The sequence below is a fragment of the Zingiber officinale genome, chromosome 3A (assembly GCF_018446385.1).
Source record: "Zingiber officinale cultivar Zhangliang chromosome 3A, Zo_v1.1, whole genome shotgun sequence".
In the NCBI taxonomy this organism is placed as follows: Eukaryota; Viridiplantae; Streptophyta; class Magnoliopsida; order Zingiberales; family Zingiberaceae; genus Zingiber; species Zingiber officinale.
The window spans coordinates 28,338,215-28,410,303 of NC_055990.1; the positions used below are offsets into that span (position 1 = coordinate 28,338,215).

Here is a 72,089-nt window from a genome sequence, read left to right on the forward strand (position 1 = left end):
CTAGGTGGAAAGTTCTGGTGTTGCGAACCAAGTGGAAGACTGGATGGGTCGTGGAGCGGACGTCCAGCAGAAAGTCCTGGAGCCTTAGGCGCTGAGCAAAAGTCTAGTCGGTCTAGAGGACTGGTCTGGCAACAAGTAAATTCTCTTGAGTGGAGTAGGTGAGGGCGCGCTCCCCGGTGAGGGAACAGTAGGCGTCGGTTCGACCTAGGGTTTCCGGACTAGAAATACGAAGTCAGAACCGGACAGTCTGATGACTATCCAATATTTATCTTAATCTTATTTTATTATGCCTAACTCTATTTTGTAGGATATATTTTATATTTTAAACTAACACATCTTGCAGGGAGCAAAAAAGATTTAAAGCCTCGGATGAACAGTACCCGAGGCGCCCTCCATGGTGCTTGGAGGCACCTCGGGTGCACTAGCCGAACATCTCCGCACAGTAGGGCAGAGGGCACCCTCCATGGAGCTGGAGGCGCCCTGGATGCTGGGAAGAGGGTGCCCTCCATGGAGCTGAGCGCGCCCTAGACGTTGGTGGAGGGCACCTTCCATGGAGTTGGAGGAACCCTCAGGCGAATAAGTGGCGACCAGTTCGGAGATCATCCATGTTGCGGTTTCGGCGGGATTAAGGGCACCCTCCATGGTGTTGGAGGCACCCTCCACGAGCTACTTAAGCCCAGTTTGAGCAGCAGCAAGGGAAAAACAAGAACTCGCAACCATTCTTCCTCGTGTTGCTCAAAGGACGATCCGATAAAGCTGTAACAAGACACCGACGACCCAAAGCTTTAAAATTTTATGTTTTTTGTTGTCGGTATAATTTCATTACTGCTTTACTTGTATTTTAAATTGTAAATTTTCAAGCTTATAGTGATTACCCAAAGTAAACGCTCAACGAGTGTGGGCCTCAGAGTAGGAGTCGCCACATGCTCTGAACCAAGTAAAACCAACGTGCCATTTCTTTTATTGATTGTATTCCGCTGTGTATTACTCGATTACTTTAAACGAATGAAATAGCCACGAGTACTATTCACCCCCCTCTAGCGCTTTCAATCCAACAAGAACTAATTCGTACAATGAATAAAGATAGTAACAACACTACTATCTCTTTATAAAATGCAAGCAATATAAAATTATACCGATAATAAACATGGAAGATGAAGATCATTAGAGCTTCTAGGTGTTGTAGCTTGCACATGGAATTGAAGAATAGAGTAGTAACAGCATGAGCAGAGAGAAATAAAAAGTTGCACAAGACTTATGCTAGCTTGGACCTCGAGCTATTCTTTTACAAGACACGTTCAACCGACCAAAAAGCTATTCAATCGATTGATCCTTTCGATAGACTGATCACTCTATCGGTCAACTAATCAACTAGCTTTCCTTCTTTGTCAAGATCTGATCTTCATGTCATTAAAGCAATTTAATGTTGGGTTAACTGATAACCTTGATCGATCAACCAATCCCTTGAATTTCCATTCTAGCAAAGATTTGATCTGATCTCGATCCTTATAGAGAAATTGTCTCTCCTTTCAAGAGAATGTCCTAGACGTCCGTGAATGGGTTACCCTTGTCACTAGGGCTCCTCGGGTATACGATCTAGAGCACTCTTTCTACAAGAGCAGCAATTCCTAAGGGATTGTTTCTCCTTTTAAGGAAATGTCCTATACGTCTGAAAAGGGTTACCCCTATCACTAGGGCACCTTGGTCAATACGCTCTAGGGCATCCCCTTTGCGTGATTAACAATCCTCCACATCAATTAACAAAGCAAAGAAATATGAATTCATCAAGCATAAACAAGGCATGAACAAGTCATTGAATAGAAATATGACGAATCTATATCGTTCTACATCTCCGTCACATTAAAAATACTTCCTAATCCTAGAAGAGAATATCTAATCCATTGTGAGGGAAGAACAACCCCAAAACATAAAGTAAAACATACTTACAACCCTTGATGTGAGAAGAAGGGGAAGTAGAGATGCTTGCCGAGGTTTCCAATGTCTTGGGGATGCCTCCTTGCTCTGGAGATGGACGGAACGTCAAGGGATGGCGGTGGATAAAGCTCTAGGGTTTCCCCCGAAGGAGAGAATCCTTTCCCAAGGAGAGGGACGGAGTCCCGAACCAAAGAGGCCCCGAAGAATAGGGTTCTTGACCCTTATATAGGTTAGGGCACGAGTGTCGCATGACCCGTGCCATGGCCGTACGAATTGGCACGGTCGTTCCTTCCTTTTCCACTGGTCACACTGCACGGCCGTGTGAATTGGCATGGTCGTACCTTCCTTCTACTCTGGTTACACCGCACGGTCGTGTGAATTGGCACGACCGTGCCTTCCTTCTGCTTTGATTACACCGCATGACAGTGCAAATTGGCATGGTCGTGCCTTCCTTCTGCACTAATCACATCGCACGACCGTGCGAATTGGCACGGCCGTGCCTTCCTTCTGCACTGGTCACACCGCACGACCGTACGAATTGCATGGTCGTGTATCAAGACCGTATGGACTTGTAGATCATTTTATCACATCTTAACGTGGTATTCTAGAGTTGAGGTCTTCATCAACATTGTAGATATTGAAGTTATCTACATGTTGGTATAAAGAACAACACAAAACTCCGACTGAGCAGAAAGTTATGACAATGTTGGTTTTAGTCTGCAGTGCAAAAATTTCACATGGCCTGGACACGACACCTTAGAAGCTCTAGACTCCACTTAAGCTTTGTTTATGCTCTAAATCGCGTCCTGTCAATAAGAAAACACACAAAGAGTAGATCTCCGAATAAAAGAGTATTTATGCAGAAAATATGCTAAGAGAGGTGAATATGCATAGAATATACGTGAATAAAGTAAGTGAATGTGCGTCAAAACATGTATAAATGATCATAATATCTACGCACATCACCCCACCAACCTGTCCCAGTGCCAACACAGAGGAGGTAAATCACGGGTGGCTATTAACTTTTAGACTAGTGACTAGAACATAAGGGAGACATTTACCTCGGCTTTGCCGAGATTCGAATCCCATACCTTATGGTGGCAACACCTCATGCGCTAGCCACTAGACCATCCCGAGGCGACAAATGAAGACCAATCAAACTGCTCAATCAATTCCAACGTATTATGTGCCTAGTTTTATGCTTATCAATCTATTGGTGAATGCCACCGATCGATTGATAGATGAAAACATGGTTTCTACACGATTTTTTCAAGAAAACCTAAAATAACGTCGTCATTCGCATTCTTTGCGGATAATACGAACAAAAAATCGATTTCTTGGCTATAATATTTGGTTTTCCAATGCTATATTCAATGAATATACATCGATTCGCTCATCCAAATGAAATCAAATGTAAAATCAATGTATACGTATCAAATTATCGAAAATAATCCTTACACCTTAAAAACTATGATTAGTTAATCCTAAACTCTGATACCATTTGAAAGTAATAATGATACATCAAACTCAATCAATGATGCATCATCTACCATATCTAACTATCATCATTGTTAAGGCAAAACTAAAATTGATACAATAGTGAACCGAAGGTTAACCTCAATCTATCACAATAGTCATTGTATCCCTGGTTGCCAGAGGAGTTCCTGCAATATAGCGGAATTCTTCTATAGGAACTGGGCAACAATCGAATCTTGGTCTCAATAGGGAAGAGTACATGGAAGAAGGAGACTCAACAATTCAATAAATGCCCGAATAATTTTTGACCTCTCTCTTTTATAATAAGTCCATCCACCATAAAAGTCCATAACCTATTAACAACTCATTATGTTAACTGATCCTGTCCGAGTGCTGAGTCGATGGACGCTGGGGACGTGGCACTCTTGTTGACTGATCGAAGACGCCAAAGACGTAGATCCCTTGCCGCCGTAGACATGCAAGCACAGTGCCGAACCGAGGAGGGGTTCCCCGGTGATGGCCCTCTGATGCTCATGTCAAATCACAAGCAGAAAGAAAGACAGAAGTAAAGCAGAAGCTAGAACTATAGCTACAGTAGAGATGTAAGCATACCTCCGTCGAAGTCTGGGGGTCCTTATATAGGGCTCCCTAGAGGCGTGCACACGCTCCCCAAGGTGTGCACGCTCCTCCAAGCACCTGGAATAAATGTGTCAGGAAAGCACACCCGACACCCTACCTTAATAGCACGAGCATATATCTGACGTTACAGTGGAACTTACCACCGTACGGTTCTCTATCCGACCAGGTCGCTGGTCATGCTTCTTGTCGGCGACACTGGTTCCTAGGAAGATCTTGCCACCTGCTCCCTCTATCTTTTACCAGGCCGAGCGGAGGAACCGCTCGGCTAGCGCCTTTCTCGGGCCGAGCGGAGGAACTGCTCGGCTAGTACCTTTCCCGGGCCGAGCGGGGGCCCATCGGCTGAATGTCGTGTCTATCGTTAGCCAAGTGGGATGGCCGCTCGGCTTCCGTTTCTCCCCGCTTTGGCTTGTGAGCGTCGGAAACTCAGCATCAGGCCGAGCTATTGAAATGCCGGGTTGGTCATTCCTCCTGCTGATCAGGAAGGTAATCCGCCAGGTCGAACGACTGCGGGGTGTTGACCACTTTGACCTCCTGCCAGGCAGGTCTCCCCCTCTTACCACCGGATCACATGCCTTCCCTTCAAGTCTAGTCGAAGGAGACTGAAAGTCCGACTGACTGGATGAATAGCCTGGCGAGTAGTTGGCCGGTCGGCTGATAGATGGGTTGGATCCCGCTTGGTCTCCGTAGGATTGTTCTTCCCCTGTCAGTGCTTCATGTCTTTATACTTAGTATCTCGGATACCTTTCCCGACCGATTTCGAAGGGGTGCGAGCCGGTCAGCTAATGCTGACGTCGTCTAAATCTCCTCGTGATGCGTGCAAATCAGTTCCATTAAGGCCAAGCACGCGCCCATTAAATGCTAACCTGTGGGGCGACGCCATGTGTTGCTAGCGCAGTCGCTGCACATCAGAGGTTACAGCTGCTGATGTGACATTTGGCTGTTCGAATTCAACAGTCGGATGTGCGCCCCAATTCCTACGCCCTAGATCGGACGACCTCGATCGGTCGCGTCCATCTTTATAAAGTCGTGGGGCGGCTACTGCTGCATCGCTTTCATCTTCCGCAAGCTTCAGTGACTCCGTGCGCTTGCTATGCTCCGGCGGTTCTGCGTCTCAGTGCTCCGGCGACCCTTATTCCATAAGCTCCTCCTCCCTCTACCACTGCATCATTTTTGCTTGGCGAGCCTACCTTCAGTCGATCTTTCTTTTTGCTTTTTCTAGCAATCTTCTATATCGAACCCTCCGCCCTTGTTTTCTGATGATGGCCAGTTCCTTACAGCCCATTGACCTTGCTCCCGGCCCATGGTACACCACCATGGAGACTCGGTTCGATGCAAGTGATGCGGCGAGCCTGGTAGGTACCTTTGAAATCCCTTCTTATCATGAAATAATTTTGGCTTCACCTTTCGCTCGGCGACATAACCCGCCGAATGACACCCTTTGCTTTTTTTTTGACCAATTCGTGGTCAGTCTGCGATTCTCCATCCATCCCTTTATTATTGAAGTTTGTAACTATTTTCGCCTTCCGCTCGCCCAGCTTGTCCCTAACTCCTTCCACCTCCTGTGCGGGGTTGTGGTAATGTTCAAAGTCCACAACATTCCCCTTAAGCCTCAAATATTCCACTACTTCTATTACCCTAAGCAGTCCGAGCGAGGCACTTATCTCTTCCAGTCTCGGATCGGCTTAGTTTTTTTTGATAAAATGTCCACTTCCAATAAACATTGGAAAGACTACTTCTTTTACATAAGACTTCCCTAGTTGCCGTCTTTCCAAACCAAGTGGCAGGTCGGGCTTCCCCCTCCTCCTGAGCTGAAGAGATAAAAGACCCAGCCAGAGTACCTTCATGCGGCCAACATGCTAGCCGGCCTAAAGCTGGATATCCACAAGTTGTTACCGGAGGGCGTGCTACACTTGTTCGGGTTGAATCCGGGCCGAATGTATCTCCCGGGCGGCTTAGGTGAGAAATTTCCTTTGACTTTTTTCTTTGGATCTAACTGATTTCCTTTCTTTTTCTTGCAGCTAACACCATGATGAAGTCGGTGGCGCTTGGCCTGCTGAAACTTAAAGCTGCCGAGGCTGAAGCAGCTGCTGCGAAGGAGATGTAGAGGCTCGGGCTGACGCCGGTCGGCTCCTATGAGGGTGAGAGCGAGGAAGCTCTGACTACTGGTGGTGGGTCCACCGCCCGAACTTCACATATTGAGGTTGCTGGGGAGGCTGCCCCCTCCGGCGTGCGGTCGGCTGCTCGACCTAAAGAAATGGAGTCTGCTGGTGACGAAGAGCCACTGAACAGACGCAAACGACGTCGAACGGGCACGCCCACCCGTTCGGCTTCCTCGGCGGTGAGAGCGTCCGAGGAGATGGGTGTCCCCCCCTTAGCCACGGAGACCGTGGAAGCTATCTCCTCCAATAGGACACCCTCGCAGTGCGACCTCCCGCCTGATCCAGTCGCCACTCAGCGTCTTGCCCCCTCACTCGGCGGAGGATTCTTCAGTCAGGAATCCATTCACCTCCGACCGGCCCCTCCTCCGGCCCGACGGTATCTGCTCCATCCACCCAAAGCGGTTGTCGATCGTCGGTTGATAAAGTCAACCTTGCATATCTCGACTGAGGAGCTTCTGTTGGCTGCCGATCAGCCAACCTCCCTCGAACATCAACTAGTTATCCGGGGGCAGCTGGCAAAGGTTTGTGAGGAGGCTCGAGCTCGGGTTGCGACCATGCCGCTGGGGCTGCTAGGCAATAGCCATATGCAAATGGCAACCGGGGTAAGTTGTCTATTTTATGATTTATTTTCAACTTGGTATTAACCTTCCGCTGATCGGTTGTAGTACTGGGTGGAAAGCGTGGCGGTATGCAACCGCCTGGCGCTGTTGGAGGAGGAGCTCAAGAGGCTTAAAATTTCTAGGGTGGGTCACTCCCAGGGCCCTACACATGCCGAGCTACAGTCGAACCTGGCTAAGACCCAGAAGTTATTGGAGGAGGAGCGGAGGAACTCCTCTGGCTTGCAGACCATGGTTGGTCAGCTCGAGACCCAGGTCAAATCGTATGACCAGAAGAATAATTTGGCCACCACCAGGAAGAACAGGGCCGTCGCCGACCTGGAGGCGAAGAACGTGGAGGCCCAAGCTTTAGATAAAAAGGTTAAGGAGCTGATGAGTCTGTTAGACACTGGGCAAAAGGGTCGCTCGGCGGAGGCGGCTACTCTTCGAGAGGACTTGAAGACCTCTCAGGACGCGCTCGAGGCCTCCCGTCTCACCTTTAAGGAATACCAGGATGCTGAGTTGAGCCGTTTTACTGTAATGAGGCAAAACTATATCCGTTTGGAACAATTTGTCAAGAAGACGTGCGAACGGCTTGTCAATGCCTTTGAGTTGGCCATCGATGCCATGGTTACCTACTTGAAGGCAAAGGGTCACATTCCCGAAGCCACAGCCATTCCAGTTTCGGACTGTGCCAAGCTCCTCACCACCATTCCTGACGAGATCTTCGATTACTTGGAGTGAGGAGCGGTATTGTAAAATTTTTTGATGTCTCGTATGTATGCCTGCCGCTCGGTAGGGATTTAGACTAGTTAATGGAGTTCCTTTTTGGTTTTTCGTATGTCCCTTGCCCTTAGCTGACTCTATAAGTCTGGGTGGATCGCCTACTCGGATCTCGTTCCCTGTCATATTCGTTATCTCTTGTCCTTTGGACGACCGTTCAAACTTCGATTTTACACACGTTCTCCTTTTGTACCTGAGCCCAGAGTTGTCGTTTTGCTGGGGTTTATAGTTATGAACGACTCATGGTCTTAACGTTGCTGCTCGACAAGTTTCTAGGTGGGGTATTTATAGTCATCGTTCCGACTCTAGGGTTTAACGTCGACGCTCAACGGTCTTCGAGCGGGGTTTTATGGTCGCCTCTCCGACCCTGGGGTTTAACGTCGCCGCTCGATGATCTTCAGCGCGGGGGATTTATGGTCGCCGCTCTGACCCTGGGGTTTAACGTTGCCGCTCGACGGTCTTCAGTGCGGGGTATTTATGGTCGCCACTTCGACCCTGGGGTTTAACGTCGCCGCTCGACGGTCTTCAGCGCAGGTATTTATGGTCGCTGCTCCGACCCTGGGGTTTAATGTCACTGCTCGACGGTTTTCAGCGCGGGGTATTTATAGTCGCCGCTCCAACCCTGGGGGTTTAACGTCGCCGCTCGACGGTCTTCAGCGAGGGGTATTTATGATCGCCGCATCGCCGCTCGACGGTCTTCGACTTTAAGCTTGTCGTTCGCCAGTAATTTTGATAACCTTTGCCTTTGATTCAATCCTGTAATTTGAAAGGGACAAGAACATAGGAGACACGACATTTTACATCAGCGCACCTTTCAGCCAGCTCGGTACGACTGGAGATGGTTCGCACTCCAAGGGCATTCGTGCCGCTGCCCATCCTCATCCTCTAGGTAATAAGCGCCCGAGCGGAGCTTCTCCACGACTTTGAAAGGTTCGGCCCAGGGAGCCTCCATCTTGGTGACGTCACCGACCGACTTCACCTTCTTCCATACGAGATCGCCTACCAGAAAGGATCTAGGTATCACTCGTCGATTGTAGTTCTGATGCATCCTTTGTCGATAGGATGTCAGCCGTATGGCAGCCCTGGCGCGTGCTTCATCCACCAAGTCCAACTCCAGCTGTCTCCGCTCAGCATTGTCCTCATCGTATCGCTACACCCGATCGGACTCCACCCCCACATCGACCGGGACGACTGCTTCTCCTCCATACACCAAGTGAAACGGGGTTACTCCTGTTCCCTCCTTTGGAGTCATGCGAATCGCCCATAGGACTCCCGGGAGCTTGTCCATCCAGCTGCCTCCTATATGGTGGAGTCGAACTCAAAGGATCCGTAAGATCTCCTGATTGGCGACTTCCGCTTGTCCGTTGCTCTAGGGGTATTCTACTGAGGTGAAGGCCTGATCGATGTCGTACCCTCTACACCATTCTCTGAGTTGCTGGCCAACGAACTGCCTTCCATTGTCCAAGACGAGCCGACGCGGGATGCCGAACCGACAGATGATGTGCTGCCAAATGAACTTTTTGACCATCCTCCACATCAATCAACAAAGCAAAGAAATATGAATTCATCAAGCATGAACAAGACATTAACAAGTCATTGAATAGAAATATAACGAATCTATATAGTTCTACATCTCCATCACATTAAAAATACTTCCTAATCCCAGAAGAGAATATTTACTCCATTGTGAGGGAAGAACATCCCCAAAACATAATGTAAAACATACTTAGAGCATCCACATCAGAATCTTCATCCAAAATCTAAAATTTAGGGTAAAAGAACTACTTTATTAAATTTAGATATCCATTTTTCACTACATAATACATCAGCTTCCCTATAATTTATCATATATTTATTTTTTAATTATTTTTTCTCTTTCCTTCATATTTTTTATTATTAGATGAGGAGAGAGATGGAGGAAAGAGAATTTTTTTATTATTAGAGGGAGGAGAGAGAAATAGTATTTTAATGTTTAGGGAATGGAATCCATTCCCTAAATTTAAAGAACTACTGTTCATAAAATGTATATTTAGGGAATGAGTAGGGTAGCTAATGCGGATGTTTTTTTAATGTAAAATGTAAAATTTAAGGTAAAAGTTTAATTTAGGGTAATTGATGTGGATGTCACGCCCCCAGAAGAGTCCCTGTCCGAGAAAATTTCGGCAACATCTCCCCTGTACGGTGGACAATCAAAAATTTTCTACAAGCACTAAATACTCAGCCACAGGCGGCTAGAATAATAACAACAAAATAAAGCATCACCACGCAGTTTATATAAGTAAACAGATAGATTATACCCTGACTCGAAATCAACCCTACTCCACTACACTCGTAAAGCTCAAATCCGACGAACTCACCTTTTCTGCCGTCCAGGCAGACATGTAGTAGAATAAATCCAAATCATACCAAAAGTCCATCAAACGGAAATATTCCATACAATATCCATATGTAAAGTCCAAAACAAAACTAAAACAAAGTCTGATAGCGAAAAGCTAAAATAAATCAACAACTCAAAAACCAGCAGAGGAGTAGCACTACGTGCTATGGGGACCAGCGACTGGAACTCCCTCCCGACAGCATCAACCTGAAAATAACAACAATGGAGGCGGGGTGAGTCCAACACTCAGCAGGTACAATTGATATGCAAAGTAAAGAAACAACACCTAGCACTAATCATGCGTACAGTCTCCTAATAAGAAAGATAAGAATGCATCTGAAATAAACAGGAGAATACTGTACTAACCAGGTCCTGAGTATAAGGTCAAACAGTCCGAGGGATAAGGAAATCCTGTATGCATGTCAAACATAGGTATCCAAACAATATGCAGCATATAAATGCAGCAAACACAAACACAAGCAATAAATGCATCATGCATAAGATGCCAATGATGCGTCCTGGTCACCCCTGACGCCAGTCGATCATCTCATACAAAAGTGAGGCCGAGTGGGTAGGGCTGTGACAACCGTGCACTCTGTCACTACTCCTGATGAGTGACCGAGTGGACGGGATGCTGTCGGAGTACACCTATCCTCCTACCCCAAATCATAGATGGGGGAGCGCAATGCTCTCAACTCCCGGTACACGATGACGGGGAGGAATCCCTGCCGGATAACACGTTGTGTCACACTACCCATGAGCGGACCAAGGGTGCCTAACAGAGTCCCTGCTGCAACACACTCTGCCTGAATCGACCACTAACCCATGAGTGGTCGTGTGTGCAGATCCATGTAACTGGCGATGTGCTCAACAATAATGGAGCGGACTATCGCACAGCATGCAATCATGCAAATGATGCATGGCAATAACCATATAAACATCCTGACCTAATCTATATATATAGAAAAGTGCATCCTAGGTCAACGAATCATATCGAATCAAAGGTACACAGAAGGTATAAAAACCTAGGTCCTGAACATGGTGAAGCATGGTATATCACTACCCCCTATAAGCATGTATAAACAGGTAAAATATACATGAGATGCAAATCAATCAAACAATCAAGCACTTACCAAGATTTGGGTAGTGATTAACAGAAACAGATAAGAAACACAATTGATGCAATATGTTAATTTCATTACTAAGCATATCAAAGACAAAAAGTCAAAAGTACCCGCCTCCGATAAAATAGAAAGGTCGTATCCAAAATAGATCCCTCGTCGAGACACCGTCTCAAGTCAAAGTCCTGTGATATCAAACAGATAAGGTATTTAGCTATATAGCTAAATAAAAATCTCCAAACCTATTTAATAATCTTATCCATTCCTTAATTCAACACATATACCTAGGTTAACATTAGTTATTAACCTATCTATCAATCATCAACAAATGATAAAAACCCAAATTCACTCAACCACATATCATGATTATGTAGAATTAGGGCACCCTAACCAGTCCACAACAAAAAATGAAATATAGTACATATACAAAAATTACCTCTACAACTTGTCCAAATCTGATTGGAAACGTTGCTTCTGTAAATCAACAGTCGGAGCAAAGTTAAATTGCCAATATCCCAAACAGATAAACCTAAATCACAATTAACACGACCAAAATTAATATCAGACCCGATTCCTCAAGGATCACACCCATAATTCAAACAACTTACCCTAATCTGAAATTTCTCCAGAATGAACTAGATCCAAGTACTGTTTTGGTGAACACAAAACTCTTCCTCTTGATACCGAAGAGGAGAGGTGTCTCAAAAGTTCGTCCCTCGTTGAATCTGGAAGAAGCCTCGTAAGAGAAGCAGTGGCGTTGGCCGTTGGCCGACCGGCCTGGCTTCGGGCGATGGCAACACAGAAGTGAGAAGGCGTCGGCTCACAAGGTCGGCGTCGGCTCTGTGGTGGCGGCAGAGGAGAGGAGAAGAGAAGAAGGCAGTCGGGCGGCGCCGGGTGGCTAGGGCACCGAGGGGTGCGGCTCGGGAGGAAGAAAAGGAGAAGAGAAAGTGGCCGAATGCGTCGCCGGCGGCTAGGGCTTTGGCAAGGGATCGACTGCCGGCGTTCAGGAAGAAGCAACCGCCAGCCGGCAGTTAGGGCACCAAAGGTGAAGGTGCGCGGCGGCGTCGGGGAGAAGAAGGAAGAAGAGGTGCGGGAACGGCTCGGGTTCGGCGACAAATGCAAAGGAAATAAAGAAAAATAAAAGGAAAAAGATATATAAATATAAATTTTTCCTCGCTTAATTCGGGTAGCTTAAACAAGCTTTTCCGGGCCCAGTTTTTATCCCCGTGAACTTATCCGTACGAGCTCCGAAAAATTCCCGAAAAATATCCAAAAATTCTGGAAAATTCCCTTATTCATATCCGCCTATTTCCGGTATTTTACATTCTCCACCACTAATAAAAATTTAGTCCCCAAATTTCAGTATCTACCATCAGCAAGTACTAATAACAGATAATAATAATAAATGCTGAACGATAAATAAACTCACATACCTCAAGTGAAAAGATGGGGATATCGAGCTCGGATCATATCCTCGAGCTCCCAAGTAGCCTCCTCGTCCGAATGATGCTGCCATCCGACTTTAACCAGCCGGATGGTCTTGTTCCGCAACTGACTCTCCTTCCGGTCGAGAATCCGTACCGGAACCTCCTCATAGGTAATGTCAGGCTGAACTGGAACTGGGATATCTGCCAGCACATGCGTCGGATCGGGTACATATCTCCTCAGCATGGATACATGAAATACATCGTGCACGCCTGACAGGGACGGTGGTAGTGCCAGTCGGTAAGCTACTGCTCCGATCCTCTCCAAGATCTCGAAGGGACCAATGTACCGCGGAGCTAGCTTACCTCTGAGTCCAAATCTCTTCACCCCTTTCGTGGGTGAAACTCGTAGAAATACATGGTCACCAACAGAGAACTCTAGTGGTCTGCGTCTCCGATCAGCATAACTCTTCTGGCGATCCTGCGCCTCTGACATCCTCCGTCTGATAGTACGGACCAACTCTGCATCCTGCTGAACTCTATGAGGTCCCAACAACTGAGCCTCTCCAACCTCATCCCAAAGGACGGGTGTCCGACAAGGTCTACCATACAACGCCTCAAACGGTGCCATCTGGATAGCCGAATGGAAGCTGTTGTTGTAGGCAAACTCTACTAACGGTAGATGGTCCTCCCAACTGCCTCCGAAATCCATAACACATGACCTCAGCAGGTCCTCTAAAGTCTGAATGGTCCGCTCTGACTGTCCATCTGTCTGTGGATGGAAAGCGTGTGCCCAAGGCCTGCTGCAGACTCTGCCAGAAACGAGACGTGAACCGTGGATCTCTATCCGAAATGATACTCAATGGAACACCATGTAGTCTGATAATCTCTCGGCAATACAGATCTGCCAATCGATCCAGGGAATCAGTCCTCCGAATCGCTAAGAAGTGCGCTGATTTGGTTAATCGATCAACGATTACCCAAATCGCGTCATGGCCTCGTCGTGTCCTCGGCAACCCTACCACAAAGTCCATGGTAATGTGATCCCACTTCCACTCAGGAATAGGAATCCGCTGAAGTAATCCTGCAGGTCTCTGGTGTTCAGCCTTCACCTGCTGACAGACAAGACATCTAGCTACGAAATCCGCGATGTCTTTCTTCATACCGTTCCACCAATAGGAACGTCTCAAGTCTCGATACATACGGGTTCCGCCTGGATGGATCGCAAACCGAGAACGATGTGCCTCTTGTAGTATCTCCTGTAAGACCGGATGAGACTGAGGTACGCATAATCTGCCTCGGAAGTATATAACACCCTCCTCGTCTCGTGTGAACTCGGTCTGCTGCCCAGAAGCTATCTGACTGCTGATAAATTGCAAATGCTGATCACTGGCCTGTGCCTCTCGGATCCTCGTCCTGATCGACGACTGAGCAACCATGGTAACAAGAATACCCTGCTCTGTCGGTCCCTGCTCCTCAAGGTCTAACTCAGAAAAACTCTGAATCAAATCCGTAACCGAAATCCGGTGGCAAGCTAAAGTCCCTCTGGACTTCCTGCTGAGCGCATCGGCAACCACATTAGCTCAGGAACTCCATCCATCTCCTCTGTCGGAGATTAAGCTCCTTCTGAGTGAAAATGTATTTGAGACTCTTATGATCAGTGAGAATCTCAAATGTGATACCGTATAAATGATGACGCCAAAGCTTCAGAGCAAAGATGATGGCAGCTAACTCCAAGTCATGAACTGGGTAGTTCTTCTCATGCTCCTTCAGCTGACGAGAAGCATAAGAGACTACTCTGCCGTGCTGCATCAGAACAGCACCCAAACCCTGAAGAGACGCGTCGGTGTAGAGTACAAATCCATCCTCTCCAGAAGGTAAAACCAAAACTGGAGCCGACACTAATCTCCGCTTCAGCTCCTGAAAGCTGGTCTCGCAATCCTCGGACCATATGAACTTCACGCCTTTCCGGGTAAGACGTGTCAGTGGCATAGCAATACGCGAGAAGCCCTCGACAAAACGTCGGTAATATCCGGCCAATCCCAGAAAACTGCGGATCTCCTGAACTGACTTCGGCTGCTCCCAACCGGTGACAGCCTCGATCTTCTGAGGATCAACTGAAATACCTCTGCTAGAAACCACGTGTCCCAGAAAACCGACTGAGGATAACCAGAATGCACACTTGCTGAACTTCGCGTACAGCTGATGTCGTCGAAGAATCTCCAAGACTGTGCGAAGATGTTGTGCATGCTCCTCCTCGGAACGAGAGTAGACCAATATGTCATCAATGAAAACGATAACAAACTGATCCAGATACTCCAGAAAGATGCGGTTCATCAAGTCCATAAACACCGCTGGAGCATTGGTAAGCCCAAATGGCATTACCAAAAACTCATAATGACCGTATCTGGTACGGAAAGCTATCTTCTGGATATCAGAATCTCTGACTCTCAACTGATGATATCCGGATCGCAGATCAATCTTAGAATACATAAGTACCTTTAGCTGATCAAACAAATCCTCAATCCGAGGTAGGGGTATTTGTTCTTAATATTTATTGCTCAATTGCCTATAATTGACATACAATATTAGAGATCCATCTACCTTTTTAGCAAAAAGGACAGGTGCGCCCCATGGAGAGACAGTAGAGCTAATGAATCCTCTGTCAAGCATCTCTTGGAGTTGCAATTCAGTTCTTCTAGTTTGTTAATGTCATACGTAGCATCTCAATCACGAACTCCACTTGTCTTCAAGATGGCAAGCCCATTAGTATGTCCGAAATACATCAAGGTATTCTAGGATTATGCGAATGTCCAAAAAGGGGGGAAATGTATTATCTTTGTTAGATCTTATGAATGACAATTGGTACCCTTTGCATCCTCGAGCTAATAATTGTTTGACTTGTATTGCCAAAATGAAGATTATCCCCTCATTGTTAGTCCTGATAAATTCCTAAGATGGTTAGTCTGGAGGTTGAAAGGTCGATTGTAGTATGATATGCGGTTAACCAATTCATACATAAAATGATGTCAAACTCCTCCATTTTTAATACTTGTAGGTCTACGGTCAAGATATCCATGGGGCAACCCTTAACTTCTTGGCTGGATGTCAATACCTCCCTTAATTGTATCATTACAGCTAATCCACAAGATCGTGGCATCGAAACTTTCCTAATCTTATTCATAAATGCTTGAGATATAAAATAATGTGAACTACCAGTGTACATCAATATATTGTAGGAGTATAACAAACCAAAATAGTACCTCATATGATCGAACCTTCAACCTATTGTGCCTCCTCTTGGGCATAGACTTGTTCTACCTCTGAGCTTGGTTGTTGTGTCATTGGAGGTGCGGTTGACTAACTCAAATATTGTCACGGTTGACTAGTAAATACCAAAGTTAACGGATGAGATTGAGGTGGGGACAATAGATACGACTATGGTGGAAGGGGTAGGTACTACTGAAGTGGGTATGACAGGTTATAACAGCTGCAGGTGAAACTGTCCCCTGCTGACGCTGTGAAGATTGGGCTTTCTGCCCTCCTCGATATGCCCCTGACTGACTAGACTGTCCCCTCTGACCTGACCCTCCGGAAGCCGTGTGCTGAGCCTTCAGCTGACAATCTCGGCTCTGGTGCCCCGGCAGTTTGCAATAAAAGCAAACTGACTGTCCCAGAGAGCAAGCTGGGGTGAGGTGATCTCTGGATCCACATCTGAAACAATGAGTATCACCGGAAGGTGGTTGCCGGTTCTGCTGAGAAAATCGGGAACGTCCTGAAGAAGACCGCCCTGATTTCTGAGGCCTACGAGACGCCCCAGAAGAACTCTGACCTGACCGTCTGTGACTACTCTGAGGCTGTCCTGTCGCCTGTGTCTGTTGGACCTGCCCAGATGTCTGACCCGTATGCTTTCTTTTCCTGTCCGGATATGCTGTCTGCCGAGCTAACTCTATCATCAAAGCTCGATTCAATGCATCAGAGTAAGATGAAATCCCTAATCCGGCAAGCTGTACATGCAGATAACCATCCAATCCCTGTATAAACTGCATCATGCGAGTTCTGTCCTCCGCAACTAACTCTGGACAAAACTGAGCCAACCGGAGGAATTCAGTATTATACTCGGTCACTGAGCGATTATTCTGCCTCAGACTCATAAAATCCTGTCGGCGAGCCATCTGACAGGACAGTGGAAAGAAACGGCTCTCAAAAGCCTCTCTGAACCTGGTCCATGTGACGTTGCGCTCACCGATAATAGAACGCTGAGTAACCCACCAGGCATTAGCTTCATCCCGTAAATGGTAAGCAGCCAGCTCTGCTTTCTCCCACTCGGAGCAAGCCATATAGAAGAAAGTCTACTCCATAGTCTCTATCCATGACAGAGCCATACTCGGATCGAGATCCCCGCGGAAAAAAGTGAAACGAGTCTTCATCGACTCGGCCAGTGCTGGAATCCTAGCTCGTGCAGCGACAATATCAGTGAGCTGTGTCGGGACGGCTGCAGGAACTGGCGGAAACACTGGAGCTGATACTACAGGTGGTACCGCGGAATAAACCGGAGGAAGAACTCCCGGTGCTGCTGTATATACCGGAGCATAAGCCGTCGGTGGTACTGCCTGGGGAATAAAAGTGGTGGCAACTGGAGGTACGGTAGGAAAAGGTACCGGATGTGGAGCAGCTGCTGCTACTGTAGGCACTGGGGGTACAGGTGCCACTGGTATAGGATACACTGTAGATCCAAGTGGTGGTGGCACTGAATACGTCGTAGGCTGCGCTGGAGCAGATGTCGGGTACACCAATGGTACCCCTGATGGTACTGTAAACAGGGTAGGCGTGGATACCGTCGGTGTGGCCAAAGTAGGTATCTCTACAGGAGCTATCGGGATTTGAGAGCCCGATGCTCCCGCTGCATCCTGAGTCTGTCCCTGACTGACAGGCTCACTAACAGTGGGCATCTCTGGCATATCCAGAGATCCCGTGGTCCTCGCACGTGGTCGTCCAGCACCACGTCTCGCAGCAATACGAGTAGATCGTCTCATATCTGTTAAATTAAATTACAGATATCAATACCAATATAACCAACATAAAATAACAACATACCTATTTGCCGTCTGGAGATGTTCCGTCGCTGTCCAGTCCCCAATTTGACCTCAAAATTTCGAACGTACATATCGCCGGAAATCCAAATAAATCCGAAACGTAACCATATCGAAAATCCGATAATGCCCAGTTTGACTCGCAAACCTGGCTAACCCAAATATCCAGAATACCAACAACAGGTATCCGATAAATCTCCAGAACACCAAAAGCAAGTATCATAACCCGCTCAGATACCAAATAAATTGGTATCAGATAAATCTCGAAAATCCAAAATATGAAACAAAAGATCGTAAAACTGTGCTCTGATACCACTAAATTGTCACGCCCCCAGAAGAGTCCCTGTCCGAGAAAATTTAGGCAGCATCTCCCCTGTACGGCGGACAATCAAAAATTTTCTACAAGCACTAAATACTCAGCCACAGGCGGCTGGAATAATAACAACAAAATAAAGCATCACCACGCAGTTTATATAAGTAAACAGATAGATTATACCCTGACTCGAAATCGACCCTACTCCACTACACTCGTAAAGCTCAAATCCGACGAACTCACCTTTTCTGCCGTCCAGGCAGGCATGTAGTAGAATAAATCCAAATCATACCAAAAGTCCATCAAACGGAAATATTCCATACAATATCCATATGTAAAGTCCAAAACAAAACTAAAACAAAGTCTGATAGCGAAAAGCTAAAATAAATCAACAACTCAAAAACCAGCAGAGGAGTAGCACTACGTGATGTGGGGACCAGCGACTGGAACTCCCTCCTGACAGCATCAACCTGAAAATAACAACAATGGAGGCGGGGTGAGTCCAACACTCAGCAGGTACAATTGATATGCAAAGTAAAGAAACAACACCTAGCACTAATCATGCGTACAGTCTCCTAATAAGAAAGATAAGAATGCATCTGAAATAAACAGGAGAATATTGTACTAACCAGGTCCTGAGTATAAGGTCAAATAGTCCGAGGGATAAGGAAATCCTGTATGCATGTCAAACATAGGTATCCAAACAATATGCAGCATATAAATGCAGCAAACACAAACACAAGCAATAAATGCATCATGCATATGATGCCAATGATACGTCCTGGTCACCCCTGACGCCAGTCGATCATCTCATACAAAAGTGAGGCTGAGTGGGTAGGGTTGTGACAACCGTGCACTCTGTCACTACTCCTGATGAGTGACCGAGTGGACGGGATGCTGTCGGAGTACACCTATCCTCCTACCCCAAATCATAGATGGGGGAGCGCAATGCTCTCAACTCCCGGTACACGATGACGGGGAGGAATCCCTGCCGGATAACACGTTGTGTCACACTACCCATGAGCGGACCAACGGTGCCTAACAGAGTCCCTGCTGCAACACACTCTGCCTGAATCGACCACTAACCCATGAGTGGTGGTGTGTGCAGATCCATGTAACTGGCGATGTGCTCAACAATAATGGAGCGGACTATCGCACAGCATGCAATCATGCAAATGATGCATGGCAATAACCATATAAACATCCTGACCTAATCTATATATATAGAAAAGTGCATCCTAGGTCAACGAATCATATCGAATCAAAGGTACACAGAAGGTATAAAAACCTAGGTCCTGAACATGGTGAAGCATGGTATATCACTACCCCCTATAAGCATGTATAAGCAGGTAAAATATACATGAGATGCAAATCAATCAAACAATCAAACACTTACCAAGATTTGGGTAGTGATTAACCGAAACAGATAAGAAACACAATTGATGCAATATGTTAATTTCATTACTAAGCATATCAAAGACAAAAAGTCAAAAGTACCCGCCTCCGATAAAATAGAAAGGTCGTATCCAAAATAGATCCCTCGTCGAGATACCGTCTCGAGTCAAAGTCCTGTGATATCAAACAGATAAGGTATTTAGCTATATAGCTAAATAAAAATCTCCAAACCTATTTAATAATCTTATCCATTCCTTAATTCAACACATATACCTAGGTTAACATTAGTTATTAACCTATCTATCAATCATCAACAAATGATAAAAACCCAAATTCACTCAACCACATATCACGATTATGTAGAATTAGGGCACCCTAACCAATCCACAACAAAAAATGAAATATAGTACATATACAAAAATTACCTCTACAACTTGTCCAAATCTGATTGGAAACGTTGCTTCTGTAAATCAACAGTCGGAGCAAAGTTAAATTGCCAATATCCCAAACAGATAAACCTAAATCACAATTAACACGACCAAAATTAATATCAGACCCGATTCCTCAAGGATCATACCCATAATTCAAACAACTTACCCTAATCTGAAATTTCTCCAGAATGAACTAGATCCAAGTACTGTTTTGGTGAACACAAAACTCTTCCTCTTGATACCGAAGAGGAGAGGTGTCTCAAAAGTTCGTCCCTCGTTGAATCTGGAAGAAGCCTCGTAGGAGAAGCAGTGGCGTTGGCCGTTGGCCGACCGGCCTGGCTTCGGGCGGTGGCAACACAGAAGTGAGAAGGCGTCGGCTCACAAGGTCGGCGTCGGCTCTGTGGTGGCGGCAGAGGAGAGGAGAAGAGAAGAAGGCAGTCGGGCGGCGCCGGGTGGCTAGGGCACCGAGGGGTGCGGCTCGGGAGGAAGAAAAGGAGAAGAGAAAGTGGCCGAATGCGTCGCCGGCGGCTAGGGCTTCGGCAAGGGATCGACCGCCGGCGTTCGGGAAGAAGCAACCGCCAGCCGGCGGTTAGGGCACCAAAGGTGAAGGTGCGCGGCGGCGTCGGGGAGAAGAAGGAAGAAGAGGTGCGGGAACGGCTCGGGTTCGGCGACAAATGCAAAGGAAATAAAGAAAAATAAAAGGAAAAAGATATATAAATATAAACTTTTCCTCGCTTAATTCGGGTAGCTTAAACAAGCTTTTCCGGGCCCAGTTTTTATCCCCGTGAACTTATCCGTACGAGCTCCGAAAAATTCCCGAAAAATATCCAAAAATTCCGGAAAATTCCCTTATTCATATCCGCCTATTTCCGGTATTTTACAGTGGATGCTCTTACAACCCTTGATGTGAGAAGAAGGGGAAGTAGAGATGCTTGCCGAGGTTTCCAATGTCTTGGGGATGCCTCCTTGCTCTGGAGATAGACGGAACGTCAAGGGATGACGGTGGATGAAGCTCTAGGGTTTCCCCCGAATGAGAGAACCCTTTCCCAAGGAGAGGGATGGAGTCCTGAACCAAAGATGCCCCCAAGAATAGGGTTCTTGACCCTTATATAGGTTAGGGCACGGGTGCCGCACAACCCATGCCATGGCCGTGAGAATTGGCACGGCCGTGCCTTCCTTCTGCACTGGTCACACCGCACGGCCATGCAAATTGGCATGGTCGTGCCTTCCTTCTACTCTGGTTACACCGCACGACCGTGCGAATTGGCACAACTGTGCCTTCCTTCTGCATTGGTCACATCACACGGCCGTGAGAATTGGTACGGTCGTGCCTTCCTTCTCCACTGGTCACATCGCACGGTCGTACGAATTGGCACAGTCGTGCCTTCCTTCTGCACTGGTCACACCGCACGGCCGTGCAAATTGCACGACCATGTATCAAGGCTGTGTGGACTTGTAGATCATTTTATCACATCTTAACGTGGTATTCTTGAGTTGAGGTCTTCATCAAAGTTGTAGATCTTGAAGTTACCTACAATTTGGTATAAAGAATAGCCCAAACCTCCAACTGAGCAGAATGTTATGGCGATTTTAGTTTTAGTCTGCAGTGCAGAAATTTCACACGGCCTGGACACGACACCTTAGAAGCTCGAGACTCCACTTAAGCTTTGTTTCCGCTCGAAATCGCGTCTTGTCAACAAGAAAACACACAAAGAGTAGATCTCCGAACAAAAGAGTATTTATGCTAAATATATGTTAAGAGAGGTGAATGTGCATAGAATATACATGAATAAAGTAAGTGAATGTGCGTCAAAACATGTATAAATGATCATAAGATCTACACACATCACCCCGCCAACCCCGTCCCAGTGCCAACACAGAGGAGGTAAATCATGGGTGACTATTAACCTTTAGAATAGTGACTAGCACATAAGGGAGGCATTTACCTCGGCTTTGCCGAGATTCGAATCCCATACCTCATGGTCGCAACATCTCAAGCGCTAGCCACTAGACCATCCTGAGGCGACAAGTAAAGACCAATCAAACTACTCAATCAATTCCAACGTATTATGTGCCTAGTTTTATGCTTATCAATCTATTGGTGAATGCCACCGGTCGATTGATAGATGAAAACATGGTTTCTACACAAGTTTTTTTTCAAGAAAACCTAAAATAATGCCGTCATTCACATTCTTTGTGGATAATGCGAAAAAGAATCGATTTCTTGGCTATAATATTAGGTTTTCCAATGTTATATTCAACGAATATACATCGATTCGCTCATCCAAATGAAATCAAATGCAAAATCATCCAAATGAAATCAAATGCAAAATCAATGTATACGTATCAAATTGTCGAAAATAATTATTACACCTTAAAAACTATGATAAATTAATCCTAAACTCTGATACCATTTGAAAGCAATAATGATACATCAAACTAAATCAATGATGCATCATCTACCGTATCTAACTATCATCATTGTTAAGGCAAAACTAAAATTGATACAATAGCGAACCGAAGGTTAACCTCAATCCATCACAATAGTCATTGTATCCCTGGCTGCCAGAGGAGTTCCTGCCATATAGTGGAAGTCTTCTATAGGAACCGGGCAACAACCGAATCTTGGTCTCAATAGGGAAGAGTACATGGAAGAAGGAGACTCAACAATTCAGTAAGATGCCCGAATAATTTTTGACCTCTCTTTTATAATAAGTCCATCCACCAAAAAAGTCCATAACAGATTAACAACTCATTATGTTAACGAATCGAATTATTGGATCTACATATTGAATCTCTATCCAAAACATAAATTCACTTCATGTATCAAGCATTAGATCACTTACTTGAGACTTAATTTCTTAATAACAAAATCATTGTGTGTTATTATTAATCTCATATTAGCCCACCATGAAGACTTAATCCTTCATTTAATGATCATAATACAAGTTCAGGAATCAATCTTAACTTGTGTTACTGCACCTGAATAGCACGGGCAAGTCCAGGAAAAGAACAATTGACTCATCAGTCTAACCACTAAACTATACTTCAGCTCTACACGCTGAAGGAAGTCCATTAAACATTGACTCATCAGTCCATGTTTTTTTCTTAAAGTAAAAAAAGAAAAAATAGAAGTGACCAATCAATTCACTTGAGTGAGATTAACAAAGAAGCCAAACAACTAATTCTGCAAGGCATTCAGCAACAACCAATAACAGAAATACATCGGTGTTTGATAACAACTATATCTATTCGATATATAAATTCATCAGCATCAAGATACATTAGTAAGCTGCTACTTCTGGTATCGGGTAGAGATTTCAGGCGTTTTGCTACTTGACTACATATTGAGGAAACATGCAACATTTTCATTTATAAAAACTAGACATATATGGATGATCTACCATGGAAAGTCAATGATAAAATTGTTCATCCAATTTTAAAAAATATATGGATCATCTATCATGGAAAGTCAATGATAAGATTGTTCATCTAAATACACACAGCAGCAGGGAAAGTCTTAACATAAAATTTTAAATGTAACATATTTTTTAAAAAAATATGGATGATCTATCATGGAAAGTCAATGATGATATTGATCATCCAATTTGGTGAAAAAGACATTTGAACGGCGTTGAAGTCAGTTACTTCTAGATTCGAGCGACCATTAAATATTGCATCCCCTCCAAGCTCTCGTCGTATATTAGCCATCAGCAATGGCAATGGCATTGGCAATGGCTTCATGTTCTTCTGCAACTTCATTCTTGCTCTTATCCTTCTCCCTTTCCCTCTCTCTTCTCTCCTTCACCTCCGCAGCAACATCAACTGACACAATCTCTGCACAACATTCTCTGACCGGAAAACAGACCATCACCTCCGGAAATGGTACGTTCGTGCTCGGCTTCTTCACGCCACCAGGCAGCGGCGGCAACTACTACATCGGCATCTGGTACGGTAAGATCTCTGTGCTCAACCCCGTGTGGGTAGCCAACAGGGTCACTCCAGTCACGGACCCAACCACGTCGGAGCTTAAGATCTCAGGCGATGGCAAGCTCGTCCTCCTCAACCAGTTCAAATCCATCATATGGTCAACCAACGTCACCACCTTCTCATTCTACAACTCCACGATCGTCGCGGTCATCCTTGACACGGGTAATCTCCAGCTCAGGGATGAATCTAACTCCTCTCTCATCTTCTGGCAGAGCTTCGATCACCCCACCGACACTTGGCTTCCCGGCGCCAAGATTGGGTTCAACAAGCTCACCAGCACAGCCCAACGCCTCACTTCCTGGAAGAACAAAATTGACCCTTCTCCTGGACTCTTAACTCTCCAGAGTGATCCAACCGGTGCAACCTCTCAGTATTTTCTTTTATGGAATTCGTCCAAGGAATATTGGACCAGTGGAATCTGGGACGGAGACATCTTTACTTCTGTCCCGGAGATGAGGTGGAGAGGCGTCTTCAACTTCGCGTTCATCAACAACACTGAGGAGACCTATTTCACCTACGCTACCAATAATCCCAACCTCAAGATTAGATTTGTCATTGATTCTGAATCCGGCCAGATGCTCAGTTGGATGTGGATGGAGAATACACAATCATGGATGCTCTTCTGGGCTATGCCCAGGTTTAGCTGCTCGGTGTATGCGAGCTGCGGACCTTTCGGTAGCTGCAGTGATATGAGGAGCCCTTCTTGCAGTTGTGTCAGGGGTTACAGTGTGAGGTCCCAGAATGAATGGGATTTGGGTGACAGAAGCGCAGGCTGCGAGAGGGTCACTCCTTTGCAATGCGAACAAAACGCCAACAATACTGAGAAAGATGGCTTCTTTGAGATGCCAAACATTAAGCTACCTGATAACCCTAACACTTTGGCCACCGCTGGAAGCAGGGAAGGCTGCGAGTTGGCTTGCTTGAATAATTGCTCCTGCAGTGCTTATTCCTACAACGGTAGTGGCTGCTTTGTTTGGCATGGAGGGTTGCTGAATCTGAAAGAACAATATAATCAATCTGATGCAGGTACTCTTTACCTACGCTTGGCTGCCTCGGAGTTGAAATCTTCTGAAAGAAACAAGGAGAGAGTGGTAAGTTTGGTTATCATCGGTGCCGTTGTTCTGGCCATCTTCTTTTCAGGCGTTCCTGCCATTTTGATTGTGGTAAAGAAGCGAGAAAATAAGCGGATTATTGATAAAGCAAAGGCCATGCAGAGTCGTCTTGTCTCGTTCACATACAGTGAGCTACAGCAAGCCACACGGAAGTTCTCAACGAAACTCGGGGGAGGGGGCTTTGGATCCGTGTTTAAAGGGTTGTTTCCCGGCTCAATTGATATTGCTGTGAAGAAGCTTGAGGGTCTTTACCAAGGCGAGAAGCAGTTCCGCGCGGAGGTGAGCACACTAGGAGCCATTCAACATGTGAACCTCATTAGGCTACTTGGCTTTTGTTCTCAAGGGACCAAGAAGTTGTTGGTCTATGAGTTCATGCCAAGTGGTTCATTAGCTGATCAGCTTTTTCATAGCAACTCCAATGTTTTGGACTGGAAAACAAGATATCAAATCGCTATTGGAACTGCAAGAGGATTAGCTTATCTCCATGAGCAATGCAGGGACAACATCATACATTGTGACATTAAGCCAGAGAACATACTGTTGGACGATGCACTTGTGCCAAAAGTAGCTGATTTTGGTCTAGCAAAGCTCGTTGGAAGGAACTTTAGCAAAGTTCTCACAACCATCCGAGGAAGCAGAGGGTACATCGCCCCCGAATGGATTTCGGGTATGCCCATCACTACAAAAGTAGATGTTTACAGCTACGGAATGATGTTATTCGAGATCATATCGGGAAAAAGAAACCTAATGTACAAGGGAGAAAGTAGTTTTGAGTTCTTCCCCTTAGTTGCAACAAACAAACTCGTAATTGGAGATGTCAAAAGCTTGCTAGACCAAAGGCTAGAGGGTAAAGCCAACTCAGAAGAGTTTGAAATAGCTTGTAAACTTGCTTGCTGGTGCATTCAAGATGACGAGAGCTCGAGGCCAAAGATGAGTCAAATTGTTCAAGCTCTAGAGGGTAATCTAGACGTCGTCATTCCTCCTGTCCCAAGGTCACTCCAAGTCCTAAACAAGTCATGAACCAAGATCATCAATTCCTCTAGTTCACATCAGAACTAAGGATTACTGTGCCACTTCAACTGGTCCTCAGATAAGGAGTGCTGCAACTCAAATCCTGTTTAAGTTCCAATAAAACCAGGTGAAAGAGTTGTAGTGAGTTCATAATTTTTATTTTTTATTTTATTTTTGCATAATTTATTGTATGTGAACTTTAAATCCTTAGGTGGAGGTTGTTTGCTAATGAAGTGCGTTTATTTCACATTTTAAATTCATATTCAGATTTTCAGATATGATTCTCTTCCCATGCAGCAAACGGGTCCCCAAAAAACAAAAGAAAACATTGAATCAAAATTTGAATGTTGAATAGCCACGCTTAAAAGAAGAAAAAAAACATAAGTAATCAGTTTTCTAGAATAAAAATAGGTAAAATAATAGGCTGCAACACCAGCAAATAACTGAGGTATAACAACACAAGTAAAATTCTAGACGTGCTAATAAGGATAGATTTAAACAAACTATGTTTGAAAATAACTTCTGCTTGCTTCTGGTGTTCCTCAGCCAATCAATTCTTCTTGGACTGCTCATCAAACCGAAGCACTCATGCCGGGAATACTACTTGGTATGAGACTGAGTCCACTTGGTATCCTAGTGTGAATTGACTGATAGAACTAGTTCGTTCTTTTATTTTTCACAAAATAATGCCATTAGTGATGAAAGTTATCATCGTTAATCAGTCGTTAAATCAATGTAGCGACAAATTAGTGATGGAAATAAACAGTTGCAACGGATTTAGTAGACAATGGACCTAGCGATAGAAATAAAATTCTATCGCTAAATTTAGCGACAGAATTAAAAATTTTGTCGCTAAATAAAAGTTTCGTCATTAAATTAGCGATGAAAAATTATTTTTGTCACTATTTTAGCGACGGATCTTTTATTTCTATCGCTATTTTAATGATAAAGTTTTTGTTTCCGTAGCTAGTGATAGAGTTTTTATTTCCGTAGCTAATTTAGCGATGGAAATAATTTTCCACCACTAAATTAAGTTAAAATTTTCATAGAACCCCCTTATTTCAAAAATTAAAATCTTGTTTACATCCAAATTACAATTTAGCATTCAAAAACTCATTCATTACATTCAATATTCACAAACCATCATTCATAAACTATAATACATTACAAATCATCCATGATATATTCAGTATTCACAAATCAGAATACATTCAACATTCACAAATTATGATACATTCAATATTCACAAACTAATTCATTTATCAACAAAGCAACATTCATGTATAACAACAAAGCAATATTTAAAGCATTGTACATGGTTCAAAAATAATACATTCATTAATAATTCTTTCACAAAATCAAGCGCATATATTTCAAATCCAACACATCCCATCTTGCCCAACAACTAGTACATTCATCATCATCTCATATTGCAGCAAGTACAATACGATAGGTTTTTTAAAAAAACAAGCAGATGATTCAAATTTCACTAAATTTTTTATTTTTGAAAAAAAAACCGGCACATAAATGAATCTAAAGTTAAAATAGATATAAATAAGAGAAAAACTACTTATCAGAAAAATGCATAAATTGATAATCACAAGTTTAACATGTTTATAAAAAATATATCTTAATAAGAGTTTGGATATCTGCTGACGATGATAGAATATAGCTTCAAATCTAGGTTTTCAAGTGTTGACCTTTTATCTACATTCTTCTTGAAAAATATATAATACAATTAGAAATGCATATAGTATCAAAATTAACATAATTAGTTGCATGTTTTATAAGTGATAAATAAAAAAGTTAAGTTAAAGGTCAACACACCTTATTATGAGCTACTTATTAGTAGTGTTCAGGTCTTGATTCCCTTGTGAGTCAAAATCATGTGGCACTGGAAAATTTGGACTTCATCGAGATATGAATTCTTCCATTTTCCACTCTACTGCCATCTTGACAGGATCTTCAATCGACTCATCACTAACTCGAGATTGCTCTAATGTCGTGACCTGATACCTCAATTCTTGATTTTCTTGTCTTAACATTTTTACTTTAGTAGATGAAGAATTGGGATGACCCTTGAGCCTATGAGCTATCACATGACCATATACAACTTTTGTTTGGGAGTTAAGGCATAGAGAGAGTTGTTTTTTCTTCTACTGACAACCTCATAATATATATCATTTATAGCATCATGTGATAGAGTCTGTAACTCTGCTCCCTCTATGATAAACTGAGACATATGTCCAACTCGATTAGTCATATCATCCTATGTAAACAAAATATCTTGTTGCGTCCCTTGGTAGTTGGCTTGATGGAGTGAATTGCCTGAAAAAGAAAATAATATCTTTCCCGTTCTTTCAACTCTAATTAAAAGCAACAATAATTATAAATTAAAATAACGACTGGAATGAAGAGTCACAAGGTTTACTTGGTTACAACCTAGATGGTTGTTAATCCAAGGCAAGTGAAAGCGCAGTAAACATCTCCTTCGTTAAAGGCGGAGAAGCCTTTTACACTGGTTGAAAAGCTCAGACAATTGCTAGAAAATGATTGCAAGAGTCGATACTAAAGTTGTTACCTATTTCTTAGGTACAGGGGTCTTTTTAAAGCCCCTGGGAAAACTTATCCGGAGTTGGAAGGCGTCTTCAATAAGGTGGAAGGCGCCTCCAGCAAGGTGCCAAGGGATAAAGCTTTATCCCTAGGCAACGGTAACATCAGCCTGGTTGAAGGCGCCTTTGGAAGGTGCCTTCTACAGCGAGGCACGGAGGCATCGCGGAGGTGCCTCGAAGGCGCCTTTGATTCCCTTTGAAGGTGCCTCCTGCAGCATCTTCAACCTTCTTTTGCTCTTCTACTGTTCCGATCGCCTGGGTGATGTCGGCTAACCAAAATAGGGCTCACCCGAATCCAATTTCTGGCCTTCTCCTCGAGCAGGCTTCTGCTTCATCTTCTCGTCCCTCGGAATGTCGCGCACCTCCTTCTCGCCCACCGATGTACTCTTCCACAGCACCTCGTCTCTCAGATGCACCGAGCCCGTCGACTCCCTTCCCATGTCATCCTTCTCGCTAGTTGCGTCTTCCACTCGACTTCTTGTGTTCCTAAGCTTCTACACACTTAGACACAAAGATCAAAACATAGCAGAACCTAACTTAACTTGGTTGATTGCATTAAAACTACCACGGGATTCTAACAGTAATGAAGTTCAACATTTCTATGGTCGAGTAGGGATTTATTCAACAAACTATTAATCATTCACTAAATCTTCTTCTCTTCATATTCAATATAGAAACTTGACTAGCTTGTACCGCGAAAGTCAAGGGTTCAAATTTGTTGAATCTTTTGTTTACATTAATTTAAACTAAATTGTAGTTTGAATGTATTCTAGTACTTGTTCTTCAAGTCAGTTGTTCTTGGAGTCAGATCATACCATGAATATTTGAATAATATACACCTTTTTATGGGTAAAGTAGGATATTCAACCTCAATGATTTTGCCAAGTCTACCACAGTAATCAAATTCAATATTAGTGTTATTGATAGATCCTTTTACACAAACACCTAAATTATAGTTAGTGTGTGTGAATTGTGTTGTGTCATGTAAAATTTAATGCCATTAACATCATAATTAGAGTAGATTGTTATGTTATAGAGAGATCCTGATGCAAGATTCATTATCCTTTCATCTTGCACATTTGATCTATAGGGAAGTTGTGCTAGAGGAGGGTGAATAGTACTCATGACTTTCATGTTCGTTTTAAAACTCGAGAAAGACAACAGAATAAAGATAGAAAGATAAAAACAATGCAATTGCTAACACAACCAAGATTTACTTGGTTCAGAGCCTGTGACGACTTCTACTGCAAGGCTCGCACTCGTTGAGTGCTTTTGATGAACAATCACTAACCAATTGTAAAGTATTACAAATACAATATTATGTAAGTACATGCAATTTCAAATGTAAACAATATTGACGACTTAGAGGCGAATCTTGAACGTAGTCTTTGTCGGAGCAGGTTTTGGGTGTCGTGGGAGCTTTTTTTGAGTAGCACACAAAGAAGAACTTCTTTCAAATGTTGTTGTTGAGATGTTTGTTGAATCCTTATTTTATAGCACATTCAGAGCGCCTGGAACCTCCCCCGAGCGGCCCCACAGGGTTGACGTGGCATGCTCCCATCAAAACTCAATCCGACAAGAGTTATCCACCTCCGGGCATCCCAACCACCTCTGGCCGCCCGAACCGTGATATAGATCCATCAATCATCATGCTCTAGCTCGCTGTGAAGGTCGATGTTTGTCCATCCAAGCACCTGGAGTAACTCCGGATACCCTGACCGCGAGGGCGTTAGGCCAAGCACCTTACTGCTCAGCAAAGGCATCCCAGGCGCCCAGAGCAGCTCCGGACACTAGGACTCCATTTGAGCCCGGACTCCGGGTGCCTGGACTCTATTTGAGTGCCCGAACCACAATTTTCTGTGAACTTCTTTTTCTACAAAACAAGGTTAGTCTAGGTAAATAATATTTAAAGAATGACAAGTTTTGACAAATTTCATACTATCTAGTCCTAACTTTGAGCTTCACTGAAACTCTAAGTCGAATCGACGCCTACTATTTCCTTTTCAAGGAATGCGTCCTCACTACTCCTCTCAAGGGAAATTACATTTTGTCGGACTAGTCCTCTAGACCATTTGGACTTTTACTCAGCGTCTGAGATTTCAGAACTTCATGCAGAACGTTTGATCCATGACTTGTCCAGTCTTCCACTAGGTGTCTATGACTCCCAGAATTTTGACCTAGAGTTCTCAACTCTAAGATTTCGCCTAAAGTCCTAGACTTGCCAAGACTTTACCCAGTCCCTCTAACCAGGATTTTGTTACCTAATCGCAGTTAGGATTTTCCACCTGCCTAGCCTCAACTAGGACTTTTCCTTTGCCTAAGATCACTTAGGACTTTCCTGTAAACTTAGTCACACTTGTTATATCACAAGATAGCTTAACTTTGAACCCCTTTTTCATAATCAAAACACATGTTCAATCGTCTGGTGCTCCATGTACCAACAATCTCTCCTTTTTAATTATAATAATCTGGTTTAAAGTTAAGTAAAGCATAACAAAAATTAATGTAATATAAGGAATTTGAGCATGAGCATAAGTAAAATAATTTGATATTTTTTTTTAAATTTCCCCCTTATGCTCTCCCTTAATAAAAAATTATGTTTAAATTAACTTTTAACCTTTCTCTCTCCCTTTGACTTCTATCAAAAAGAGTACTAAGTTAGAGAGAGAAAAAAGTAAATGGAACTTTAAATTGAGAAGATAACTTTTAATTTTTTTTCCTTAAACTCGTCCTGAACGGGTCACTTAACTTTCTTTTTGAAACAAATATTTAGCTTTAAAAGGAATTTCTTTTCAAAAAGCTTAGCCTTAAAAAGAGTTTCCTACTTAGTTTTGAAAAGGAATTTCCTTGTGAAATTATGTGAAGAAGTACTTTATTTAAGAAATTTGACTTACTTTCTAGAAAGTACTTACTCACTTTTAATAAAATACTTTTAACTTAAAAAAAAAACTTAACTTTGAAGAAGTAACTTATTTTATGAAAAGTACTCACTTTCTTTTTGAAAAATACTTTAACTAAGAAAACTAAACTTTGAAAAATTTAACTTGAGATTTAAAAAAACTTTAACTTAAAAAGATATTTAACTTTAAAAATGTGAAAAAATGTTAACTCAGAGAAACATTTAAATGCTTAACTTAACTCCTTCCACACTCCATTGATTAATGCCTAAAAAAATTTAAGTTAATTATTTAAGTTCAAGGGTCCTAGAGTCAAAGCATGAGAAACATAGGAAGAAAATATAAAAGTTTTTTTTTTTTTATCAATTTTCCTAATTTTCCATCTCACTCTTTCTAAGTTATCAAACATGTTAAGTTTATGAGTTTGTGTGAGATAAAGTTAATCTTAATTTTAAAGTTAATTTTAATTTTTGAGAATATTATCTCTGAATTTTAGAAAATATTTAAGTATGAATATTATTTAATTTTGATTTTGAAAATATTTAAGTATGAATTTTAAAAATAATATTTAATTCTGAATTTTGAAGATAATATTTAATTCTGAATTTTGAAGATAATATTTAATTCCAATTTTAAAAGAATTTAAGTTTGGATTTTAAAAAAATTAAAGTTTAAATTATATTTAAATTTAAAACTAAATTATGATTTGAAAATAAGTAAGATTTTGAAATTAAGTTTTGAAAATAATTAAATTTTAAAATTAATTTTATTTTCATAAGGTTTAATTAAGTTTGGTTTGAGTAATTTCCATTTTTAACCTAAATCTATCTCACTCTTTTTCTAGATTTTCAATTAGGAAACCTTATGAGTTTTATATGATGATTAATTTTATCTTCAATTTTAACTTAAATTCTAAGCATTGATTTACATTTGAGTTAAACTAGGGTTTAACGGTTAGTTAATTAAATATTCATTCAATAATTGGCTTCCAGGTTGTGGCTAGGTACTAGGTCTTCTTGGATATTGGAACAACAACCACTTCTAGACAAAGTCTTTTAAAGAAATTGAATATTTAATTTTCTTTCTGAAAATTTTTGGTCTAACTAATCAAGTGTCGATCAAGCCTTAGTCTTTATTTACCCTAATATAAGCATGAATAAGAAAAAGTAGTAAATCAATCAGGATTATCTAATGAAAATAGTCTTTCTATTGCTCCCCCTGAATCATAGCCTTGATAAGGTCTATCAAGGTAGTGGATTTGATCCTTGGGGATCCAATATTGATTAAGTCTGACTTGATTAACCAAGTTTGATTTGAGGACCCAAGCTTGGACTAGGTTTCTATTTGGTCGTTTTACTAAAGATAAGTATGATCTGAACCTTTGTTTGGCCTTATATCCGAGTCCGGATTGATTATATATGACCCTTTATTTTCCAAGAATAAGATCAAGATTCTTGGAACCCAAAGTGAATCGTTCCAATGAGTCCTTAAGTTCTTTGACATGAGCTTTTAAATTAGAACTCTCTTCCTCAAGTTGTTGGACTTGAGTTGAGGTTTCATCTTGAACTTGTTCAGTTAAAGAACTTGGGTTAGTCACTTCCTTAAGGGTTGTTACCTCCTTTTGGAGTAACTTGACCTAGATATTGGATTGGCCAACTTTCTTAATAAATATGAAATTAACTTTTGTAATTCATCTACTTGAGTACCAACAACCAGAGAACTTATAGTATTGTTTGGCCCTTCGAAAATAAATACTGATCAATGGCTTCTTTTAGACTCGATTTCTGATCCATCTCTGGTTTCAAATTCAGACTCGGTTTTGACAATATAAGCTTGTACTGGTAGAGCAAGGAAGCTCTCTTGTTAGTATTTTTCTTCTTCTTTAGAGTCTTTGGACACATCAGACTACGTTGCTTTTAGGGCCTTCCTTGTCCTTTTCTTCTTTAACAATTTTTGAACTCGGCTAACTAGTTCGGAGGTGATCTCCTTATTGTCTTCTAATTCTAATTTGAGTTCAGGTTCAGGTCAAATTTGATCTTTGATTTCTTAGTCTTGCTTGTGCCTATAATAAAGCAATACCTTTCTCGGCAAGGCATGCATTAGTCTATTCGTGTAACTCAAAATTAGAAAATAATTTATCTAATCTAATAATTGAAAGATCCTTAGAAACCTTGTAGGCATCTACCATGGATGCCCATAAAATATTCTTAGGAAAGGGTTGTAGTGTATGCCTTATAATATCACGATTCTCCATTTTATGTCCAATTGAGTGGAGTCCGTTGAGCATATCTTAGATCCGGGCATGTAGTTGACTTGCTGATTCTTCATAGTACATTTTGATGTTATATAATTTATTTAACAACAAATCTTTCTTACATACCTTAGCATCGGAGGCTCCTTCATGAAGTTTGATCAAATTTTGCCAGAGATCCTTTGCATTACTAAATGGTCCAACTCGATTCAGCTCATCTTTGGTTAGTCCACATTATAGGGTTCAAGTTACCTTGGCATCATCCTTGATCTTTTTCATCAAGTGTGTGCCCGAATTTTCGCATGACACAAGTGCTCCAGTGTTGTCGACTGGTAGGGAGAAGCATGTTTGGATGATGATCCACATTTCTACCTCGGTATTCAGATAGTACTTCATTCGACCAGTCTAGTAGCTGAAATCCTCATTAGAGAAACGGGGCAAGCGTGTGGTACTATAGCCTTCTTGATGGGTCATTTAGTTAAGATATTGCAAAGGCAAAAATAATGAAACTTGTTCCAAGACTTAGTCTTGGATTAGGAGTGCGGTAGGAAAATAAGGTGAAAAATCGGCTCAAGTGGTGTTGCACCAATTTTAAGAAAAAATTTAATGAATTGACAAATTTGTGAGGAGAGGTTGTTAGACTAATTCTGACTTATGGAAAAATTTCAAAAATGAAAAAAAAAGGCATAGTTGTATCGAAAAAAGGCGTTTACCAAAAAATGGATGAAAAGGCAATGAAAAGAATACTCAAATGATAATTGTACTGATTTAGAGCGGCCCCGCTCTAATACCAATTATAGAATCATTGCACTAGAGGGGGGGTGAATAGCACTCATAGCTTTCACGTTTGTTTTAAAACTTGAGTAAAAGAAGTAGAATAAAGATAGAAAGATAAAAATAATGTAATCGCTAACACAACCAAGATTTACTTGGTTTGAAGCCTGTAACGACTCTTACTCCAAAGTCTGAACTCGTTGAGTGCTTTTAATGGACAATCACTAATCAATCATAAAGTATTACAAATACAATATGATTTAAGTACATGCAATTTTAAATGTGAATAATACTAATGACTTAGAAGTGAATCTTGAATGTAGTCGTCGTCGGAGCAGCTTTTGCGCATTGTAGAAGCTTTTTCTGATCACCACACAGGAGAAGAACTTCTTTCAAATGTTGTTATTGAGATGCTGGTCGAAACCTCCTTTTATAGCTCACTCCAAGCGCATAGAACCTCCCCCGGGTGCCCCCACAGGGCTGATATGACATGCTCTTGTCGAAACTCGATCCGATAAGAGTTATCTGCCTCCGGGCACCCGGACCACCACCGGTCGGCCCGACCATGAACTAGGTCCACCAATCATCGCACTCCAGCTCGATGTGAAGATTTATTTTTAGCTATCTGGGCGCTTGGAGCAACTCTGAACACCCAGACCACGAGGGCTCCTAGCCAGGCACCCTGCTGCTTGGCGAAGGCATCCCGGGTGCTAGGAGCATCTTCGAGGGCCCAGACTCCCCGAGTGCCCAGACCATCATTTTCTGCCAACTTCTTTTTCTACAAAACAAGGTTAGTACAAGTAAATAATATTTAAAGAGTGATAAGTTTTGAAAGCCTTTGAACTATCCGGTCCTGACTTTGAGCTTCGGTGAAACTCTAGGTCGGATCAATGTCTACTATTCCTTTTTCAGGGAACGCGTCCTCACATACTCCTTTAAGGAGAAATTACTTTTTGCCAGACTGGTCCTCCAGATCATCTAGACTTTTGCTCAGTGTTCGAGCCTTCAGGACTTCATGCTGAATGTCTGATCCACGACCTGTCTAGTCTTCCACTTGATGTCCGTGACTCCTAGAATTTTCTCTTAGAATGTTCAACTTTAGGATTTCGCCCATAGTCCTTGACTCGCCAAGACTTTGCCCAGTCCCGCGGACTAGGACTTTATTGCCTAACTGCAACTTGGACTTTCTACCTGGCTAGCCTCAACTAGGACTTTTCCTTTGCCTAAGATCACTTAAGACTTTCCTACAAACTCAGTCACACTTGTTAGATCACAAGATAACTTAACTTTAAACCCCTTTGTCATAATCAAAATACAGGTCCGATCATCTCGTGCTCTCTGCACCAACATGATCTATGGTTCTTCACCTAGAAAAGTATTTATGATATAAATTATCGATTATATAATACACTTTCAGAAAATAATTTAGTTCCTAACCTACATAGATTTTAAACCATAATGCAAATTCCATCTCTTCCTTTTTCTCTACCTCACTTGCACTTATTAATGGACTTTGTAATTGTAGTTATTGTTCATACAATCTGCCAAAGAAGATAATTTTAAGACATAAGGTATAACAAATAAACATTAGGGGATAAATATTTGAATATAGAAGTTAACTCACTTTATGTAGGGTTTAACCTCATCATAGTTCAAAAGTATGTATATTCTTGCTGCAAGGAATTCTTTTCAATTTTACCATCTATAAATATATGTACTCATTAGCTTATCAGGAAACTTAAAAATAAACAGCATCTCTTATAGGATCGAAAGTACTAGGAGGGGGGAGGGGTGAATAACGCTTGTGGCTTTGACGTTCATTTAAAACTTCGGAGAAACAAGCGACAGCAAAATATAGAAAGAAAGGACAAGACAATGCTAACATAACCAAGATTTACTTGCTTCAGAGCTTGTGGCGACTCCTACTCCAAGGTCCGCATCCGCATGTGAGAGTGCTTTCGATGGGCAATCTGTAACGACCCACCTCCTACTGATACTAGACTGCGAGGCCAGACCGTCACATTATGCAGTGCTAAACTATAAGGTGCGGAATTCTGTATTAAGTAAAACTTTCTGCTAATGACTGTTACAGTCTATAACTTAGTTTCAAGACCTTTTCATTGTCGTACATAAGCTAGGGAAGGAGACCTAGACTCCCTACTTGATCAGAAACTGAAATTAAACACTTCTGGCTAGAATCAGGCATCCCAATCGATCGATTGATCGATTGGAGTTGTCTGATCGATCCACTGATCGATTCAGCGTGCTACTATGCACGGATGAATTTCTGGATCGATCGGCTGATCGATCCAGCTTGACTAATCGATCCAGTGATCGATTCAGAAGCTCTCTGTTCGCGAGAGCGATTTCTCGATCGATCTACCAATCAATCCAGCTTGGCTAATCGATCCAGTGATCGATCCATAGGCTCTCTGTTCACGGGGACTTCTTCCAATCGATCAGCTGATCGATTGAGGACTGCTCAATCGATCGACTGATCGATTGGGTTTCTGATTTCTGTAGAAACCAGTTTCGACTTCGTACAAAACCTGCAGTAACTCAACTACAACCACCACACTACTATTAAACATGTTATTACTCATGATTAGCTATCTAATATCATGACAACTAACAATCTATGCATAACTTTTATAATCCAAGACACTTAAATAACTAAAGTGCAGAAAGGAATAACATAAAGGAAATGCTAAGTTCTTAAGTTGCTAGTTTCTCCAAAGATCGTTATTCCAAGTTCCCTTCCACACACATCTTCATTGCATTGATCTCCAGCCTCCGCTAATCCATCTTTCCTTTACCTTTATCTGTAGTATAAGGAAAAAAAAGTATCTGTAAGCTTGGGAGCTTAGTAAGAAACCATCTACCTCACAAAAACATACATTCGAAGAAAATCATGCTTTCAAAAGATGCTATTTGAAATATATGCTAATGATCATGCTGAGAATGCTAAAACATGGTATATAGACAACTGAAGTCATGTTAAACAAATACTGAACAAAACTAATCATTTTATCAACAAGTTAACTAAAACGATACATGAGCTAAGCTATTTGTTATAACATTAAGCAAACTAAACTGAAGCTAAACTGTATTCACATATTTAGTTGTGAAGTTTGAAAACTATTTTCATAAGTAGATAAAAATACTAATCATGCTGCTATTGGGCCCGACAACTGTACTTACAATGCGCGCATCCCTAACTAAACTCGGGGTTGCAAATCCCGATTCTAGTAGGGTTTACTAGATTATCTAAACCTAGGGATGACTGTGGGAGCCCAACCCAAGGACAACTGAAGTCCAGTATAGTGCCACTGAAAAGTAAAATACTGATTTGTAGCTAATATACCTTACCTTGCCCTTACTATGTTATCTGGACCTAGATCTAGGTTATCTGAACCTAGAGGTGACTGTGGGAGCCCACCCATTGGATCATAGTCCTATATAAGCTGAAGCAAGGCTAAGTATGCTATAAAATGCTCCTATTGCATTTATCTAAGCTATTAAAAATGCCTATGTTGCATTTAATTGAGCTAAACATTTTATCAAACATTTGGTGTGCACTAATTCACACCCTATGTGCTGGAAATCTGTATACAACTAAACTAAAGCATAAAATCATGAAAAGAGCTATTATACTGCAGGTGAGGGGTTTCTTACCTCCTACGCTAGTTTTTCTTACAATCCAATCACTAGGTTTTCCGGAGAAGGGATCTCTTCGATGATCTTCTCGCGTCTATGCGTTCTTCTCGCGGAGAGGAGCGTCCTCATACCTTTGATGTTGCCGGAAGATACTCCTATGGCCCTAGGGATAGAACCCTAGGTTCTTCCTGAGGTTGGCGCTGAGAGATGAGGAAGGGAGAGGGGTCGGCGGGTGAGGGTTTGAGGGAGAGAAAATTATCGATAAAAAATAATCAATCCCCACTTAAATCTCCTATTTATATTAAGTGATTAATTTCACCCCAACTAAATCATAAATATTATTGTTCCTCTCTTCTTTCAGCACACCCCTGTTGGGGCTACCTGGTTACTTAAACTCTCTATAAGTCGTAGGGTTCGCTAGGTCTCGGGTTCGATTCCCGCTTAGGCTATTTTACATTTCTATTTATTTTTGCTACTTCCGCTACTCTAAAAATTCTATAAAAATATCCTAAAATTCCAGAAAAATAATAGAATATTTCTAAAATTACTTTGAGAATTTTCGGGCGTTACAATCCCCCATACCTTATAAAAAGTTAGTCCTCGAACTTAGAATAACTCTGGGTACTTCTGTCTCATACTAGCTTCTGTCTCCCAAGTTGCCTTTTCTACTGTGTGACTTTGCCAAATGACTTTTACTAATGGTACTTTCTTGTTCCATAATTTCTTAACTTCTCGGTCTATTATCTGAATAGGCCGACTATCATAGCTGAGGTCTTCGTGGACTTGTACCGACTGGGGCTCAATCACCTGGGTGGCATCTGGGATATGCTTCTTCAGCATAGAGACATGAAATACGTTGTGAATAGCTGACATCTCCTGGGATAGCTCTAGCTCATATGCTACCTTGCCAACTCTTCTGGTAATAAGGTATGGTCCCACATATCTGGGACTTAGTTTGCCCTTCTTCCCAAAACGCATTACTCCCTTCATGGGAGCCACTCGGAGAAATACTATATCCCCAACTGAAAACTCTAAGGGTCTGCGCTGTGTATCAGCATTGCTTTTCTGGCGGCTCTGAGCTGTCTCTATCCTCTGGCGGATCTGCTGTATTGCTGCTGTGGTATTTGCTACTAGATCTGTCTGAAGTTCCAGCTCTTTCTGTTCACTACTCTCATACCAGCAGATTGGAGATCTATACCTCCGCCCATAGAGAGCCTTGTAAGGTGCCATACCGATAGTGGTCTAATAGCTATTGTTGTATGCAAATTCTGCTAAACTCAGGTATTTGTACCAACTTCCCTTGAAGTCTAGGGCACATGCTCGGAGCATATCTTCGAGTACTTGATTTACTCGCTCTGTCTGACCATCTGTCTGCGGATGAAAAGCTGTGCTAAACTTTAACTTGGTGCCCAACGTTGACTGTACACACTCCCAGAAGTGTGACGTGAACCTACTGTCTCTGTCTGAAATGATGGTCCGTGGGACTCCATGCAGTCTGACAATCTCCTTGAGATACAACTGAGCTAGTTGCTCCATGGAGTAGGATATCCTAATAGCTAAGAAGTGGGCTGATTTAGTCAACCTGTCGCCTATTACCCAGATGACATCAAAACCATTCGTGGTTCTGGGTAATCCCACTATGAAATCCATGGAAATATCCTCCCACTTCCATTCTGGGATCTGAATGGGCTGCAGAACTCCTCCTGGTCTCTGATGTTCTGCCTTGACCCTTTGACAGGTTAGACAAATACTAACATACCTAGCAACGTCTCTTTTCATCCCAGGCCACCAAAAACATTTCTTCAGGTCTTGGTACATTTTGGTGGAGCCAGGATGCATCGCATAAGGAGTCCTGTGAGCCTCGTCTAGAATCTTCCTCCGTAGTTCCTCCTGATCCGAAACGCATAGTCTGTCACCAAAATATAATACCCCACTATCTGAGACCCTGAACTCTCCACTTTCTGATTCTGTTAACCCTTATTTGATTTTCTGAATTTCAGGGTCCTGATCCTGAGCTGTCTGGATGTCACCAAGCAGGGTAGATGCTAAAGTCATAGTAGAGAGCTGTCCCACTATAAGTTCGAGACCAAAATCCGTAATCTCCTTCTGTAGGGATGGTGACATGGCTGCCAGGGATAATAAGGTGGCACTGGACTTCCTGCTAAGTGTGTCTGCCATCTTATTGGCCTTTCCTGGGTGGTAGAGGATGCCTATATCATATTCCTTGACCAGCTCGAGCCATCTGCGCTGTCTCATATTCAGATCCTTCTGAGTGAAGAAGTACTTCAAACTCTGATGATCTGTATACACTCTGCACTGAGCTCCATACAAGTAATGTCTCCAAATTTTGAGAGCGAAGACAACTGCTGCAAGCTCGAGGTTATGAGTAGGGTAGTTCCTCTCATAATCCTTGAGTTGTCTGGAGGCGTAGGCGATCACCTTGCCATTTTGCATCAGTACTGCTCCTAGTCCCAACTTAGAGGCATCACTATAAATATCAAAGCTGTCTGTGTTTTCTGGTAGAGCCAGAATGGGAGCACTGGTCAATCTCCTCTTTAGCTCGCTGAAGCTGTTCTCACAGTCCTCTGTCCACTGAAATTTTCTGTTCTTTCTGGTAAGAGCTGTCAGTGGGGAGGCTATCCTGGAGAAATCCTCTACGAATTTTCTGTAATAGCTCGCTAGTCCTAAGAAGCTTCTGATCTCACTGGCGTTCTTAGGTCTTTTCCAGTTACTCACAGCCTCTATCTTGTTGGGGTCTACCATAACACCATCCTTGGAGATGATGTGATCCAGAAAGGACACCTGATCGAGCCAGAATTCACACTTCGTGAACTTGACGTACAGCTGGTTCTGATGAAGGATCTGTAGTACTGTCTTCAGGTGCTCTGCGTGTTCTTCCTGAATTCTGGAATAGATAAGAATGTCGTCGATGAACATGATAACAAACTTATCTAAGTATTCCCTGAATACTCTGTTCATGAGATCCATGAAGGTAGCTGGAGCATTTATCAAGCCAAAGGGCATGACTACGAACTCATAATATCCGTATCTGGTCCTGAAGGCTGTCTTGGGTATATCACCTTCTTTAACACTAACCTGGTGATATCCTGACCGGAGGTCTATTTTAGAGAACACTGCTGCTCCCTTTAGCTGATTAAATAGGTCATCTATTCTGGGAAGAGGATACCTGTTCTTGATCGTGACTTGGTTCAGTGCTCTGTAATCTATACACAGGTGCATGCTCCCGTCCTTCTTCTTCACGAACAATATAGGTGCTCCCCATGGTGAGTGACTAGGACGTATGAAGCCCTTGTCAAGCAGCTCCTGTAGTTGCTCCTGAAGTTCCTTCAGTTCTGTTGGAGCCATGCGGTAAGGTGCTTTGGAGATGGGATTTGTACCGGGAATGAGTTCTATCTCGAATTCAATCTCCCTGTCTGGTGCTAGGCCTGATAACTCTTCAGGGAAGACTGCTGGGTAGTCACATACAACTCGGACCTCTTCTAGCTTTTGGTCCTTGTCCTGACTAGTATTGACTACATGCGCTAAAAATCCCGTACATCCTGAATCTAGCAATTCTGTGCTTTCAGAGCTGAGAGAAATTTCTTGGCTTTTCTCTTTGGTTCTCCGCTGTACTCAAATTGTACTCCTGCTTCAGGTTGGAATATGACTTTTTGTTTACGACACTCGATAGAGGCACCGTATCTGATCAGGAAGTCCATTCCAAAAATGACATCGTAATCAGTTATATCTAGCACTATCATATCACAGAAGAGTTCTCTGTCTGCTATAATGACTGGCACTGCTCTGAGCCAGTGCGTGGATGTCATAATTTCTCCTGAAGGTAGTGTTGTCAGAAATTGACCACTGAGTACCTCTGGAGGTATCGCTAACTTTTTGGAAAACGCCCTGGATATATAAGAATGGGTTGCCCCAGTATCGAATAAGACAGTTGTACTTTGTTGTAAAATACTGATCTAACCTATAACAACTGTCGAGGCATTCGCTACATCCTCTCTGGTGAGTGAATAGATCCTCGCGTTCGTCGTGGCTGAGGGAGCTTCTAGTCTGCCCTGGCTGATGTATGGACCATCTAAAGCAGCCTGCATCTGGTGTAACTGGGCTGGCTGGCCTCCATACTGAATCAGCTGTGGTTGAGGAAAACCGGCCTTGTTCGGGCACTGCTTAGCCATATGCCCCTCTTGTCCACATTCGAAGCATCCTCGTGTGCCCTTGCGATAAACTCCTGGGTGGAATTTCCCACAAGTAGAACACTTGGGATAACTAGGTTGTTTGCTGGTTGGTCCTCCTTTTGGGTAACTCCCTGGTTTGCATTTGCTGCTGGAGTTCCCTTTCCAGTTAGAGCTGTGGCCCTGGTGTTTCTGAGTACCTGAGCCTCCTTGTCCTTTAGATTTTGAAAAGGCTTGCTTCTGTTGCTTGATGCTGTTCTGGTAATGTTCGGTGGTCAGAGCACTAGTTATCAGTTCTTCTGTGGTTTGCGGCCTATGAACGCCGCTGGCCATGTTCATTGCTATTTCCGGCCTTAGCATTTTGAGCATCAACCGGACCTGTTCTCTTTCAGTGCTGACTAGTTCAGGACATAGACGAGCCAATCTGTTGAATTTCTTCAGGGCTTCCTCCACTGAAAGGTTGCCCTGGCGAAATTCAGTGAACTCGTCGTAGTGGCGGTTTGTAACTCACATGTGAAAGAACTCTTCAAAGAATTCTCTCTCGAAGTTAGCCCATGTCATCTGGTTCACTGGGCGCTTCACCTTAATTCTTTCCCACCACATACGTGTGTCTCCTGTCAGGCAGAAGGAGGCGCATTTCACCTTCTCCACCTCTGGCCAGTCCAGAAGCTCCATCGTACTCTCCAGTGTTTTGAACCAGGCTTGAGCATCCCATAGTTCACTGGTGCCTGAGAAATTCTCTGGCTTAATTTTCTGCCACTGGATTAGATAGACTTCCCTCCTTGCCCCTGCTGCTGGGGCTACTGGTGCTGTAGATTGGACTGGTGGAACCGCTATAACTGCTGGGGTTGACATGTTAGGTTCCGGTGTGACAGTGGGAGTGTTCTGCTGATTAGCCCTTAAGGTGGCTATCTCCTGTTGCTGTTCAGCTAACTGCTTCTGTAACTGAGCTACTACTGTTGTAAGGTCTGAAGGAGGCACTGAGCTGCCTGCCTCATGCTGGGGCTCAGTAGTTGGTGTCTTTCTAGCTGGGCGTCCTCGCACCATTTTCTAATGAAATAGAGGACATACATAACTAATAGGATCATATTGCATAACTATTGTTATCATGTTATGTACTATCATACATATATAAGCATGCTTTAGTTATCTAGGAACATGAAAACAAACAAAACATAAATGAAGTGAGAGACATTCTTACTTGGAAGCTGAAGGTTCAATGCTGATGTGTGTGTGCGGAAGTATGGAATTTGCTCTGATACTACTCTGTAACGACCCGCCTCCTACTGATACTAGACTACGAGGCCGGACCGTCACACTATGCTGTGCTAAACTATAAGGTACGGAATTCTGTATTAAGTAAAACTTTATGCTAATGACTGTTACAGTCTATAACTTAGTTTCAAGACCTTTTCATGGTCGTACATAAGCTAGGGAAGGAGACCTAGACTCCCTACTTGATCAGAAACTGAAATTAAACACTTCTGGCTAGAATCAGGCATCCCAATCGATCGGTTGATGGATTGGAGTTGTCTGATCGATCCACTGATCGATTCAGCGTGCTACTGTACACGGATGAATTTTTGGATCGATCGGCTGATTGATCCAGCTTGACTAATCAATCCAGTGATCGATTAAGAAGCTCTCTGTACGTGAGAGCGATTTCTCGATCGATCTACCGATCGATCTAGCTTGGCTAATCGATCAGCCGATCGATCCAGAAATTCATCCGTGCATAGTAGCACGCTGAATCGATCAATGGATCGATTAGACAACTCCAATCGATCAACCGATCGATTAGGATGCATGATTCTAGCCAGAAGTGTTTAATTTCAGTTTCTGATCAAGTACGGAGTCTAGGTCTCCTTCCCTAGCTTATGTACGACCATGAAAAGGTCTTGAAACTAAGTTATAGACTGTAACTGTCATTAGCAGAAAGTTTTACTTAATACAGAATTCCGCACCTTATAGTTTAGCACAACATAATGTGACGGTCCGGCCTCGCAGTCTAGTATCAGTAGGAGGTGGGTCGTTACACAATCACTAATCAATCTAGAAAGTTACAAATGATTACAATTTGAATAAGTAACTTCAACAATAATAAAATGATACCGATGACGTAGAAAATCAAATCTATAGTGCAACCATTGTCGGAGCAACTTTTGGGCACTGTAGAGGTCCGGAGTAGCTCACAAAAGCAGAAGTTGTTTACATTGATTTCTTGAAGTTGCTGGCTGAAGCCTTCTTTTATAGCCTCATCCGGGCGCTTGGATCCCCTCTCAGATGCCTGGACTGTGCTAAGGTGGCGAGGTCTCATTGAAACTTCATCCCTAAAGTTTATCCATTTTCGGGTGCTCGGACCCCCTCTAGGTGCCTGGACTGCTAAAGTGGGTCTGCCAGTCGTCATGCTCCAGCTCAGAGTGGATCAAATTTTGGTCATCTGGGTGCCCAAAGTACCTTTGAGCGCTCAGACCACTAGGGTGCCTGGCCAAGCACTCGCTCGAGCTGCTGCTTCGCCGAAGCTTGCTTGGGCGTCCAGATCCCCTCTGGGCGCCCGACTGTCTTTTTCTAGCACTTCACTTTCCACAAAAAAGAGTTAGTTTAGGTAATAAACACTATATATAAAGTATGAATTTGATAGCCTTTGGACTGTCTAGTTTTGACATTAAGTTTCGTTGAAACTCTAGGTCGAACTAACGCCTACTGTTTCCTCTTCGGTGATCACGTCCTCAGTTACTCTTCTCTGGAGATATTACCTTTTGCCAAACCAGTCCTATAGACCATTTGGACTTTTGCTTAGTGTCTGAATCTTTAGGACTTCATGCTAAATACCCGATCTCTGACCCATCCAATCTTTCTCCTGGTGTTCACGGCCCCTAGGACTTTCACCTAATGTCCTCGACTCTAGGATTTCGCCTAATATCCTCGACCTATCAAAACTTTGCCCAGTCCCCCAGACTAAGACTTCATTGCCTAACCGCAGCTAGGACTTTTCATTTGCCTACGATCACTTAGGATTTTCCTGCACACTCATTTCAACTTGTTAGAACAACAATAATACTTAATTTAGAACCCTTTGCTATTATCAAAACTCAGGTTCGATGGTCTAGTGCTCCCTGCACCAACAATCTCTTCCTTTTTTATTATGGCAACACAGTTCATAGTTAAGTTATGTACATAGATAACAGGTAAGAATGAGCAAGTATTTTCATAAATAAATAATGTTTTTTTTCAAAAACTATGTTTCTAAGTTTGAAATACAACTAAGAATTCTTTAAGAGTTCAGAAACTCCTCTTGAAATATAGCACTTTCTTAACAAAAACTTAGTTTTCAAAAGTTTGGTTTTTCTTTCAATACTTAGGTAAACACTTAGCTAAACATACTTAGCTAAAAATACTTTTAAAAACACTTCATTTTATTCTTGCTTTAAACTCTTTTTTTTCAAGGATAATTGAACTTTTTTCTTTAAAAAAACTTAACTTCCTTTTCAAGAGTACTTAACTTATTTTTTGAAAAATACTTTAACTTAACTTGGAAGAAGTACTTTTTAAAAATTTAACTTACTTCTGAAAAGTACTCACTTTCTTTTTAAAATATTTAAAAAAATACTTTAACATTAAAAAAATATTTAACTCTAAAAATTTGAAAAATACTTTTACTTTGAAAATTTGAAAAATATTTTAACTTTGAAAATTTGAAAAATATTTTGTTTTTGAAAAAAATATTTTAACTTTGAAAATTATATAAATTTGAAATTTTAAAAAATTCTTTCACATTGAAAAAATATTTAATTTTGAAAAAAAATACATAACTTCTTTTACTCCCCCTTTGACATATCAAAAATATTAAGCGGAGAAAATAAGCTATTTATTAAAAAAACTTTAAAAAATCATTTTTAATCTCCCCATTAATTAATACATTAAACACATTTTAAGTTAGTGCTATAATTTTGAGGGGGAAAGTCAATGAATTTTATCCTAGAGTTCAAGCATGTAAGGATCAAAGTAAATAGAATTTAAAAAAAAAATAAAAACAAACATCTACTTTCCTTAGAATAAATGTCTAACTTTTAGCTATTAGCTGTTTACTATAAGGTAACAATGTTCACTTGGTTAGTCAAGTTAAGTAATTGATCCAGTTAATTTAATTAAAAAGGATGGCTTAACTTGATCAATTTGAATCAGTATTTATAGCCTAGACTTATATTGATGGACAAACATAAACATTTTGAAGTCCAGACAATACCTTATGTATCTCACACCATTCTAAGTATTTTTTCATACATAAGTAAGGTATTCCTAGTGTGCTTATGAGATTCTCTAGCTGAAACCTATGGGTACATGTTTTCTAGGAGAAAAACCTAGGCTAAGTCCAATCTTTGAAAGCACTAGCAAAATTGGGAGTTTTGAAGAAAATAAAATAATTTATCCTAGAATTTTAAAACAAAGCTGAATGTGAAAACCCATAATTTAATTTTTTTGAAAAGGCAAAACAATAAAAAGATTGATTTTCAAAAGTTTAGAATCTATTCTACTAAGCACATACCTAATTATCTTCTAAGTATACTGACTCAAGTTCTGGTAAGAGTTTTATAAAAATATCTACTAGGTTTGACTTGAACTCAATATAGTCAAGTACAATATCGCCCCTAGCTACATGATCCCTTACAAAGTGGTGCTTAACCTCTATGTATCTAGTGTTGGTGCAATGAGCACCAGATGATCGAACCTGAGTTTTGATTGTGGCAAAGAGTTCAAAGTTAAGCTGTGGTGTTATCTAACAAGGTTCATGGAGCTTGCAGGAAAGTCCTAAGTGATACTTAGGCAAAAGTCCTAGCTGCGGTTAGGCAAGGTGAAAACCCTAGGGGGCGGTAACCCTAGGTCCTAGGGGGTGGTAACCCTAGGTGAAGGAAAAAGCCTAAGGGGGGGTGGGGTGGGTAACCTTAGGTCCTAGGGGGTGGTAACCCTAGGTGGAGAAAAACCCTAAGGGGCGGCAACCTTAGGTCCGAGGGGGCGGTAACCCTAGGTGGAGGAAAATCCTAAGGGGGGTAACCTTAGGTCCTACGGGGTGGTAACCCTAGGTGGAGAAAACCCTAGGGGGTGGTAACCCTAGGTGAAAAGTCCAGTCGGTCTGAAGGACCGGACTGACATTAGGTAATCTCTCCTGAGGGGAGTAGGTGAGGATGCATTCCCCGGAAGAGGGAACAGTAGGTGTCGGTTCGACCTAGGGTTTCCGGTAGGAAATCCGAAGTCAGAACCGGACATTCCTAAGACTGCCAAAATATTCTATTCATATTATTATTTTGTGCTAACTTTGTTTTGCAGGGTATTTTTGGGACTAACATACTTTGCAGGTACAAAAGAGCACCTTAAGTCTCGGATGAACAGTGTCCGAGGCGCCTCCATGGAGCTTGGAGGCGCCTTAGGTACAGAATGTGAGCTGGCCACGAAGCAGTGCTGGAGGCGCCTTGGATGGAGCTGGAGGCACCTTGGACCAAGGCTTGGAGGCACCTTGGAGTGGCTTGAAGGTGCCTTCAAGCTGATAAGGTGCGACGAGTTCAGCAGTGATCCACACGGGTGACTCGGAGGCCTGGAGGCGCCTTGGATGGTCTTGGAGGCGCCTCCAACAGGCTTTAAAAGGAGGCTTCGAACAACAGGTTGAATCATCAATTAAAAAGCTATCCTTTGACTGTTGGCTGCTCAAGAGACGACCCTGAAGTGCTGTAGCTACGCCCCGACAACCAGGAGCTGCGATTCTACTATTCTTTGTTGTCGGTATCATTATTTCTAAGTACTCTTAGTTGTAATCTCAAATTGTACTGAATTTACGATACTATAGTTGTTGTCCACCGAAAGCGATCAACGATCGCGGGCCTTGGAGTAGGAGTCGCTTAGGCTCCGAACCAAGTAACGTATTGTGTCTCTCTGTGTGATTATTTTATTTCCGCTGCTAACTCTCGAACGTTTTATGATTCTGAAACGAGTGAAAGCCACGAGCGCTATTCACCCCCCCTCTAGCGCTTCTCGATCCAACAATTGGTATCAGAGTGGGGTTGCTCTGAATTGGTATAACTACTATTCACCCCGCCTTCCGTTGTTTCCCTCCAAAATTATTTTCGAAAAATTCATTTTCATCTTTTCACGGTTTATTAGTATTGATAAAATATCAAATTTGGCAAAATTTGAAATAATATTTTTTTAATATTTTTTAATACTATTTTATTATTTTTTCTTGAAATTCGTGAATTTCTATTTCTATCCTTCTACCACACTACTAATCTAGGATTAAGTCCTGGGACAAGTTTTTTGTTCACTTTTTCGTGCAAGATTCAATGGCTCTCCAAGAAGGCTATAGCACCACTCGTCCACCACTCTTCTCCGGCGAAGACTTCGGCTACTGGAAAGGCCGAATGGAGTCATACTTGTAAACTGAGTTCAAAGTCTAGATGATCACCAAGACCGAGCTCGAACTACCAACCGACAGCGCCGGCAAGCCACTACCGTGCGAGAACTAGGACGCAAACCTTATCAAAAAGGTAGAAGCAAACGCAAAAGCAACATATACACTTCAGTGCGGCTTAATGAATAAGGAGCTGAATCGTGCCGGCCCATTCTCAAGCGCCAGAGAACTGTGGGAGAATCTGATTCAGTTACATGAAGGTACCCAAGTAAGTAAGCATAATTTAATAGACAATTTATTTGAATTAGATGAACAGTATGATACTACTTCGGCCGAGGAAGGTATTACGTTGGTTGCAGGTACAAACAAGACAGAGGAAGCTAGAAAGAAACAGATGATGAAGGCAACATGGTCCGAGTCTTCAGACGAATCCAAGACTGACGAAGAAGAATTGGCAAGCTTCCTCGCACTACCAGTACTAGCATCTGTGGCGGAAACTGAGTCAGAATACGAGACAGAAATCGAGAGCAAATCTGGAACCGAGTCCGAGCGAAGCCACGGATCCGTATCCGTTTCCGAAGGTTCTAAACCCACTGTAAGTTCTTTAATTTCTAGTATTAACTTAGATGATTCAGAAAATTTAGTTCCTTACTTACTAAAGAAGTTGGCTAAATCCAACGTCCGAGTCAAGTCACTCCAAAAGGAGGTAACAACCCTTAAGGAAGTGACTAACTCGAGTCCTTTAACTGAACCAGTTCAAATTGGAAATTCAACCCAAGTCCAACAACTTGAGGAAGAAAATTCCAATTTGAAAACTCAAGTTAAAGAACTCAAGAACATGTCGGAACGGTTTACTTTGGGTTCCAAGAATCTTGATCTGATTCTCGGAAAACAAAAAGCCATTTACAACCGATCCGGACTTGGATTCAAGACTAAAAGGAAATACCACTCATATTTATCACTCGTTAATAGATCAAATAGAAAGGTAGTCCAAGCATGGGTACCTAAGTCCAACCTGATCAATCAAGTTGGACTTGGTCAATATTGGGTCCCCAAGGATCAAGTCTATTACTTTGATAGACAATATCGAGGCTATGATCCAGAGGGAGCAAGAAGAAAAACTGTCTTAATAAAAAAAAATAAACCATTAAAAGAATATAATTAAAATTAATTAAAAAATTAAATTAAATTAAACTAAATGAAATTAAATTAAAACTTAAATCGAGTTTATAAATTAAGTAAAAGTATACACAAATCCTAAAAGGTAAATCAATAATGTAGGAGGAGGCTTCAGAATAGCTGATACCTCAAAAATTAATTTACCCAATAGGGTAACCCAAACCAAGCTACTCGGCAGGGTAAGTAGAACTAATTAGAAAAGGAACAAGTTTAACTTAACCAATGGTACTGGTGAAGTTTTGGATGATAGTACGTTAGGAAAGCTTAGTCTATGCATGTCTAGGAAGATATGGCTTCGACCTGGTGCATTTGGCTAAGTGGAATTGACCGAAGCTATCCCTTACGGATCCTAACTAGTTAGACCAAGGCTTTGTACTAAGTTCAGTGGAGAGGACTATTTGTGTAACGACCACCCTTCTTATCTATACTACTACTCTCTATGGGTGACCGTTACTTATCTATTACTCTACTTACTAGTGTTACTTATGCTATTATTAGCAACACTTAAATTTATCACGGCCCCAGAGAAGTTCCTACCGAAAAATTTTGACAGAGTCTCCCCTATTCCTGTGACAATAATCATCAATACATGCAAAATAAACCATCAGCCACATGCGGCTGGTATATATATTTCACAACCACGCAGTAATAAGACACAACAACTTAAAAAAAATTATTCTAGCAATAGCAAATGAATAAAGCTCCAACAGTGGGAAACAACCAAACTAACAATGCGGAATAGACTCAATTAGCAACATAACAAAAAGGAAACAACTCTTTAACAATCTCAACTTCTCTAATAACATTAAAGAAGGACTCTAAACAACTTCTTAGCCAAGTCCCGAGGCTTCCATAGTTCAACATCACACACATCCTCCTTGTCGCCTTCCTCTTTATACTTTAGCTTTTCCTTTATCTGCAGTAGGAGGAAAATAAATCTATAAGCGAAATGCTTAGTAAGTACTAAACTATCTCACAAAAACTCGAAAGTGCATAAGATACAAAAGATGCTAAAACTGAAATGCTAAAAAGAAAAGCTACACATGCTCATCTAATAGCAAAGCACTAAATAATCTACATACTCATGATATACAAGAATAAATCTGCATGCTGGAAATAAAGCTAATCATGCTCAATAAACTCATAAGGAAAGCAAATGAAAACCAATACGGTATGCTTAGAATTATAAGAGCTAAACTTTGCTAGTTCTAAACATAGGTGATACTTGTTTCCTTTACTTATAGCCTTATACTTGAAATTAATATTTAACTTTCTTCTTCTCTTTCTTGGGCCCAGGCTTAGTACCAAATGCGTGCTCTCTAATAGAGACTGAGATAGCGAGCCTCCAGTCCTATGAGGGTAAAGACCTTGGTCTTACCAGGGCCAAGACCTTGGAATTGGTCACCTGGATTTGTTTAACGACAACCTTGGAAGTCGGGTACTAGCATCTTGCTTAAAATTACTTGTTATCTTTTCTAACTAGACCTTGGTCTTTTCTCTACTCATAACTTCTCATAATCCCCTAATAGAGCTTACTAGAACACTATAAGTATATCTAACAATTAGAGAATAGCAACTAACTGAGCATGCTATAAAAATAAAGCAAAGCCAATCAAACTACAAGATAAGCTTAATAGCTGTTCATAATCAAGAAAACTAAGAAACTAACACTACATACTTTAAATAAAGGTTGTTCTTGCCTTTTTGAGTAGCAAGGAAAATGCTAAACCCATTCTAACTAAATAAAGGGTTGTTCTTGCCCTTTGAGTAGCAAGGAAAAATGCTATTCATGCTTACGGTAGTGCAGGAAGATTACAAAACTGCAAGGAACTAAATACTGGGATGCTTACGTTCTGCTAAAGGGTAAATGACATATGCACATGAAATCTGTACAATAAACTTCATAAAAATCTGCTCATGCGCCTAAGGTGGGCAAGGGAAACTAAAATTAGAATGCTACATATAGGCTGTTGATTCTGCTACAAATTATCTAATTTATGCTAGCACAATTTGGAGAGCATTAGCAACCAAAGATGAAGCATCAAATCCGAATTCTGCTGCAACCAACAAAACGCCTCAAAAGAAATGGGTTACCAACTTCCAAATCCGTTCATAATTCATTCTACATGAAGTAAGCACAGCTCTAAAACTTCAACCGAACTCTTGGGAATTACTCTTAAACTTCCAGCAATCAATTCTTAAAGTAAGCTAATGCCACATTAAAAAGAAGTAAGCGAATCTCATATAGAATTCTCTAAGCATGCTATAGAATGTTGGGCCCAAGAAAGAAGTTGATTATTATTTTTAATTATTAAAGTATAAGTTTTTAACCAAGAAGAACTTTATTATTGTTTTGAAGTAATAAAGTATAAGATTTGGAACAAATGAAACAAGTTTCACATATGCTTAGAATCAGTAAGTTTAGTTCTTTTGAATTCTAGCATACAGTATTAGTTTTATTTGTTTCCTGATTAGTTTATTGAGCATGATTAGCTTTATCTTCCAACTTGCAGTTTTATCCTTGTATAGCATGATTCCTTGCATAACATGATTACTTGTGTAGCATGATTAGCTATTAGAATTACATGAGTAGATTCCTTAGATTTTCTTTGCTATTAGTTTGACATGAGCAGTTATGTTTATGCTTTACTTTCTTTTAGAGCATATAGTTTCTAGTTCTTTCTGTATACATGCATATTCGTGTTTTTGTGAGTTAGATAGCGCTTACTAAGCAAATTTTACTTATAGATTGCATTTCCTCTTACTGCAGATAAAGGAAAGGAAAAGATCTAGTAAGGAAGGCGATAAGGTGGTGCGGATGGTGTGTGATGCCAGGAATATGGAAGTCTTGGGGCTAGAAAAGAGTTCTTTTAGTTTTCTTTCTTTATTACTAAGTTTTCCATGTTTTAGTGGACTGTAAACATTTGAGATTGTACTTTATAGTTCATGTCATTTGAGTTCATCTTTGTTTTAGATTGTTATTACTGCGTGGTTGTGAAGTATATATACCAGCCGCATGTGGCTGATGGTTATTATTTGCATGTATTGATGAATTTGGTCACCGGTACAGGGGAGACTCTGTCGAAATTTTTCGGTAGGGATTCCTCGTGGTTCCGATCACACCGGTTAAGTAGAGTTAATAGTTAAGTAACGGTCACCTTAGAGAGTAGTAGTAGTAGTAGTAGTAAGAAGGGTGGTCGTTACACATGCGCCTAAGGTGGGCAAGGGAAACTAAAATTAGAATGCTACATATATGCTGTTGATTCTGCTACAAATTATCTAATTAATGCTAGCACAATTTGGAGAGCATTAGCAACCAAAGATGAAGCATCAAATCCGAATTATTCTGCAACCAACAAAACGGCTCAAAAGAAATGGGTTACAAACTTCCAAATCCGTTCATAATTCATTCTACATGAAGTAAGCAAGCACAACTCTAAAACTTCAACCGAACTCTTGGGAATTACTCTTAAACTTCCAGCAATCAATTCTTAAAGTAAGCTACTGCCACATTAAAAAGAAGTAAGCGAATCTCATATAGAATTCTCTAAGCATGCTATAGAATGCTACGGCAGAAATAACAGGAAGAAAACAAATCTCGGAAGTTTCCCTTAATCCCTAAATTTCTGCACACATGATCCAAACAAGAGAAACTATATCCCTAGCACAATAAATTCGGCACAACAAAATCTGAAAGCAAGGAAATGAAAACCCTAAGTTCGGAGCAACTCCTACCACAGGTGAGTAGTACTTACACTTGTTCTTGCACTTACAACCGACGGAATGATTCTAGGGTTCGGAGAAGGTGAAGATCTCGGCGGATTCTTTGTGTTTCCGAGCTCCCCTCGTCGAGGTGGTCACGCACGAGTGAAGACCGGCTGGAAAAAGCCTTTCACCGGCGCCGGAGAAACCTTTGCTTGCTGCTGCGATTTCGTCCGAGACGAGAAGGCGCCGTCGGGAGAGAAAGGTGAGGTAAGGAAGTTAGGGTTCGGGAACAATTAAGCTCTCTTTTGTAACTAGGGTTTTTATTATCAACTATTGCTTAAGAATATTTCACGCCCTACTCTTTCACGAAATATCTGCGGAACACTTGGTTGGCTGCATTTGGTTAAGGCTCGGTTCCGGTCTGAGGTCCACGGTTTGAATCTCGGCTTGGACATTTTTTTGTCGAAACTTCTTTCGTTTAGTAAAAATACCAAACGATCTCCAAAAATTACGTAAAAATACTCTAAAAATTTCTAAAAATCTCTAAAATATTTCTATAGTATTTCTAAGTATTAATAAGGACTTTTAGAACTTGAAATAGGGAAAATTGGGTCGTTACACTCATCTTCCTATAAGAACTCACGGCAACAAGCACAATCAACAATCTTCACAGAAAATTCGAAAACAAAAGGAATAGGAATCCGAAACTATCCTACTGCAGGTGAGTAGCAACTTACCGAGATGTTCTTGGACTTACAACCGAAGAAGAGGGACTTCTAATGCTTCTAGGGTTTCGGATAGTTTGGAATCTTGGCAACTTCTTCACATCTATCGTTCCTTCTTGACGAGAGGAGCTCGGATCCGAGAAGAGCTCGTGGAGTTCCCTTTGGTCGACCGCCGGAGAAGAACCCTAGATCCCCTGCTGCGTTTTCGCCCGAGAAGAGGAACGATGCCGCACGCGAGGAGGAGAAGGGAAAAGGTTTCGGGAGAGAAAACTTAATTTCACTCTTTATAACCTAGGTTTTTCTATAAACCAACTACTACTTATATACAATTCGCTCTTTCCTTAATTAGCATAGCCTGCTTGCACACTTGGTCAGCCGGATTCGCTTAAGAGTTGGCTCGGCCGGAGGTCGCGGGTTCGAATCTCGGCTTGGACATTATTTTTTTGTCGAAACTTCTTTCGTTTAGTAAAAATACCGAACGACCTCCAAAAAATGCATAAAAATACGTTAAAAATTTCTAAAAATCTCTAGAATATTTTTAAGGTATTTTTAAATATTTTTAAATTACTTTTAGGACTCGAAATGAGAAAATTTGGGTTGTTACACAACGAGTTGTATACAACAAATCCGGACTCAGATACAAGTCTAGCTCTACAAATAAAATATTTATATCACTTGTAACCCAGAATAAGAAACAAACCAAAGCTTGGGTTCTAAAAACTTATCTAACCAAGCAAGTATAACTCAATCAATATTATATACCTAAAAATGAAATCCACTACCTAACACCAAATCAATATAAACCAAGTAATTCAAACTCAAAAATAAAAGTCAAAACTACTAATTCAAACCCAAACCTAAAATATAAAATTAAATAAAAAACTAAATTTAAATCAAATAAATATAAATTTAATTTAAACTCAAACTGTAATCAAGTTTATATAACTATAAAATAAATCGACATAAACCTAAAACTTAAAATAAACCAAGTTTAATAATTCACGGGGAGACACCAAACTAGTTGGCACCTCCAAAACAATAGCTTACCGGGCTAGGTAATTAGGATTAGATAACTTTAGGATTAATTTATCTTGACAAATAGTACTAGAGAAGTTTAGGATGATAGTAAGTTAGGAAAGCAAAATGTCAATGCATATCTATGAAGAATCATATATGTTCGACCTAGTGTATTTAACACAATGGAACTAACTGAAGTTACCCCTTACTAATAAAACTCTAAATTAAGAAAACTAATCTCTTTCTAATTCACTCTACCTCAACTTATAGAGAGAAGTTGAAATGAATGAAAAATAAAATGCGTGAGGGGACATGATCGAATTATGATTAGAACTACTATATTTAAGTTCTTTTATGCCGGGTTTACAACTTTTTATAAATTTTGTTGTACATTTACCTACGAAAAATCTGTTTAGGCAAAAAATATGATTTTTCAAGTTTTTATAAAGTCTATTGTCCATTTACCTGTGAAAAGTCCATTTAGGCGAATTTTTGACTCAACTTTTCAAGTTGAACGTAAGTCAGGGAGAGGGCAAAAATGACTGTTTTAGCACAAAAGATCAATCTCCCTGCACTCTCTATCCTGCATCTCGGCCTAGACGCGCACCTTGCTTCTCTCATGCAATAGAGACCGGAAAGGGCCTCCACCGTTGCTTGGCATCATCCGAGAGGCACATCCTCATGCTACCTACTTAGCTCAGCTATCCAAAAGGCCCTTCTACCGCTAGGCCAGGCAATCAATAGGCCATTCGCTGCTAATTCCCGTTGACCGGAATATAGAATAGGCTAAAAGTAACTCTGACCCACTTTGACTCTACTATGAGAATCCGCGTTAGACTAGCATGTGTGTCACATATAGCAAAAGACTACTGAAGCAAAAGACATCTAGTGAAGCAATAGACAACTATTGAAGCAATAGACCTTGCAATCTCTCCAATCTATACTGGTTAGATCAAAATTTTATATTAAGATCTTTGTGTATGACTATTTGAAAAATCTTGAAGTATGTGGTTACTCTAATGATGTCTGTGTGACTCACCACAACCTAGAAATTTATTCAAAGAATACTTGTTTGATTAACCCAAAGCTAAACTTGAATCTAACACAAGTTAAACCTAGGGATATAAATGAACGAAGCGTTCATGAACAAGTTTGGTGTTCGGCTTGGTAAGAGATTGTTTATGTTCGTTCAATATACATAAGATTAATTAAACAAACAAGTTTGAACAACTCGTTAAGCTAAACAAACAAGCTTGAACACATATATGTTCAGCTCATTAACGTTCGTGAACAATGCTCGTGAACAACGTTCATGAACAATATTCATGAACCATATTCATTAATAAAATTCTTTTCAATATGCTAAATAAATAATAAAATAAAATAAATAAATTTAAATTATCAAGCTCAATAACCAATCAAGCAACTAAAAGTTTCAAACAATCAAACAAGCTTGAATTGAGAGCTTAATAACATCTAAGTAAACCAAACTCGAACCAAGCTCAAGTCAAGCTTGAACCAAGCTTAAGCCAAGCTTGAATTGAGAGCTTGATAATATCTAAATGAACCAAGCTCAAGCCAAGCTTCAAACAAACTCAAGCTCATAAAAAATAAGTCAAGTCAAGCTTGAACACTCATTTCAAAAGCTTGGTCCATTTTAAGCTCGGTTCGGCTCGGCTTGGTTACCTTTGTTGGAGGATCGGTGGCCGGCTTGAAAGGGGGTTGGATAGACGGCGCCTCCAAATCCTTGCTTCCTACGATGTTAGCGCAGCGGAATACAAACGAACACAAATAGAAAGCTAAACACCAAATACAAGAATGGAAATGCAAACCGCTAACACGTTCATTTACGTGGTTCGGAGATAACTTGCTCCTACTCCACGGCGTGTCCGTAAGGTGGACGATCCCTCAATCCGTCGGTGGATTAGTCCCCTCAACCTCCTTGTGGGTGGAGAAACCTCACCACAACACTCACCAAAAACACTTGGACACAAGGGAGCCTTTGAGCACTTAGTGACTACTAATTAGGCTTTAACCAAGTCTAATTTCGTCGCCTTGGCCGGCCATACCAAGCTCCTTCTTATAGAGCTTGGAACAAATCAGAACCTGATTTACCCGTTACCAGTCGATTGGTCCTTGCACCAGTCGACTGGTGCCAGCCCAATGGCTCTCTCAACGGCTATGCTACAGTACATCAGTCGACTGATCCATCACCAGTCGACTGCTACAGTGCGCTACAGTAAAATCCTAAAACTAGAATTTTACTCCGAGTACAACCTCTCATGCACTCGTACCCTCACCCTTATGACTCATTTGACGCTTTCTTTGCAGCTTTGACCTCTTGCCTTCAAGCCTACTTCCTTTGGCTCTCGTCCCTCAGATGCATCCAAGCCCGCGGCTTGTCCCCAATGTCATCCTTCGCGTATGCCTCGAAGTCGCTTCCCTCGGCCCTTGTCCTCGCTGCCTTGTCCACGGTCCCTCGGATGCTCCATCCTTCACCGGACCCGAAGCCGTCAACCTAAGTCACATGTGTCACCTGCAGTCCTGCACAACTCAAGTACACATATCAAATAACGAGGGTAATCCTAACTTAAACCCTTTGTCCAAACACCAAAACACATGGTCCCGCGGACCATTGGGATTGCTCCAACAATCTCCCCCTTTTTGGTGTTTGGCAATACGTTTAAGTTAGGAAAAACATATAGCAAATAAACATGCTAAAAACAATGGACTTACAATGCCAAGGCTACACACTTGGACTTACTCCGCCGAATGGACTTACATTGCCAAGGCTATACACTTGGCAACCGCCGAAACAATGCACCAAGCATTGGAACCTATCACAAGGCTCCCCCTACACCTAAGCTCCCCATTGAGCTAGGATTTTCCCACAGGGATTTTTAAGAACCTATCACAAGGCTCCCCCTACGCAAAGGCACTAAAGGTTTTCCCAACTAAACCTTAATTCTCCCCCTTTGCCTAACATACAAAAAGTTCTCCAACAATATCCCAATTGTTGAAAATTTATCATCCAAACTGACCCTAAACTCATGTATTGATCTTCCTTGGATCCCATACATCTAAACGAGTTGACATGGTCAAGAACAGCACTGGAAAACAACATCAGGCTGGTATCAGTCGACTGCCCAAAGTACCAGTCGACTGCCCCCTTCGACGCAACCTTACAGAACCATTCTGTGGTCGAAAAACACTGTTACCAGTCGACTGGTATCGACAAAATGAGCTTACAGAGACATTCTGTGCTCAAAAACATTGTTACCAGTCGACTGGTATCTGTACCAGTCGACTGGTACCCTATTTCTGAAAAAATCAACCTTTTCAGGCCAACTTCAGAAATGCACCAGAAATTCCCTAGATCTCCAAAAATTCTCAAATTTTGTAGAGAGGTCTATTGTACCCTTGTCTACTTGGGAAAAATATACTAAAAAATATATCTATCACCAATCCCAAGATTGAAATAAAATCCAAAACTAGCTAAATGGTTCAATTGAACCTTGACCTAAAGTCCTAGTTTTGGCTTCCTCTTGATGTATTTGCCCATACCAACCCACAATGCATCCCTAGCATTGGTTTATATGGAATATATACATCCAAAACCAATTATCATGCAAAATGACCCCAATGTCATATTTCCTTGCATGAAACATAATCCATGTGTGCCAAATCCCTAGGTTTGAGACTCAAGTCTGTCTCTAAACCATTTGGCACACTCCATGGCTCCTCTAGACCCCCAAGTAGAACCCACCTGAGATCCATTGACCATGGGTCCCAAATTGACTCTTGGAGCTCTCCCTAGAGCTCTTTACCTTAGTCACCTCCCTAGGTGACTCATCTATTGTGACCAAACCACAATGATGTCCCTTAGAAGATCTCCTTATCTCCTTGACCTTGGACACATCATCCTTGCCATAATCATATGCAACCCTAGCATATTTCTTTTTATTTGCCTTGGATGACTCTACCTTGCCCTTATCATGTGCCACCCTAGGACATGGTCTCCTTTTGGCCTTGGAGGGACTAGATCGGTATCCCAAACCCGATCTATCATTGTTGGGTCTTTGGCTCCCCAACACCATACTCAATCCCTTTGATCCAATAGTGAATCTCTTAAGGAATTGTTCTAACTTATCAAGCTTTCCCCTTAAGGCTTGATTCTCCTTCTCTAGGTTCCTAACCCTAGAGTTAATTTGTCCAAATTGGACATTCCTAGACCTACCCTTTCTAGGCATATGTCTCCCCTTCTTGGGATTAATGTCTTGGGTCTCCTTAGGTCTACCATTTCTAGATTTTTCATGAATGGGTCTCCTAGGGTTTTGATCTACAATTACCCTACTCCTATCATGATATTTGAAACCAAAATTTTGCATGGGCATATAATGATTAACATTATTTTTCCTAACATGCATGGGAACATAAGAGTTTGAATTTGAATTACATTTCAAATTAGGGTATACCTCCCTTACCCTTGAAGCTCCCCCTTGACTTGAGCTCCTCTTCTTCTTCTCCCACTTCTTTAGATGCTCCAACTTCTTGAACTCTCCCTTCCTTGAGCATCTTGTGTGGTAGTATCCAAGTTCTCCACACGTGAAGCATCTAATGTGCTTCTTCTCCTTCTTCTTCCTATAACTCAAATTAGATTCTAAAGGAATTGAATTGAGTTTAGGAGATACCTTCTTCTTACTCATTGGACACCTACTCTTGTAGTGTCCCTTCTCATTGCAACCGAAGCAAATGATGTGGTCCTTTGACTTTGCTTCGGTGGAGGTGCTCACTAGGTTGACCTCCAAGATCTCTTCTTCCTCCGTCTTGGATTCTTCTTCAACCCTTGAGGATGTTAAGGATGCTTCTTCATCCTCCTTCTCCTCCTCGGAAGTTGAGCATGAGTTAACTTCCGGTTGCTCCTCCTCCTCTTCTTGAGCCATTAAAACCATCTCCTTAGGCTCCACATCCGATTGGTCCTTCTTCTCCTCTTGGACCACTTCATCACTTTCTTCAGATTTTTCTTCTTCTTCTTGTGTAGGTGAAAATTCCTCCCATGGAAATTTCTTCACTTTGCTCCATAATTCATGGGCATTCTCATATTTACCTACACGACTCACAACATTATTAGGCAACATATCAATTAAAGTTGATATTACCTTATCGTTTGCCTTTGACCGTGTGGTTTGTTCCTCCGTCCAATGTCGTGGTCATAGCTTCTTCCCTTTCTTGTCTTTAGGGACTTCGAATGGTTCATTTACCACCATCATGGTGTCCCAATCCGTGTTGAAGAAGACCTCCATCTTCAGCATCCAATATGTGAAGTCCCATAAGCCTCCGCCTTCAAACTTTGGCGGTTCTATCAAGCCGGTCATCTTGTGCTTCCTTGGCGGTTAGTCCAACGGAGAGTGTCCTTGCTCTGATACCACTTGTTGGAGGATCGGTGGCCGGCTTGAAGGGGGGTTGGATAGACGGCGCCCCCAAATCCTTGCTTCCTATGATGTTAGTGCAGCGGAATACAAACGAACACAAATAGAAAGCTAAACACCAAATACAAGAATGGAAATGCAAACCGCTAACACGTTCATTTACGTGGTTCGGAGATAACTTGCTCCTACTCCACGGCGTGTCCGTAAGGTGGACGATCCCTCAATCCGTCGGTGGATTAGTCCCCGACAAACTCCAGCTAGCTCAACCTCCTTGTGGGTGGAGAAACCTCACCACAACACTCACCAAAAACACTTAGACACAAGGGAACCTTTGAGCACTTAGTGACTACTAATTAGGCTTTAACCAAGTCTAATTTCGTCGCCTTGGCCGGCCATACCAAGCTCCTCTTATAGAGCTTGGAACAAATCAGAACCTGATTTGCCCGTTACCAGTCGACTGGTCCTTGCACCAGTCGACTGGTGCCAGCCCAACGGCTATGCTACAGTACATCAGTCAACTGATCCATCACCAGTCGAGTGCTACAGTGCGCTACAGTAACTGCTACAGTGCGCTACAGTAACTTCTACAGTGCCGCTACAGTAAAATCCTAGAACTAAAATTTTACTCTGAGTACAACCTCTCATGCACTCGTACCCTCACCCTTATGACTCATTTGACGCTTTCTTTGCAGCTTTGACCTCTTGCCTTCAAGCCTACTTCCTTTGGCTCTCGTCCCTCGGATGCATCCAAGCCCGCGGCTTGTCCCCAATGTCATCCTTCGCGTATGCCTCGAAGTCGCTTCCCTCGGCCCTTGTCCTCGCTGCCTTGTTCACGGTCCCTCGGATGCTCCATCCTTCACCGGACCCGAAGCCGTCAACCTGAGTCACATGTGTCACCTGCAGTCCTGCACAACTCAAGTACACATATCAAATAACGAGGGTAATCCTAACTTAAACCCTTTGTCCAAACACCAAAACACATGGTCCCGCGGACCATTGGGATTGCTCCAACAACCTTATCAAACAAGCTTGAATACCCCAAAGCTCGACTCAGCTTGGCTTGTTTACAACCCTAGTTAAACCAACTCCTAAAAATCAAACATAACTCATCTCACAAAATGGTAGGATACCTTTGTCTGAAAACTTAGAATGGGTGAGATGATTAGATTAAACTAAATTGAAATTAAACCTAAACTTAAAATTAATCTTAAAATCAAAATTAAACTTAAAATTAAAATTAAACTTAAACTTAAACTTAAACTTTAAATTAAACTTAAACTTTAAATTAAAATTAAACTTAATACCCTAACTTACCTATCATTAAACACCTTAATCTATTCCTAACTCCTACCTTTTTGTTGGAATTCAAGTGTATCTTGGATATTGGTTGCTCCAGACACATGACTGGAGATCACACCAAATTTACCAAACTCAAATATAAAAGCTTAGGAATGGCTGCCTTTAGAAACAATGATAAATTTAAGATAATTGGTATAGGTAACATTGAACTTGAGTCTAATTTCATTATTCGTAAAGTATTACTTATTGAAAATTTTTAATTCAACTTACTCAATATTAGTCAATTGTGTAATTCAGACTATAAGGTTAGATTTTCATCATCTGAATGTTTAATTAAATATGTGAAAGACCCCACAATAAACTTAAAAGGAACTAGGAATAATAATATTTATACAATCGACCTAGCCAGTTCCTCACTTAAGTGTCATTTGACACAAAATAAGGAAACCTAGGTATGACATAGAAGACTGTCCCATACTAACTTTAGAAATCTCAACAAATTAAATAGACTAGTTAGAGGACTACCAAAACTATCTAATTTAAATGTAACAATTTGTAATACTTGTCAACAAGGAAAACAATCCAAGTTAATCCACAAACCACCTAATCAAACTCAAACTAAATCAATACTTGAACTTTTACATCTAGATCTATTTGACTCTCATGGACTCAAATCAATCAATGGAAACCTATATTATTTAGTAATAATAGATGACTATTCTAGGTTCACCTGAGTAAAATTCCTAAGAAATAAACATTTGAAAGCTTTAGTGACTTTTGTAAATAAACAAAAAATGAAAAGGACTTGAAAATTAAACAAATTAAAAGTGACAACGGTGGGGAATTTAAAAACCATAGGTTTACTAAATTCTATTTAAAAAATGGGTATCATCAAGAATTCTCATGTCCTAAAATACCTCAACAACATGGAATAGTTGAAAGAAAAAATAGAACACTATAAGAAGCAACTAGGATAATGTTTAATGAATATCAACTATGGGTTGAAGCCATAAATATAGCATGCTATATGCAAAATAGGATAACAATATACAAATTTTACAACAAAACCTCCTATGAACTATATTATAATAAAGTACTAAAAATTAAATACTTCAAGATATTTGGATGCACAGTCTGCATATTAAACATAAGAAAATACTTAGAAAAATTTACTTATAAAGTAAACAGTAGAATTTTTATAGGGTACTCCCTAAATAATATAGGCTATAGGGTTTACAATAAAACTACACTGAGAATTGAGGAAACAACCAACATGAAATTCGATGAAAATACTAACTTTAAAGAATTTAACTCAACTCAAACTCAATACTAACTCATAGACTTCGTTAGGTCTAGCACAGATCTAGGAGGAGCAAGTAAAAAATCTAAATCAAATAGACGAGCACGAAGATGAACATAATCAACCACCAGAAAATGAACAAACACAAATTGAATAAAAAATAATAAGAACAAGCCAAGACCATCCAATAGATCAAATAATAGGAGATCCAAATCTGAGGGGTTCAAATTAGGTTAGCCTTTAGAAATCTAAGTTAAGTTGCCTTAATTTCTAAGACTGAACCCAAAACTATTGAAGAATTCTTACTTGGCCCAGCTTGGATCTTAGTCATACAAGAAGAATTTGCTCAATTTGAAAGAACTGAAGTCTAGGACTTAGTTCCATTACACAAAGGTAAAAATTCTATAGAAACAAAATGGGTCTTTATAAACAAACTAAACGAAAAAGGGGAAATTATTAGGAATAAAGATAGTTTAGTAGCCAAAGGGTTTAATCAAGTCGAAGGACTTAACTATGATGAAATCTATGCCCTAGTAGTTAGACTTGAGTCTATTAGGATGTTACTAAGTTACGCAGTCCATAAGAAATTTAAGTTCTACCAAATGGATGCAAAGTCTGCCTTTTTAAATGGGCTAACAAAAAAAAGGTCTACATAGGTCAACTACCGAGATTTGAAAGTAAGGACCATCCTGACCATGTGTTTAAGTTGAAGAAAGCATTATACTGTCTAAAACAAGCCCTTAGGGCCTAGTATGAACGATTATCCACCTATTTGATCTCTAAGGGTTTTAATCAAGTTGGAGTTGACTCAACCCTATTTGTAAAAACCTTGAAAATAGATATTTTTATAACCCAAATATATGTAGATGATAATATTTTTGGGTCAACAAATTCTAAATTTTTACAAGAATTTATTACTTTAATGGAATAAGAATTTGAAATGAGTTTAGTAGGTAAACTAACATACTTCTTAGGTTTACAAGTAAAACAAACAAATGAAGGGAATTACATTTATCAATAAAAATATACAAAAGATTTATTTAAAAAATTTAGAATGAAAAATTCTAAAGACATAAAAACACTCATGGCCACTAACATAACTCTAGATAATGATCCAAATGGAAAACACGTGGACCTAAAATATTATAGAAGTGTCATAGATAGTCTGTTATACTTAACTGCAAGCATACCTGATATTTTATTTGTAATTAGTATATGTGCTAGATACCAAACCTGTGGTAAGAAATCTTATCTGACTAATGTAAAAAAAGAATCTTTATGTACTTAAAAGGCACACCCAATGTAGGAATTTGGTACCCTAAAATAACTAATTTTGAACTCACAGGCTTCTCTAACTCAGATTATGTTAACTGTAAATTAGATCGAAAAAGTACAAGTGATAGATGTCAACTCCTTGGACCATCACTTGTCTGCTAGTGTAGTAGAGAGCAACACTGTGTTGCTCGATCATCTACTGAAGTTGAATACATAGCAATGAAAGAGTGCAGAACACAACTATTATAGATGATGCACACTCTCATGATTTTAACTTAGAATTTTAAAATGTAAAAATCTGTATTGATAATGTAAGTTCAATTAACCTAACTAAAAATCTTATGCATCATTCAAGAACCAAACATATTGAAATCAAACATCACTTCATTAGAGATCACGTCACCAAAGGAGATAGTAAACTGAACTATGTTGAGCTCAAGTTAAATCTGACTGACATCTTCACTAAACTACTACCAGAATCTAAATTTAGTAACCTAAAAAGAAAACTGGGAATGTGCACCATAGAGTAGGACTCTTATTATTAAATAATTTTTTAAATAATTTGCAAATACTAGGCTACTCTTTTCTATATTTCCTTAAAAAAATCTCATTTCTTTAGTGTTTCAAAATTTATTTTATCCTTAGTCTAGGACAACCCTCTAGAAAGTATGATCCTATAGATTTAGGTAGCGAGCATCTCACAAGTACAGTAGGTCTACCTTGATTGTATATTTAAAAACTTAGAATAATGTGAAATGTGTAAGCCTCTTACATGGACTTCAGATGTTTGTATTAGTACATCAACATAAGTCTGGGCAAAAAATATAAAAGTACATTGATCAAGTTAAGTAGTCCTTTTTCAGCAAAAACATAATTAGATAATACACTTAACTTGACTAACCAAGTGAACATTGTTATCTTCTGGTAGTTAGTTAGTAACTAAAGGTTAAATATTCAAGAATAATTTATAAATGAATATTATTTTTAAAATACATCAGGTAAGAGGGAGAATATTTGAAATTTTCTTTTAAAATAATTTTTCAAACTGTTGATTTGTAAATTCCTTTGAAACTTTATTGAATTTTTTTTTTCAAATGTTTCCAAAATTATTCTATAATTTCTTTGAAGATGTTTTGGAACATATTTTGAAAATTAATTTATACTTAAAAGTAATTGTAGAGCTTCTTCAAAAAACTTGCTTTAAATTTGTGTTGAAAAACCTTAGAAAAATGCATTTTCACAATGTTCCCTTAGCTAATTGCTTTGAAAATATTATGAAAAACTCTTTTCAACAGTTTTTTTAAAAAATTAAAATTTAAAAATTACTTTGCAACACCACCTTGAAAATTATTTTTAAAAGTACTTTTTAAAAGTGTTTTAAAATTTGTCTTGAAAAATGGTTTGTAAAAATTCTTGCAAGGTTTATCTTTGTAAAATGTTTTATTTTTAAAAAATTTAATTTTTAAAATTTTGGAAACCTTTTGCAAAATTTTAAAAATTCCTTTCAAAATTTTCTTAAATACTTAGAAAATTTTTCTTATCATTAACTCCTCCCTTAAAATAAACTTGCAAGTTTTTATGAAAAACTTTACCTTTGAAAATTTTGTTGCTTGATATACCGACTTATTTTAATTTGTCTACATCCTTCCTTCTATTTGCTTACACTTACTTATGTGTATAATTTTTGATGAATGTCAAAGGGGGAGGGTTAGAGTTTAAGTAAGAAAAAATAAGAAAACTAAGAAAATTTAAACCTAAAAATGCTCAAGAGAATAAATTCGAAAATTAATTAATTTCTCTTAAATCAATTTCATATTGCTATTTTTTGTTACATTATTTTTTTCAATTAATTAATTTCTCTTAAATCAATTTCAGTCCTAAGTGAAAAGTACCCCAGGCACCTTCAACACATTTGAAGGCGCCTTGAGTTAGGCGATGGAAGGCGCCTAAGAGAGACTTGAATGCACCTTCGGTCGGATAAGGCAAAAGCCTTGGTCAATGATAAGAGCCTGCTTTTGAGGGATAAAAGTTGGAGTTAAAGGCTCCTCTAATGGCGTTGAAGGTCTCTTCAATCCCCTTTAAAAGGGCTACTCAACCAAGGTTTCAATACAACTCAGATACAACTCTTCTACAAGCTTTTACGCATTTGCTTGATGCTCTGATCGCTCCAACTTTGTGCTATTGATCTTCTATGATGCTATTGCATTCAATTGCTAATGAGAAGTCGTCTAACACCAAGCTCGGTCTGTTAAATCTACAAGTGTTGGGTAAAGAAGTTTCTTTGTATACTTAATTATTGCATAAAGGAAAGTGTAGCTTATTATACTTTCTTATTCTTTTATTTGTATTTGATTCCCTCTTCTGGCGATTTTGAAAAAGGTCTTTAATGGATTATCTATCCATAGGTCCGTAGGACTTGGGTCCAAGAGTAAGAGTCGTCGAAGAATCCGAACCAAGTAACTCCTTGAGTTATTGTGCCTATTTTGTTTTTGTGTTTAATTTTTCTGTTGCGTGCTTATTTTATAAAATCAAAAAGATAAGTTTTTTAAAACCACGTAATTCACACACCCCCTTCATATGTGTACCGATCCCACATTATGTTTATCATACTATTGCATTGATCATGACTGTATTTGAGTCATGTGTATTAGCATCTTACACATCATGGCATTATATGCATGCTGTCAATTAAATCTCCTTCTATAGTTGAGAGAGTCATTAGTCATATATATTCTGCACATTCGACAACTCAGGGGTAGTGGTAGCTAGAGTGTATATAACTTGTCATGTTGTGCCCACTCGACCACTCAGGAGTAGTGGTATTGAAGTCGTGCAGACAATGACCTCCTATTATGTAGATAGATAGCTACTCTTGCATCCTGCCCAACCGACTACTTAGATGTAGTAGTAGCTGAAGTCGCGAGTAGTTGTCCCAGTCCTGCCCACTTGGCCACACAGATGTCGTGGTAGTTGGAGTCGTGTGTAAGAGTGACACATATATATACATATGCAGATGATTCATGTTGCATATCTTAGAGATACTTATTGCATATGCCTGTGATATGTTGCATGTGCTCGAGATATATATGTTGCATATGCCTAACATTATCATACGTGTTTATTTATCATACAAGTTTATGCTATCATATGTTGATGTAGTACGACCAGATCTATTGCAGATCCTCAGTGATTATTGATCATTATACCTTACTTGTTAGTCCGATTTTTGTATGTGCATTTGTTATGTCATTTATGTTGAGAACATATTTTCTACTTGTCAGACTATATACTTTGATCTCTTTACAGATTTGGCCATGCACTATCTTTTATCTATTACCCGCGGAGTCATTTGGACTCACTTTCCTATTGTATTTTCTTTCTTCAGGTAGCGGATAGATTATATATATTGGAGTTGCTTGGAGGATTCTGTCTGTTAGTTTTACGTTACATTTGATAACGTTTTCCTTGTTATTTACTACTGCATTACTTGCACTTTCGATTTCAGACTTGGTTATATAATAATTATCTTGGTTGTGGATTTCAACCGTGTGGTACTAATTTATTCAACTGTGATACTTGTTATGTGTTTAAGCTGTGCCGGCATGCAGTCATCTTATGTTTTTCATGTCTTTGAGTGGATTGAATAAATCCCTCTATTGTGTAGTTGATTATTTTATATCTTCCGTTGTGTATTTATTCCTAATTTGTCGACTTATATTATGTTGTATTAAACATTGTCACAAGGGGGGTACTGTCCGCTTCATCGGGCAAGTATATCTTTTGGGCATGACAAAGGGTGTGTTAGAGCATGTAGAGTTAGAGTCATTCTATACATTTTCATACTTCATTGAAATCCTCAAGTTGACATCATACCCCTTTAGTGAGACATCTTGAGTTGATTTTATAATTACTGATTGGGTCTGTATAATGTCTCATTGTTATAAATGGGTTGCATGCTTGAATCAATTATATCAAACGTGTCTGATATCCTCTTTTGAAGGCTGAAATTTGATTTATCATCGGTTTTGAAGTTGTGTCATGCATTCCACCATCCTAGTTTGTGTTATATGTTTTTTTTTATTGAACATTTTATAAGAACAAGTGCGATTTTGATTAGCACTATGATGGCATTTTGTATCCCTAGCTCTAAATTTAATTCTTCCTCGAGAACTAGCACAATCTTAGAGGACACTTCGATTGAATGATCGTAGCTTTAGCTTGATGAACCAAAATACTAAGAGATGTATGCTCTTTGGATCAAGCAATTATCTAGAATTGAAGCACTTTTGGTTGACATTTTGATTAGACAATTGTAACTTTATTGGTTGACAGTTGACACCAGCTTCTGAACCCTTTCCATCCATCTACAAGGGTTGCTCCGCCAACAGTTTCAAATCATATTCTTCGATCTTCAAAAACCACCTGAGTTTTATTTATTTTCTCAAATAGAAGGGCCAGAGGGGTAACCATGTAGATTTAGCAAAGAGAAAGGAAGTTGCTTTCATACTGCAGTGCACGCTGAAAAGCCGGATCCAGAGAGGGGTCACATGGGCCAAATAAACAATCATCACAAAAGCAGTCCAAAGCAATATTATTAATCATATTATGGTTTCATTCTCAACTACGAGTATAACGTATTATTTTATCAGTGGGTTAAAAAATTTAGAATATTGGTTGTGGGCAAAGGGCCACTTCTACTTTCAAATTTATCGTCGATAAAAATTTTTCATGTGATCCGATTGATCATTTTTATAGTTAGTTAATTAGTTTAAAGAGGTGGATATAAAGATTAAAAATAAATTAAAAAATAATTGTCAGAGGACTGTGTCTCGGTTGGTCTTTCAATATGGCAGGCTCACGAATGTTCCTCTCTTTCTTCATTTCATTCAAAGTTTCTTTCACCTCTGAGGAGGTACAATGGTTTATACTTGTCATGTTTCTGATATCTTTCTTACTGGCTAAATACTCACGAACGTGATGATCTCCACAGTAAAAAAACATATGCATTTGAACATCCAAGTGACGTTGAACGGAAGACCAACTGATGCTGCAAAAGGAAACCTCCTCATGTGCAAAGGATACATGTAAGAACATCAAATTCAAATTGGATACGACTTTTTTAAAAGTACGAATGAAAGTCAATGATTAAATTCCTCATCCAACTACACACAGAAGCATGGAAAGTCTAACATCAATTTTTAAATGTTTAATATGTTTTTAAAATATAAGGATATTCTATGATGGAAAGTCAATGATAACAAAACCATTCATTGTGGGAGAACGCCAAAGATTAAAAAAATCCCTCACGTCTCTTCATTATATAAAAAACTTATATTTTTTCATTATATTTTTTTTTATTTCTTTCTCATATTTTATATTATATATAATTAAAAAAATTTAATTAAAAACATGTTTTTAAAATAAAAATTGATAAACACCATTAAAAAACACAAATTATATATGATAAGAATTTTTTTTAGTTAAAAAACATATTTTTTAAAAAAAATAAAAAAATATTTTAATAAAAAAAATCATTAAAAGAGCAACTCTCTAAATTGAGAAGGACAAAGTAGGAGCGCTCTCCTCTTTGTCACAGGAGTGGATCTTCTGGTCCATAAAAATTAAATCAACTCATGATCTAGTCTTTATATTGGTGGGAGATAATAGCCCCCTATCTATTAACAGGTGGGGGTCATGGTCTCCCATCAATTCCCTTATCCCGGTCCAGGAGTGGACTAGGATAAGGGGACCAGAAAATCTGATCCCCTTTGTCACATCCACAATGAGAGCTCCGAAAGAACTCGTGCCTAAGGGACATCTATAATCATGAAACCATCCAAAAATTTCTTAAATCATATATTATTGTCACACTAAAAAAAAAAAAAATACATACTTCTCCCCTCTTCACTATAAAGAAGCATCTTATCAACTTTTTTATATCTTTTATATTTTCTCACAAATTATTATTTTTTAATATTTTAATATTTAAAAAAATATATAAAAAGGCGTGGAGCTTCGGTTATGGATGCTTAAATTTCTTCATCCAATTAAACACAGCAGCCTTCAAAGTCTAACATCAATTTTTAAATGTTTAACATATTTTAAAAATATTAGATATTCTATAATGGAAAGTCAATGATAAGATTCTTCATCCAACTCCACTCCACATAGCAGGATGGAAAGTCTAACATCAATTTTTAAATGCATATTTTAAAATATATGGATGTAATGGAAAGTCAATGATAAAATTATTCATCGAATTTGATTAAGATTTAAGAACACATTTGAACGGCGTTGAAGAAGTCAGTTCCGTCTCGATTCGAGCGACGCCAGTAAATATTCCATCCCCTTCAAGCTCTCGTCTCTCATCAGCCATCAGCAATGGCGATGGCAATGGCTCTTTCATGCTCCATTGCAACTTCATTCTGGCTCTTGTCCTTCACCCTCTCTATCTCTCTTCTCTCCTTCACCTCCGCAGCAACGTCAACTGGCACAATCTCTGCACAACATTCTCTGACCGGAAACCAGACCATCACCTCCGGAGACGGCACGTTCGTGCTCGGCTTCTTCACGCCACCAGGCATCGGCGGCAACTACTACATCGGCATCTGGTACGGTAAGATCTCAGTGCTCACCCCCGTGTGGGTGGCCAACAGAGTCACTCCAGTCACGGACCCAACCACGTCGGAGCTTAAGATCAATGGCGACGGCAACCTCGTCCTCCTCAATCAGTTCAAATCCATCATATGGTCCACAAACGTCACCACCATCTCATCCTCCAACTCCACGGTTGCCGTCATCCTTGACAATGGTAATCTCCAGCTCAGGGATGGATCCAACTCCTCGCTCGTCTTCTGGCAGAGCTTTGATCACCCCACTGACACTTGGCTTCCTGGTGCCAAGTTGGGGTTCAATAAGATCACCAAAAGATCCCAACAACTCACTTCCTGGAAGAATAAAGTTGACCCTTCTCCTGGGATCTTCACCTTTGAGATGGATCCGACTGGAAGCTTACAATACTTAATTTCATGGAATTTGTCTCGGATATATTGGGCTAGTGGAATGTGGAATGGCCAAGAATTTAGTTCAGTCCCTGAGGCCACATCAAATTATATGTACCAAATGCAAGTAGTCAATGATACAGATGAGATGTATATCACATACACGGTAGATATTGCCAATAATCCCACGTATAGACAGCTACTGGATTATGATACCGGACAGATCCAAGTACCGGTGTGGATGGAGAATTCGAAGTCATGGATGCCCATCTGGGCTCGACCAACCAGCAAGTGCTCAGTTTATGGGGTATGTGGACCTTTTGGTAGCTGCAATGACTTCACCTCACCCTTCTGTTATTGTGTTAAAGGCTTCAGGATCAAGTCTCAGGCAGACTGGGATTTGGGCGATCGAAGCCAGGGTTGTGAGAGGGTGGCCTCTCTGCAGTGCAGTGGCCAGAACAATTCTGAAGAAGATGGTTTCTTTAAGATGACAAATGTTAGACTACCTGACAACTCCCTCAGTTTG

General features: G+C 40.6%; 2 protein-coding genes across 2 annotated transcripts in view; both read left to right on the forward strand.

The window, feature by feature from the left end:
* Window positions 1-23,458: 23,458 nt before the first annotated feature.
* LOC122050292 (G-type lectin S-receptor-like serine/threonine-protein kinase At2g19130) lies at window positions 23,459-25,906 on the forward strand. The gene has a single exon (XM_042611211.1). The coding sequence runs from the start codon at window positions 23,459-23,461 to the stop codon at window positions 25,862-25,864; it is 2,406 nt and encodes an 801-aa protein (XP_042467145.1). The 3' UTR covers window positions 25,865-25,906.
* Window positions 25,907-70,892: 44,986 nt separating this feature from the next.
* The window catches only part of LOC122053629 (G-type lectin S-receptor-like serine/threonine-protein kinase At2g19130), a 2,717-nt gene continuing 1,520 nt past the window's right edge, over window positions 70,893-72,089 (forward strand). Inside the window, exon 1 of the mRNA XM_042615642.1 lies at window positions 70,893-72,089. This exon is cut by the window's right edge and continues 1,520 nt beyond it. Within this exon, the coding sequence (XP_042471576.1) occupies window positions 70,944-72,089 (1,146 nt within the window). The 5' untranslated portion in view covers window positions 70,893-70,943.

Coding starts and splice junctions, on each gene's coding strand:
- LOC122050292 (XM_042611211.1), top strand. CDS start 23,459: ATGGCAATGGCATTGGCAATGGCTTCATGTTCTTCTGCAACTTCATTC.